We start from the raw sequence: 72,089 nt of genomic DNA, 5'->3' as shown, positions 1-72,089 counted from the left end.
GAGTGGTGTCGCCTAGATCGGTTAGCTGTCACTTGGGAGCCTCCTACTTCGTGTTGTGAAGTTGAACCAAGAATTTTGAAAGGGCAAGGAGATCGCCTACTTTGTCAAGATCTACCTCGAGTGAGGCTATTCCTTCGTGGATATAAGCCATGGTGGAATATGCAAGGTTGCTTCTTCGTGAACCCTCAGTGGACTCGTGCGGCGGTTTCCCTCCGTGAGTTAAAGTCTCCATCAACATTGACGTACGATAGCACCGCCTATCAGAACTACGCAAAAAAACTTTGTGTCAATTTTAGCGTTTGGTCTTCCTATCCCTACCCTCTATTTACATGTGCATGTATTTACTTTCCGCTTCTATACTCTTAGAGTTGCTCGTTTAGGGTGTGCTTGACTTGCTACAATTGTTAAAACTTGCCCACAACTAAAATTGGGAAAAGGCTAAGTTTCTATTGGGTCAAGTAGTCTAATAACCCCCCCCCCCCTCTAGACATACTTCGGATCCTACAATATTCAAATCCGAAGTACTCGGCGTCTCGGATGTTGCACTATGTGCATCGTTTCAAACTTAGATTTTGCTCAATAGTTGGGTTGCCCGGATCCTATGTGTAGCCCTTACGTTTCCGACTATATTCGGCTAAGAGTGTAACTGGAGAACCACTCCGATTGTGCCACCACTTAATTGGTAGAGCGCCTCACTCGGGAAAGCCAAAAACTAGTTATCTAGGTAAGCAAGAACTGGTCAACGATCCAAAGACCGCATTAATCGACATGTCATTAGAGGTCACCCATGTTAAACAAAGGTCTTAATTATAACATATGCCGGAGTTAGTAATGGCGAAGATCTTGGTTGCATAATGCCGACCACTTCACATACTCGGGGTTCGTCATCAGCCGCATAGTCAAACTCTTATGACCAAGTGAAATTAATAAAGCCATAATAGTTTGATCGCTGATACGTCTCCATCGTATCTACTTTTCCAAACTCTTTTGCCCTTGTTTGGGACACTAATTTGCATGATTTGAATGGAACTAACCCAGACTGACGCTGTTTTCAGCAAAGTTGCCATGGTGTTGTTTTTGTGCAGAAATGAAAGTTCTCGGAACGTCCTGAAAATTTACGGAGAATATCTCTGGAAAATATGAAATATACCTGCGCAAAGATCCATCGGAGGGGATGGGCCATTTGGCCACAAGACCTGTTGTCGCGCCCCCTGGTCGCGGCAACCAAGCTTGTGGGGCCCACGTGGGTCTGCCGCCCCCAACTCCAGCTTTATAAATTCACTTTCGTCCAGAAAAAAATCAAGAGAGAAGATTTCATCGCGTTTGCGATACGGAGGCGCCGCCACATCCTGTTCTTCATGTGGAGGGCAGATCTGGAGTCCGTTTTGGGCTCCGGAGAGGGGAAATCGTCGCCATCGTCATCATCAACCTTCTTCCCTCTCCAATTCCATGAAGCTCTTCATCGTTCGTGAGTAATCTATTCATAGGCTCGCTGGGCGGTGATGAGTAGGATGAGATCTATCATGTAATCGAGTTAGTTTTGACGGGGATTGATCCCTAGTATCCACTATGTTCCGAGATTGATGTTGCTACTACTTTGCCATGCTTAATGCTTGTCACTAGGGCCCGAGTGCCATGATTTCAGATCTGAAATTATTATGTTGTCACCAATATATGTGTGTTTTAGATCCGATCTTGCAAGTTGTAGTTACCTACTATGTGTTATGACCCGGCAACCCCGGAGTGACAATAACCGGAACCACTCCCGGTGATGACCATAGTTTAAGGAGTTCATGTGTTCACCAAGTGCTAATGCGTTGTTTCGGTTCTTTATTAAAAGGAGAACCTTAATATCCCATAGTATCCTTTTGGACCCCGCTGCCACGGGAGGGATGGACAATAGATGTCATGCAAGTTATTTTCCCTAAGCACGTATGAGTACACACGGAATGCATGCCTACATCACATTGATCAGACTCTGGCTGGGCCAATGATCAGCCCAACATCTCCTTGGCAACCTCAGTAATATCATCCCCTCGGCCCTACGGGACCAAGGCTTCGGCCTCGGCCATGACGGTTGACCCTCCGGCCCCCGTTGTTTCACCCTGGGGGACTAGAGTAGAAGTCACCTCCCCTGTCCCATCATGATCTAGCGAGGAAGGAGAAGGAACCGGAGACGCACTCGAGGATGGCAGGCCTCTTAAGAATCGCTCGGGCACACCTTTGGAAGACTACGAAAAAATGCTTATGTGAACTTACTCCTACTAAAACGCATTCCTAAGGGAATATAGAACTTGGAAAATGGTGGCGTACCTTCAGGGTGCCGGTTTATTCCTCCCAGGGCTAAGGGGATCATCCTTGGAGTCAACATATAGCACGATCTTCCCCGATGACTTGCCGACAGCCCAGACCGAGGTTTTCTTCAACCTCTTCTAGCCCTTTGGCTGCATATCGGCCTTGGCGTCTGCTTGTGCTGCTCTCTTCTATTTAAGGGAAGTATCATCTTCCTCCATCTCTTCGTGGACGACGGATGTGTGGGTCTGCTCGGACCAGGAAGCCGAGGCCTCCCGCTTTCGAAGACGTGCTCGACCTCCGTGCGACTTCATCTTCTTGGGACCACCACATGTGCTTCCTCAACCAAGAGCACCATGAGTTGAGGCATCTTTTCCTTCTCTGGAAATGGGGTCGGGCATCACATGTGTTGGGGATATACCCCACGGTATGACCCGCCATCAAGTTATAACCTAGCTTAGTGGAGTGGCAGGTCACACCTAGATTCAGCATATGGGCCATAGGAGTCCTGATGTCCGAAGCCCAGGTGGCAGATTGAGGAATGTGGTTGGGTCATGGACCTGCACTTAGGGGTGAGCACATGAAGGGGGTCCAAAGGAATCTCCCTTACTTGAGCAATCGGATAAGTGGGAAGTAGATTAGGTTAGGGTTATTCTACAACCCGGACTCTGTATATATAAAGGAGAGCCCATGAGGTAGAGAGATCAAGTAGGAAATCCTCGAGAGCTAGGTTAGCGATTTTGCACCCTTGTAATCGAGATCAACATCAATAACACAGAAATCAGTACTTAGGATTTTACCTCCATCGGAGGGGCCAAACCTGGGTAAATCCTTGTCTCTCGTTCCTGATCTACCCCATCCAAGCAACCACCTAATTGCTATGGCTCCTAAACTTAGTCCTATTGCTAGGACATATGCCGTGACAAAACCATGATAGTTGGCACCTACAAAGGGGCCAGCGCACGATGGTGTTGAGTTCTTGCTGAGAGCTCTCTTAGGGATCGAGAGATACATGGTCGGCCAGATGACCAAGAGTCGTCGTGTCAAGCTCTACATCGACGGTTCATGCTAGGGTCCTGAGGCCGGCTCAATCGAGTAAGGGTACCGGGTCCCCTTCGGCAACATCCACGTTTTCATCGGCAAGATCGACGAGTCAAGACCCGAGCCAGACATCTGCACTGGCATCGTCGAGCCGACTTGGCCCACTTGACCCGACCGGGTCCAAGCCGGCTGGAAGCATGTATTCGTTGGCTTCACTCAAGGGGTCGACCTCGCGGATAACTCTATGGCTAGTGGATACAATCTCGTCTGCTCTGACGGCTAGTCCTGAGTTGGAGAAGCCGAGTCAATCTACCTACTTTTTGATGGTAGGCTTCGGGGCTATCCGAATGGTGAGACTGCTCGGGATTCACTCGAGCTGGCTCGGCAGGACACCATTTACATGGCAGGGACCATGGCGGCTCTCAATTCCACAGCGGCTGGAGCGGCTAACGGTTCCGGCTGCTCGACGTGAGCTTCAAACACGGCCGGGTCAAGTAAGACGCCGACTCAATCCATGGCCGACTTGATGGCGGTGACGATGAGGCTCTTGGAGATGCTAGTAACCGCAGAAAATCAAGAGGAACGTAGCATAGAGTTAAAAAAGCTTCACAAGCAGATGAATAAAGATCAGGCGGAGATCGACACCGAGAATACTCGTATGGCGGATTTACATGATCATATCCACAATGAGGCTGAACGCTTGAAGGCAGAATCTTGGCAGCTATGTCTTCGTCGAGATGCCTCGGAGGCGGTTCATCGAAGGAGGCACGGGAGCCGCTTGCCCCCTAATCTCGAGCCGGCACATTTTTTCAATACTGTGCAGTGCATGCCAGGTATCGGACAGCCACGGGAAGACCAACTTCTTCAACTAGCTCAACCGCGCTAATCGGTGCAACCGTCGCAGGCTCAATCATCGTGGTGTCGTTTCCAAACACCGGCATGCCACTTCTCCAATCCCGTGGACAATATGTTGGCGGCGTCTCACATCCTTGAGGCACTCACGATCACGGGAAACACTCCTATTGAAGTTGAAGCTAGGAACGCCATTGAGATGTTGAAGACCGCGATCACCCAACATGCGCATCATTCGTGTAGTCGGGACCGGGTTCATTATACCCCTTACGCAAGCCATATCAAGAGTCGACACGTTGAACCCCCCACAGTTTCTAGCAGTAGCCACAGGCAACAGGCAGAGGTATTGTTCTTTGATTTGAATCCAGACATATTGATCGATGCATACATGCATGTGTGCGTTTAATTTGCACAACCCAACCCTCTTTTTTGTAGTGATTACTCACATGCCTTAACCATGTCACTTAAAGAATGGTTGAGTCGAGACATGTACATTGTGTTATGCGCACGACATGTTCTTTTGGTGAAGAAGCCTCAAGTAAATTGGCAATTCTTTGGTCATACTTTGATTTGAATCCACACATGTTGATCGATGCATACATGCATGTGTGCGTTTAATTTGCACAAGAAAACCCTCTTTATTTAGTGAGTAGTCACTTGCCTTGAATAGGTCACCTCAAGATTAGTTGAGTCTAGACATGTACATTGTGTTATGCGCACAACTTGTTCTTTTTGTGAAGAAGCCTCAAGTGAACTGTCCATTGTTTGGTTGTACTTTGATATGGATACGCACATATTGTTCAATGCATGCATGCATGCATGCGAATTTGCGCAAGCCAACCCTCAAGTTTTTTCATACTGGGCAGTGACTCTCCTTGACCATGTCACCTCAACAATGGTTGGGTCTATACATGTCTTGTGTTATGTGTATGATATCTTGTTTTGGTGAAGAAGTCTCATGTGAATTGGGCATTGCTTGGCTATACTTCGATTTGAATCCGGACATGTTGATCTATCCATACATATGACATTGTGCACATCAACTGAAGTAATGGTGTTCATTGTGTATATATTGTACCATATATGTTACACATTACAAAATTTAATTTACTCCTACATTTTTATTAGAACTGAACTAGTGAAAATAGATTATGGCCCTATGAATTTGAATCCAAGATTGTTTCCCAATTGAAAATTAATTTGAGGAAAACCATAATTTAGTACACTTTTCACCATCCAATGAATGATAAATGGCCTAGCCTCTGTGCCTCCTCGCATCCCCCCATAGTCAAAATAGATTGTGTTCACAGTGTTCAAGTTCCCACCACTCCACACTATGATACCTCTATGTTAATGAGCAGTTCCATCTCATTCACCATCGAATACAAGAAAACCATCAATCACCTTTCCATCAACGATGGTTCACACGACCCCCTCCTTCCCCCAAATCTCTATGGCTGATGACATGCCGCATCGGTCACCTCCATCACCTTATGGTGGCTCCGCTGGAACCAACCCGTCCCTCCTTCCTCTAACCCGGCACCAGCGGTGCTTGATGACCCACAAGTATAGGGGATCAATCATAGTCCTTTTGATAAGTAAGAGTGTCGAACCCAACGAGGAGCAGAAGGCTCTGATAAACGGTTTTCAGCAAGGTAATAACTGCAAGCACTCAAAGTAGCGGTAACAAGTGATGGTGTAGTGAGGTGAAACGAAGCAGGTGAAAAGTAACAAGTAACAAGTAGTAGCAACGGTGCAGCAAAGTGGCACAATCCCTTTTGTAGCAAAGGACAAGCCTGAACAAAGTCTTATAAGAGGAAAAACACTCCCGAGGACACACGGGAATTTATGTCATGCTAGTTTCATGATGTTCATATGATTCACGTTCGTTACTTTGATAGTTTGATATGTGGGTGGACCGGCACTTGGGTACTGCCCTTACTTGGACAAGCATCCCACTTATGATTAACCCCTCTCGCAAGCATCCGCAACTACGAAAGAAGAATTAAGACAACGTCTAACCATAGCATTAAACTAGTGGATCCAAATCAGCCCCTTACGAAGCAACGCATAGACTGGGGTTTAAGCTTCTGTCACTCCAGCAACCCATCATCTACTTACTACTCCCCAATGCCTTCCTCTAGGCCCAAATATGGTGACGTGTTATGTAGTCTACATTCACATAACACCACTAGAGGAAAAGACAACATACAACATATCAAAATACCGAACGAATACCAAACTCACATGACTATTAATAGCATGACTTATCCCACGTCCTCGGGAACAAAAGTAACTACTCACAAAGCATAATCATAATCATGATCAGAGGTGTAATGAGTACCATCAAGGATCTGAACATAAACTATTCCACCAAGTAATCCAACTAGCATCAACTACAAAGAGTAATCAACACTAGTAGCAACCTTACAAGTACCAATCGGAGTCGCGAGACGGAGATTGGTTACAAAAGATGAACTAAGGTTTGTAGAGGAGATGGTGCTGATGAAGATGTTGATGGAGATGACTCCCCTCCGACGAGAGGAGTGTTGGTGATGACGATGGCGACGATTTCCCCCTCCGGGAGAGAAGTTTCCCCGGCAGGATTGTCCTACCGGAGCTCTAGATTGGTTCTGCTCAAGTTCCGCCTCGTGGCGGTGGAGAATCCACAAAAAAGCTCCACCCTGATTTTTTTTCCGGACGAAACCCTTCATATAGCAGAAGAGGGGGGCCAGTGGGACACTAGGGCACCCACAAGCCCTCTAGCCACCGCCAGGGGGCAGGTGGCGGCTACCAGGCTTGTGGGCCCCTAGCAGCTCCCCTGTGGCACTTCTTTCGCCCAGTATTTTTTATATATTCCCAAAAAATTCCACGTTGATTTTCAGGGCATTTGGAGTTACGCAGAATAGAGGACTCAGACTTGCTCCTTTTCCACTCCAGAATTCCAGCTGCCGGTATTCTCCCTCTTCAAATAAACCTTGTAAAATAAGAGAGAAAAGGCATAAGTATGGTACCACAAAGTAATATGAGAGTCCATAAAGCGATAAATATCAACATGAAAGCTTGATGCAAAATGGACGTATCAACTCCCCCAAACTTAGACATCGCTTGTCCTCAAGCGAAAACCAGGATCCATAAACATGTCCACATGTTTAGGGATGAAGGTGTCGATAAGACATAATACGGACATGAGGGCATCATGATCACACATAGAACATCAATACATCATAAAGATTCTTATGGGAAGGTAACAATTCCTTCACAAAGCAAAGTATGAAACAAAAACCTTACCGAGAAGTAGCCAACAACAGTCCAAAGTCATTGAAGCAATTGCAATTTATCATAACATCAGAAAGAGTCAAATAAAAGCTTGTAAAGCAAACCCACATACTCAATCATCTCTTTTGTTTTCCACAATTGTTACAACTCACGTTGTACTCATGGTATCAAAGTTTCAGCTGGACACAGAGAAAGATAGGGGCTTATAGTTTTGCCTCCCAACCATTTACCTCAAGGGTAAGGTCAACAATAATAAAGCATAAGTACTCATCTCCAAGTTGATGTATGAATATAGATCTTTCCGTAGCTTGTGATGGTAGCCAAGACAACGGCAAAATAAGGAATTGGTGAAGATCACCATGACTCTTTCAAGGGCAAAAAGTAAAGGTACAAGATAGGCCCTTCGCAGAGGGAAGCGGCGGTTTTCATGCGCTTTTGAGGTTTGGATGCGTGTCCTCTTAGTGCGGAGGAACGTCACTTTATATTGCCTCCTGTGATAAAGAACTTTATTATGCAGTCTGTCGCTTTTATGTCTTCCTCATCACAGGTTCGTACAAAGCTTATTTTCCACACACTAATAGATCATACATATTAGAGAGCAATTTTCATTGCTTGCACCGATGACAACTTACTTGAGGGATCTTATTCAATCCATAGGTAGGTATGGTGGACTCTCATGTCAAAACTGGGTTGAAGGTTTATGGATGCACAAGTAGTATCTCTACTTGGTGTGGGAGTTTTGGCTAATATGAGGTGGAAGCAATCGTCACACGCTAAGGGATCTCTATTCATATAGCATTGTTTGGAAACAAACAAACACACTTCATTATGTTGTCTTCCTTGTCCAACATCTACTTCTAAGCATGTAATAGTTTGGTGAGTGCTCACAATTATAGAAAGTGTCTAAGATGGTATATTTATATGTGAACCTCTCTTTCCTTATTACTTCTTATTAATTGCAACAATGATTGGGGTCTATGTTGGTCTATTCTCAACAAGTTTCAATCATCATACTTGTTATATGTGAAGCTATCACTTTCCATGAGATCATCTCATGATCTTTCATGCTATCGTTCTTTTCATACTTTTGATCACAACACAAAACAAAACCCTTGACTAAGATACTCTTTATTATATAGCTCACAAGCTCGAATACATCGGGGGAGACACAAGGCAAAAGACTCAAACCAAACACTAAAGACTTATACCACTAAGAGAAGAAAGTAAAAAATGAAAAGGAAAGATCTAAAACAAAGGTAAAAGCAAAAGATATAAAGGTGATATGATACCAGGGCAACTCCCCCAAGCTTGGCACAAGCCAAGGGAGTTGCCCATACCAATGCTTAGTTGTCTTCCTTTGGTGGTGATGGTGGTGGAGTCTTTGAAGCAGTCTTGAGCTTGTCTAATTTCCACTTGAGCATAAAGTTCTGCTCTCTCAGGTCGTCATTTTCCTCCTCAAGCTTCAACACCCTATGGCAAAGTTCCTGCTTACTCTCCTGCAAGAAACGAGAAGGGATAAACAAGGTCTTAGGCTTCTTCCTTTGGTCGGGGAGGCTTGACTTCTTGAACTCCACATGAGTGCGTTCAGGTTGAGGTAGAGGAGCCTCCTCTTCATCGGAACTCGTTTGTTCCTTCCCCTTGGGATCATAGTCCTCTTCCTCATCAGTGGTCCATCCGTATGGTTCCAAGTCCCCATAGTCCTTGGGGTTAGCAAGGTAATGTTGGGTAACGTAGCATAAATTCAAAAATTTCCTACACATATTCAAATCTTCCTATGGAGAGACCAGCAACGAGAGAGGGGTGAGTGCATCTTCATACCTTTGAAGATTGTTGAGCGGAAGCGTTTCTAGAACGCGGTTGATGGAGTCGTACTCGCGGCGATTCAGATCGCGGTGTGATTCCGATCTAGTGTCGAACCACGACACCTCCGCGTTCAACACACGTGGAGCCCGGTGACGTCTCCCGCACCTTGATCCAGTAAGGAGGAGGGAGAGGTTGGGGAAGATTTCCAGCAGCACGACAACGTGGTGTCGATGGAGAGACGAGGTCTCCCGGCAGGGCTTCGCCAAGCACCAGCAGAGAGGAGGAAGAAGAGGGGCAGGGCTGCGCCGAGGGAGATGGGAAACCGTGTGTGCAACAGCCCCAAAAACCCCACTATTTATAGGAGGAGGGGAGGGGGGGTGCGCCACCCCTAGATTTCCCACCCTAGGTGGTGCGGCAGCCCAGATGGGAGAGGGGGGCGGCGGCGAGGGCAGGGAAAGGGGGGGCGCCCTAGGTGGGCCTTGGGCCTCCGCTGCGCCTAGGGTTTTTCCTCCCTCCCACTCTGGTGCGCATGGGCTGGGTGTGGGGGGCGCACCAGCCCACCTAGGGGCTGGTTCCCTCCCGCACTTGGCCCATGTAGCCCTCCGGGGCTTGTGGCCCCTCCCGGTGGTCCTCCCGAACCCTTCCGGTGGTCCCGTCACTTTGACGGTGGTGCCCGAAACATTTCCGGCGTCCAAACCCATCCATCCTATATATCAATCTTTACCTCCGGACCATTCCGGAGCTCCTCATGGCGTCCGGGATCTCATCTGGGACTCCGAACAACTTTCGGTAACCTCGTATAACAATTCCCTATAACCCTAGCGTCATCGAACCTTAAGTGTGTAGACCATATGGGTTTGGGAGACACGCACACATGACCGAGATACCTCTCCTGCCAATAACCATCAGCGGGGTCTGGATACCCATGGTGGCTCCCACTTGCTCCACGATGATCTCATCGGATGAACCACGGTGTCAAGGATTCAATCAATCCCGTATACAATTCCCTTTGTTTGTCGGTATAGAACTTGCCCGAGATTCGATCGTCGGTATACATGTACCTTGTTCAATCTCGTTACCGGTAAGTCTCTTTACTCGTTCCGTAGTACGTCATCGTGTGACTAACTCCTTAGTCACATTGAGCTCATGATGATGTTCTACCGAGTGGGCCCAGAGATACCTCTCCGTCACGCGGAGTGACAAATCCCGATCTCGATTCATACCAACCCAACAGAGGTACCCGTAGTGCACCTTTATAGTCACCCAGTTACGTTGTGACGTTTGATACACCCAAAGCACTCCTACGGTATCCGGGAGTTGCACAATCTCACGGTCGAAGGAAAAGACACTTGACATTAGAAAAGCTTTAGCATACGAACAATACGATCTAGTGCTACGCTTAGGATTGGGTCTTGTCCATCACATCATTCTCCCAATGATGTGATCCCGTTATCAATGACATCTAATGCCCATGACCAGGAAACCATGATCATCTATTGACTAATGAGATAGCCAACTAGAGGCTTGCTAGGGACACATTGTGATCTATTTATTCACACATGTATTACTATTTCCTGTTAATACAATTATAGCATGAACAATAGACGATTATCATGAACAAGGAAATATGATAATAACCATTTTATTATTGCCTCTAGGGCATATTTCCAACAGGTAATCAGCCACATAGCTCTCCCCCTCTGAATCCTGAGAAGACATCTTGACCTAGATCTGTGGCAGAAAACAGGCTCGAAACGAAAACAGAGGAAAACTACGCGATACGGAGATCAAAACCCTCAAGCGTATATATAATGATTTTTTCTGGACCAGAAGGAGTGCTCCGCAAGAAAACGGAGTCCTGGAGGCACACGAGGTGCCCACAAGCCCTGTAGCCGCCGCCAGGGGGGCAAGTGGCGGCTACCAGGCTTGTGGCCGCCTCGTGCGCTCTCCTGACTGCTTTTTATTTTTCTATTTTTCCATAAATTCCAAAACGGAGAAAATTTCCTATTGGAAAAGTTTTGGAGTCCAATTACTTATCGAAACACATACCTCTTCGTTTTCAGAGTCTGAAACAGGCTGATAAACATCCCTTATATACTCCTCTGGAGTTATGATATTGATGATATTGGTCTCAACATTTATGGGAGTACCAGAGATATAATGTTTGATTCTCTGCCCATTTACCACTCTAGGAAAATTACCTTCCGTGTTATTGATTTTGATGGCACCGGAATGATATACTTCCTCGACAATGTAGGGACCTTCCAATTTAGAGAGAAGCTTGCCTGCGAAGAATCTTAAGCGAGAATTGTATAGCAGGACATAATCACCTACATTGAACTCTCGTTTTTGTATTCTTTTATCGTGCCATCTCTTAACCTTTTCCTTGAACAACTTGGCATTCTCATATGCCTGGGCCCTCCATTCATCTAATGAGCTGATATCAAACGACCGCTTCTCACCGGCAAGTTTGAAATCGAAGTTGAGCTCTTTGATTGCCCAATGAGCTTTGTGTTCTAGCTCAAGAGGTAAATGACAGGCCTTACCGTACACCATTTTATACGGCGACATGCCCATGGGATTCTTATAAGCAGTCCTATAAGCCCATAGTGCATCGTCAAGTTTGCCAGACCAATTCTTTCGAGATCTATTGACGGTCTTTTGTAAGATCAATTTGATCTCCCTATTACTCAACTCCACTTGACCACTAGACTGAGGATGATAAGGAGATGCAAATCTATGGTTGACATCATACTTAGCGAGCATCTTGCGGAAAACACCATGAATGAAGTGTGAACCGCCATCAGTCATCAAATATCTAGGGACTCCAAATCTTGGGAAAATGACTTCTTTAAGCATCTTAATAGAGGTGTGGTGATCAGCATTTCTAGTGGGGATAGCTTCTACCCACTTAGTGACGTAATCAACAGCAACTAAGATGTGAGTATACACATTGGATTTTGGAAAAGGTCCCATATAATCAAAGCCCCAGACATCAAATGGTTCAATGACAAGTGAATAGTTCATAGGCATTTCTTGACGCTTACTGATGTTCCCTATTCTTTGGCATTCGTCACAAGACAAGACAAACTTACAGGCATCCTTGAAGAGAGTGGGCCAATAGAAACCTGATTGCAATACCTTATGAGCAGTTCTATCTCCAGCATGGTGTCCTCCGTAGGCTTCGGAATGACACTTCTGCAGGATCTGTCCCTGTTCATGTTCAGGCACACAACGTCTAATAACACCATCTACTCCTTCCTTATAGAGGTGAGGATCATCCCAAAAGTAGTGTCCCAAATCAAAGAAGTATTTCTTCTTTTGCTGGTAGGTGAAACTGGGTGGTATGTATTTGGCTACGATATAGTTTTCGTAATCAGCATACCACGGTGCACTATGTGAACAACGGATGACATTCAATTGCTCATCAGGAAAGCTATCATCAATAGGTCGTGGGTCATCAAGGACATTCTCTAACCTGGACAAGTTATCTGCTACACGGTTATCAGCACCCTTTCGGTCAACAACGTGCAAATCAAATTCATGTAGTAGGAGAACCCATTAGATTAGCCTAGGCTTAGCGTCCTTCTTCTCCATAAGGTACTTAATAGCAGCATGGTCAGAGTGAATAGTGACTTTGGAGTCAACTATATAAGATCTGAACTTTTCACATGCAAACACGACTGCTAAAAACTCCTTTTCCGTAGTGGCATAGTTTCTTTGGGCACTGTCTAGAGTTTTACTAGCGTAGTGAATGACATTCAACTTCTTGTCAACTCTTTGTCCTAGAACAGCACCAACAGCATAATCACTAGCATCGCACATGATTTCAAAGGGAAAGTTCCAATCAGGTGGTTGAACAATAGGTGCGGTTATCAAGGCCTTCTTAAGTATTTCGAAAGCTTCCTCACAATCCTCATCAAAAACAAAAGGAACATCCTTCTGCAAGAGGTTAGTAAGAGGCCTAGAAATCTTAGAGAAGTCTTTAATGAACCTTCTATAGAAACCAGCATGACCTAGGGAACTTTGTATACCTCTGATATCTATGGGGCAAGGAATTTTCTCAATTGCATCAACCTTAGCCTTATCAACTTCGATGTCTTTCCCAAAGATTTTGTGTCCTAAGACGATGCCTTCTTTAAGCATGAAGTGGCATGATACGTCTCAAACGTATCTATAATTTTTGATGGTTTCATGTTGTTATCTTGTCATCTTTGGATGTTTTATGTACCTTTTATATATTTTTTGGGACTAAGTTATTAATTCAGTGCCAAGTGCGAGTTCCTGTTTTTTGTGTGTTTTTGGCTCTTTTCAGATCTGATTTTGGAACAGAGTCCAAACGGAATAAAATCCCTGAAATGATTTTTTCCCGAATGGAAGAAGATCAGGGGGCTTGTGGGCCAAGCCAGGAGGGCTACAAGGAGCCGACAAGCCCCCTCTCCGCCACCAGGGGGCGGCGGTGGGCAGGCTTATGGCCTCCCTGGCGCCCCCCTGACGTAGATGTTGTGCCTATATATTCTCTAAAAATCAGAAAAAAATCAAGGGATCCACGAAAATACTTTTCCGCCGACGCAAGCTTCCGTTTCCGCGAGATCTCATCTGGAGACCCTTCCCGGTGCCCTGTCGGAGGGGACTTTGGAGTTGGAGGGCTTCTACATCAACATCATCGCCCCTCCAATGACTCGTGAGTAGTTCACTTCAGACCTACGGGTCCGTAGTTAGTAGCTAGATGGCTTCTTCTCTCTCTTGGATCTTCAATACAAAGTTCTGCATGATCTTCATGGAGATCTATCCAATGTAATCCTCTTTGGCGGTGTGTTTGTCGAGATCCGATGAATTGTGGATTTGTGATAAGATTATCTATGATATATATTTGAGTCTTTGCTGATTTCTTATATGAATGATTTGATATCCTTGTAAGTCTCTCCGAGTCTTGGATTTTTTCTGGCCAACTAGATCTATGATTCTTGCAATGGGAGAAGTGCTTGGTTTTGGGTTCTTACCATGTGGTGACCTTTCCCAGTGACAGTAGGGGCAGCAAGGCACACATCGTGTAGTTGCCATCAAGGGTAACAAGGTGGGCTCTGTCGTAGATATGAGATTGTCCATCTACATCATGTCATCTTGCTTAAGGCGCTATTCTGTTCTTTTGGACTTAATACACTAGATGCATGCTGGATAGTGGTCGACGTGTGGAGTAATAGTAGTAGATGCAGAAAGTATCGGCCTACTTGTTTTGGACGTGATGCCTATAGATATAATCATGGCCATAGATGATGTCACGACTTTGCGCGGTTCTATCAATTGCTCGACAGTAATGTGTTCACCCACCGTCTACTTGCTTTCATAAGAGAAGCCACTAGTAAACACTACGGCCCCCGGGTCTATTCACACTTATCGTTTCCACTTTTGCTTTTACTTTGCTTTGTTACTTTGTTGCTTTCAGTTCTCACTTGGCAAACAATCTATAAGGGATTGACAACCCCTTCATAGCGTTGGGAGCAAGCTTTTTGTGTTTGTGCAGGCTCTTGTGATACTCCTTCACTGGATCGATGCCTTGGTTCGCAAACTGAGGGAAATACTTACCATCGCTGCGCTACATCACCCTTTCCGCTTCGAGGGAACACCAACGCAAGGCTCCAAGGCCATGGGAGAAATCCTTTGCATATTTTCCTAGGAAGTCCCTTAAGGCGTAGCCGTAGAAAAAGGATTCCTGGTGCCGTCAACACACCTATTTCTAGCGCCATTGGAAGGTCTTTTGTTGCAGTAGCAGAAGTATTTTTGGCGCGTTGCCGGGGAAGGAGAGATCTATCCAAGTAGGTCTCACAAACTCATCTCTTGCATTTACTTTTTTGCCAGTTGCCTCTCGTTTTCCCCTCCCCCACTTCACATTTGCCGTTTTCATTTGCCTTTTTCCTTTGCCGTTTTCTTTTGCCTTTGTCGTTTTCCTTTGCATGTTTTCTTGCTTGCTTGTGAGCTTGTTTGTTCGTTGAAGTCATCATGGCTGAAAACACCAAACTTTGCGACTTCTCAAGCACTAATAATAATGTTTTTATTAGTACTCCGATTGCTCCCGCCACTAGTGCGGAATCATATGAAATCAACGCAGCTTTGCTGAATCATGTTATGAAAGAGCAATTCTCTAGCCTTCCTAGTGAAGATGCCGCATCCCATCTCAATACATTCATTGAGCTTTGCGATATGCAAAAGAAAAAAGATGTGGATAATGACGTGATTAAGTTGAAACTTTTTCCTTTCGCGTTGCGAGATCGCGCAAAAAACTTGGTTTTCTTCTTTGCCTAAAAATAGTATCGATTCTTGGGATAAGTGCAAAGATGCTTACATATCCAAGTATTTTCCGCCGGCTAAGATCATCTCCTGACGTAACGATATCATGAATTTCAAGCAACTTGATCATGAACACGTTGCACAATCTTGGGAGAGGATGAAGCTTATGATTAGAAATTGTCCTGCTCATGGCCTGAGTTTGTGGATGATTATACAAATCTTTTACGCTGGCTTGAATTTCGCTTCTCGCAATATCTTGGACTCCACCTCAGGTGGAACGTTCATGGAAATCACGTTAGGAGACGCTACAAAACTCCTAGACAATATCATGACCAACTATTCTCAGTGGCACACTGAAAGGTCGCCTGCTAGCAAAAAAGGTACACGCTATAGAAGAAATTAACTCGCTTAGTGCTAAGATGGACAAGTTGATGAATTTGTTTGCTAGTAGAAACGCTTCTGTAGATCCTAATGACATGCCGCTATCTTCTTTGATTGAGAGTAGCAACGCTAGTTTGGACATGAATTTTGTTGGTAGGAACAATTTTGGCAACCACAATGCTTTTAGAGGAAACTATGTTCCTAGGGCTTTTCCTAGTAACTCCTCTAACAACTATGGCAATTCCTACAACAACACTTATGGAAATCACAACAAATTACCCTCTGATTTAGAGAATAATATCAAAGAGTTCATCAACTCTCAAAAGATTTTCAATGCGTCCATAGAGGAAAAACTACTCAAAATAGACGATTTGGCTAAGAGCGTTGATAGGATGTCTTGTGATATTGATGCTTTGAAATTTAGATGCGCTCCTCCCAAGGTCAACTTGGATGAAACTTTGAAAGGTATGCGTGTCTCCATGAATGAGAGCAAAGAAAGAACCACCCAAATTCGCGCTAGGCATGAATGGTTTAAAAGGGTGCGTTCTAGTGATGCAAATCACGGAGATCTTAAAGTGCTTGGTGTGTCTCCTCTTGAATCTTTGTTTTCGTGTGTCAAACCTATTTATGGAGTGGCTGGATATGAACCCACTTTGGTTGAAAATCGCCCCAATGATTCGGAGTCCACCTATCTTGGTGATAAAGGTGTGGAGAGTGGAGTTGAAGATATCAAAATTTTGGGTAGTAATTAAACTCCCACTTTGGATTTCAAGGAATTCAATTATGATAATTGCTCCTTGTTTGAATGCATTTCTTTGATGCAATCCATTGCAAACTCTCCACATGCTTATAGCCAAAGTAAAGCCTTTACCGCGCATATCGTAGATGCTATGATGAAATCTCTTGAAGAGAAGCTCGAACTACAAGTCTCTATACGTAGAAAACTTCATGATGAGTGGGAACCTACTATCAAAATCAAGATCAAAAACTATGAGTGGAATGCTTTGTGTGATTTGGGTGCTAGTGTTTCCGCGATTCCAAAGTCTTTATGTGATATTCTTGGTTTTCGTGAGATTGAAGAGTGTTCTCTTAATTTGCATCTTGCGGATTCTACTGTCAAGAAACCCATGGGAAGGATCAATGATGTTCTTATTGTTGCAAATAAGAACTATGTACCCGTGGATTTCATTGTGCTTGACATAGATTGCAATCCTTCATGTCCCATTATTCTTGGTAGACCTTTCCTAAGGACTATTGGTGCTATCATCGATATGAAGGAAGGGAATATTAGATTTCAATTTCCTTTAAAGAAGGGCATGGAGCACTTTCCTACAAAGAAAATAAGAGTGCCTTATGAGTCTATGACGAGGGCTACTTATGGTTTGAGCACCAAAGATGACTATACGTGATTCCATCACCTTTCGCCTAGCTAAGGGTGTTAAACAAAAGCGCTTGTTGGGAGGCAACCCAACGAATCTATCCTTTTTCTTTTTGTTTTGTGTTTTCCACACTTTCATAATTCTGTTATGATTGTGTTTTTTGTGTTTCTTTTTGCGTTTGTGCCAAGCAAAACCGTTATGATTTGTCTTGGGGATGATCGTTTGGTCATGCTGGAAAAGACATAAACTTTCTGCTCACGAAAAGAATTTTCCTTTTTTCTGTAAGAGATTTTGAGTTGATTCTTTTTTATGCTGATTGCTACGCAAATGCTTCAGACGTTCGTAATGTTTCAGATTTTTTGAAGTACCAGAAGTATACGAAATATACAGATTGCTACAGACTGGTCTGCTGTTAACAGATTCTGTTTTTGTTGTGTTGGTTGCTTATTTTGATGAAACTATGGATAGTATCGGGGGGGTATTAGCCATGGAATATTGAAAATACAGTAACCCAACATCTGCATAAGTAGAATTTAAGTTTGCTACAATACCTAAGGAAGTGGTGGTTTGCTTTCTCATACTAATGTTATCACGAGTTTCTGTTTAAGTTTCGTGTTGTGAAGTTTTCAAGTTTTGGCTGAAGTTCTTATGGACAAAGAGATAAAGAGTGGCAAGAGATCAAGATTGGGGATGCCCAAGGCACTCCAAGAGATTCAAGGATGCCGTAAAAGCCTAAGCTTGCGGATGCACCGGGAAGGCATCCCCTCTCTCGTCTTCAATCCATCGGTAACGTTACTTGGGGCTATATTTTTATTCACCACATGCTATGTGTTTTTGCTTGGAGCGTCTTGTATCGTAGGAGTCTTTTATTTTTGTTGTGTCACAATCATCCTTGTTGCACACCTAGATAGAGAGACACGCACTCACCGTGATTTTGTCGAGCTTCACTTATATCTTTTGGTAGACAATTCAGCTCGCATGTGCTTCACTTATATCTTTTGAACTAGATACTTTTGCTCTATGTGCTTCACTTATATCTTTTAGAACACAGCGGTGCATGGCTTGGTAGTTGATCTATGCTTTGAAAGTAGTCTCAAAAGGGGTTGTTATCGAAAGGGATACGAAAACTTCCACCTTCATGTGCATTGAATAGTTAGAGAAGTTTGATTCATCTCAATTAGTTTTGAGTTGTGGTTTTGGTAATATTGAAGTTATGCTAGTAAGTTGTTGTGGATCTAGAAATACTTGTGTTGAAGTTACTGATTCCCGTAGCATGCACGTATGGTGAACCGCTATTTGATGAAATCTGAGCATGATTAGTCTATTGATTGTCATCCTTTGCGTGGCGGTCGGGATCGCGCGATGGTTTATACCTACCAACCCTTCCCCTAGGAGTATGCATTGAATGAATTGTTTCGATTACTAATAAAACTTTTGCAACAAGTATATGAGTTCTTCTTGACTAATGTTGAGTCCATGGTTTAGATGCACTTTCACCTTCCACCATCACTATCTTCTTAGTGTCGTGCAACTTTCGCCGGTGCACAAAACCCACCATTAGCCTCCCTCAAAACAGCCACCATACCTACCTACTATGGCTTTTTCAAAGTCATTCCGAGATATATTGCCATGCAACTACCACCATGACATGTGCCATCACGTCTACATTGCTATTGCAAGATCGTAAGATAGCTAGCATGATGTTTCCATTAATGTCTATGCCATGCTAGATCATTGTCACGGTACACTACCGAAGGCATTCCATATAGATTCATCGTCGCTCTGAGTTTTGAGTTGAAAGTGTGATGATCATCATTGATGGAGCATTGTCCCATGTGAGGAAATAAAAGAGGCCAAAGAAGCCCACCAAAAAAAAGAGACCAAAGAGCCCACCAAAAAAAAGAGAGAAACAGAGAGAAGGGACAATGTTACCACTTTTCCACACTATATACTTGGCCAAAACCGGGGTTGTGCATGATTTAAATTCGTTGTGCAAAGATGATAGAGCATAGCCAGACTATATGCTTTTGTAGGGATAACTTTCTTTTGGCCTTTTTATTTTGAAAGTTCATGATTACCTTGCTAGTTTGCTTGAATTATTATTGTTTCCACATCAATAGCAAACTATTGTTTTGAATCTAATGGATCTGAACATTCACGTCACATAAGAGGAGTTACAGAGGACATCTATGCTAGGTAGCATGAAAGCATCAAAAATTCATTCTTTATCACTTCCCTACTCGAGGACGAGCAGGAGTTAAGCTTGGGGATGCTTGATACGTCTCAAACGTATCTATAATTTTTGATGGTTTCATGTTGTTATCTTGTCGTCTTTGGATGTTTTATGTAACTTTTATATCTTTTTCGGGACTAACTTATTAATTTAGTGCCAGGTGCCAGTTCCTGTTTTTTCTGTGTTATTAGCTCTTTTCATATCTGATTTTGGAACGGAGTCCAAACGGAATAAAATCCCCGAAATGAGTTTTTCCCGAACGGAAGAAGATCAGGGGGCTTGTGGGCCAAGCGAGGAGGGCTACAGGGAACCCACAAGCCCCCTCTCCTCCACAAGGGGGCGGCGGTGGGCAGGCTTGTGGCCTCCCTGGCGCACCCCTGACCTAGATCTTGCGCCTATATATTCCCTAAAAATCAGAAGAAGAAAAATCAAAAGATCCACGAAAATACTTTTCCGCCGCCGCAAGCTTCCGTTTCCGCGAGATCTTATCTGGAGACACTTCCCGGTGCCCTGCTGGAGGGGACTTTGGAGTTGGAGGGCTTCTACATCAACATCATCACCCATCCAATGACTCGTGAGTAGTTCACTTCAGACCTACGGGTCCGTAGTTAGTAGCTAGATGGCTTCTTCTCTCTCTTGGATCTTCAATACAAAGTTCTCCATGATCTTCATGGAGATCTATCAGATGTAATCCTCTTTGGCGGTGTGTTTGTCGAGATCCGATGAATTGTGGATTTGTGATCAGATTATGTATGATATATATTTGAGTCTTTGCTCATTTCTTATATGCATGATTTGATATCCTTGTAAGTCTCTCCAAGTCTTTGGTTTTTTCTGGCCAACTAGATCTATGATTCTTGCAATGGGAGAAGTGCTTGGTTTTGGGTTCTTACCGTGTGGTGACCTATCCGAGTGACAGTAGGGGCAGCAACGCACACATCGTGTTGTTGCCATCAAGGGTAACAAGGTGGGCTCTGTCGTAGATATGAGATTGTCCATCTACATCATGTCATCTTGCTTAAGACGTTACTCTGTTCTTTTGGACTTAATACACTAGATGCATGCTGGATAGCGGTCGACGTGTGGAGTCATAGTAGTAGATGCAGAAAGTATCGGTCTACTTGTTTTGGACGTGATGCCTATAGATATAATCATTTCCATAGATGACGTCACGACTTTCCGCGGTTCTATCAATTGCTCGACAGTAATTTGTTCACCCACCGTCTACTTGCTTTCATGAGAGAAGCCACTAGTAAACACTACGGCCCCTGGGTCTATTCACACTTATCGTTTCCACTTTCGCTTTTACTTTGCTTTGTTACTTTGTTGCTTTCAGTTCTCACTTGGCAAACAATCTATAAGGGATTGACAACCCCTTCATAGCGTTGGGAGCAAGCTTTTTGTGTTTGCGTAGGCTCTTGTGATACTCCTTCACTGGATCGATACCTTGGTTCTCAAACTGAGGGAAATACTTACCACCGCTGCGCTACATCACCCTTTCCGCTTTGAGGGAAGACCAACGCAAGGCTCCAAGGCCACGGGGGAAATCCTTTGCATATTTTCCTAGGAAGTCCCTTAAGGCGTAGCCGTAGCAGAAGAATTCCTGGTGCCGTCAAGACACCTATTTCTGGCGCCATTGGAAGGTCTTTTGTTGCAGTAGCATGGCACTTCTCCCAGTTCAAGACGAGGTTGGTATCTTTGCATCTTTGTAAGACTCGCTCAAGGTTGCTGAGGCAATCGTCAAACGAAGAACCATAAAGGGAGAAATCATCCATGAAAACCTCAACAATCTTTTCACAAAAGTCAGAGAATATAGCCATCATACATCTTTGAAACGTGGCAGGTGCATGGCATAAGCCAAAAGGCATACGTCTATAAGCAAAGGTACCGAAGGGGCAGGTGAAAGTGGTTTTCTCCTGATCATATTGTGCAACAGGTATTTCCGAGAAACCTAAATAACCATCTAGAAAGCAGAAGTGTGTGTGTTTAGATAGCCTTTCTAGCATTTGGTTGATAAACGGCAAAGGATAATGGTCTTTCCTGGTTGCCTTGTTCAGTTTTCGGAAGTCTATCACCATCCTATTGCCAGTAATAATACTCTGTGGGATTAGTTCATTCTTATCATTAGGAACGACGGTGATACCTCCCTTCTTAGGTACGCAATGTACTGGACTTACCCAATCACTATGAGCAACAGGATAAATGATTCCTGCTTCAAGAAGCTTTAATATTTCTGTTCTCACGACCTCTTTCATCCTCGGATTTAATCTCCGTTGATGATCAGCAACTGGCTTAGAATCAGGATCAGTTTTAATCTTGTGCTGACATAGAGTGGGACTAATACCTTTAAGGTCATCGAGAGTATATCCAATAGCTGCACGGTGCTTCCTCAAAGTTTTTAATAACTTCTTCTCTTCGTGATTCGAGAGGTGAGCACTAATAATAACAGGATATATTTCCTTCTCATCAAGATAGGCATACTTAAGTGTATCTGGTAACTGTTTTAGCTCGAACACTGGATCACCCTTTGGCAGGGGAGGATCCCCAAGCACTTCAACACGCAGATTATTCTTAAGGATAGGATATTGTTCTGAAACAATTTTATCTATCTCATCTCTTTCATCCATATGCATATCATTTTCATGCTCAAGCAGATATTGCTCTAAAGGATCCGTAGGAGGTACGGCAATAGAGGCAAGAGCAATGATTTCATCCCTACCAGACGACTCTTTTTCATGGGGTTGTCTTCCAAACTTGGAGAAGTTAAATTCATGAGACACACCCTCGAAACTAACAGTGATAGTCTGTTTAATGAAATCAATATGAGCATTGACAGTGTTGAGAAAGGGTCTACCAAATATGATGGGACAAAAGCTATCTTGTGCAGTAGCAAGGACGAGGAAATCAGTAGGGTACTTCGTCTTACCACACAAGACTTCTACATCTCGCACAATTCCCACAGGGCAGATAGTGTCTCTATTAGCTAGCGTAATAGTGGCATCAATGGGTTCTAACTCAGCAGGTGCAATCTCATCTTTGATTTCATCATATAGGGACTGGGGTATTGCACTAACACTAGCACCCATATCACATAAACCATGATAACAGTGATCTCCTATCTTGATAGAAACAACGGGCAGGCCAACTACAGGTCCGTATTTGTCTTTCACGTGAGGTTTAGCAATTCTAGTGGAGTCCTCACGGAATTTGATAACATGCCCGCCTATGTCTTCAGCTAAGAGATCTTTGATAATAGAAACACTAGGTTCAACTCTAATTTCCTCAGGGGGTCCAAGTGGTATAATGTAACCCCTACGTATCACAGTTGGAGCTTTAGAATAATTCTTTTTCCTAGCAGTAAGGTGGTTTCTCAGTGTAGGCACAAGGAGCAATAGGATCACTAAAGGCAATGACTTTCTCTTCAACTAGATTGGGTTTAACTATATTGACTTCTACAGGAGGATGATACTTAAACCACTTCTCTTTGGGAAGATCAACATGAGCAGCAAAAGATTCACATAGAGAAGCTACTATCTCAGAGTCAAGTCCATACTTAGCGCTAAAATCTCTAGAAGTGTTTGTTTCAACAAAAGATTTAACGCAATCAAACTTGAAATTCATACATGACTCCTTACCTTCTTCAAGCTCCCAATCTTCAGAGTTACATTTGATTCTTTCCAATAAATTCCACTTGTGGTCAATATCCTTCTTCATGAAAGAACCGGTACAAGAAGTGTCAAGCATGGTACGATCTTAATGAGAAAGCCGAGCATAAATGTTTTGAGTGATAATTTCTCTCGAGAGCTCATAATTAGGGCATGAATATAGCATTGATTTAAGCCTCCCCCAAGATTGAGCTATGCTTTCCCTGTCATGAGGCCAAAAGTTATAAATATAATTCCGATCACGATGTACTAAATGCATAGGATAAAACTTTTGATGAAATTCCAATTTCAACCGATTGTAGTCCCATGATCCAGTATCATCATATAGCCTATACCATGTCAACGCCTTATACTTGAAAGATAAAGGAAAGACTTTCTTATTTACCTCATCCTCGGGCGAACCTGCAAGCTTAAATAAACCACAAACTTCATCTACATAGATTAGATGCAAGTCTGGATGTGATGATCCATCTCCTGTAAAAGGATTAGCCAACAGTTTCTCAAGCATACCCGAAGGAATTTCATAAAAGATATTTTCAGTAGGTACCTCAGGTTGAGGAGCAACTCCTCGTGCTTCCGTTCGTGGTGAAGATACCCCGAACAAATTCCTCAAAGGAACAATTTCCATAGTGACAAGTGACAATAAATTTCAGCACAGTATATAAATGTTTCCTTACCAAATTCCACTTACCAAAGGCGCTTCACTCCCCGGCAACGGCGCCGGAAAAGAGTCTTGATGACCCACAAGTATAGGGGATCAATCGTAGTCCTTTTGATAAGTAAGAGTGTCAAACCCAACGAGGAGCAGAAGGCTTTGATAAACGGTTTTCAACAAGGTAATAACTGCAAGCACTGAAAGTAGCGGTAACAAGTGATGGTGTAGTGAAGTGAAACGTAGCAGGTGAAAAGTAACAAGTAACAAGTAGTAGCAACGGTGCAGCAAAGTGGCCCAATCCCTTTTGTAGCAAGGGACAAGCCTGAACAAAGTCTTATAAGAGGAAAAACGCTCCCGAGGACACACGGGAATTTCTGTCATGCTAGTTTCATCATATTCATATGATTCGCGTTCGTTACTTTGATAGTTTGATATGTGGGTGGACCGGCGCTTGGGTACTGCCCTTACTTGGACAAGAATCCCACTTATGATTAACCCCTCTCGCAAGCATCCGCAACTATGAAAGAAGAATTAAGACAACGTCTAACCATAGCATTAAACTAGTGGATCAAAATCAGCCCCTTACGAAGCAACGCATAGACTGGGGTTTAAGCTTCTGTCACTCTAGCAACCCATCATCTACTTACTACTCCCCAATGCCTTCCTCTAGGACCAAATATGGTGAAGTGTTATGTAGTCGACGTTCACATAACACCACTAGAGGAAAAGACAACATACAACATATCAAAATACCGAACGAATACCAAATTCACATGACTATTAATAGCATGACTTATCCCATGTGCTCAGAAACAAAAGTAACTACTCACAAAGCATAATCATAATCATGATCAGAGGTGTAATGAGTAGCATCAAGGATCTGAACATACACTCTTCCACCAAGTAATCCAACTAGCATCAACTACAAAGAGTAATCAACACTACTAGCAACCTTACAAGTACTAATCGGAGTCGCGAGACGGAGATTGGTTACAAGAGATGAAGTAGGGTTTGGAGAGGAGATGGTGCTGATGAAGATGTTGATGGAGATGACTCCCCTACGACGAGAGGAGTGTTGGTGATGACGATGGCGACAATTTCCCCCTCCAGGAGAGAAGTTTCCTCGGCAGGATCGTCCTGCCGGAGCTTTAGATTGGTTCTGCTCAAGTTTTGCGTCGTGGCGGCGGAGAATCCACGAAAAAGCTCCACCCTGATTTTTTTTCCGGACTAAACCCTTCATATAGCAGAAGAGGGGGGGCAGTGGGCCACCAGGGCGCCCACAAGCCCTGTAGCCCCCGCCAGGGGGCAGGTGGCGGCTACCAGCTTGTGGGGCCCTGGCAGCTCCCCTCTGGCACTTCTTTCGCCCGGTATTTTTTATATATTCCCAAAAAATTCCACATTGATTTTCAGGGCATTTGGAGTTGCGCAGAATAGAAGACTCAGACTTGCTCCTTTTCCAGTCCAGAATTCCAGCTGCCGGTATTCTCCCTCTTCAAATAAACCTTGCAAAATAAGAGAGAAAAGGCATAAGTATGGTACCACAAAGTAATATAACAGTCCATAAAGCGATAAATATCAACATGAAAGCATGATGCAAAATGGACGTATCAGTGCTACATCATATCCATCCCCCACGACAGTGACGAGATGGCTCAGTCACTTGGTTGTCCGTCATGGAAGATAAAGTTTGTGGTTGAGGAGACTCAGGACACAAGCCATGAACATGTTGCACAGCTGTGGCGCCTCAACTAGACAGTCGATGTACCCGTGGTGGAGGTAGGCTATGACTGCGACCGCCTCATGGCTCGATTCGACCAGCTCCGGGAGAGAGAGCCCTGATATGTCTGCAATGTATCGATAATTTATGAAGTATTCATGCCATATTCACTTGTGATTACAATATTTTTATATGGCTTTGATACACTTTTTATGATTAAATTATAACTAACCTCGACTCATACTATTTGCTGCAAAAGTACCGTGGTGTCATTTCTGTGCACAAAATGAAAGTTCTCGGAACCGCCCGAAACTTTTTTATGATTTTTTTCAAACATATGAGCTACATTGGAGCGAAGAACCACTAGAGGGGGCTGTTGGGCACCACGCAATAGGTCACGCACCGGGGGGGGGGGGTCAAAGGGCCATGTTAGCTCGTGGTCCCCTCATAACTTATTTTTGCGTGATTCCAACGCCAAAAAATCCAATAAATAGAGAACCCCTTAGAAATTAGGAGAGACTATCTGCCTCGCCGCGCAATTCTCTGTATCATTGAAAAACAATCTGGAGAGAAAATAGTAGCGAAAACACGAGATAAACACACACAGAGAGAGAGAGAGAGAGATCCAATCCCGGAGGGGCTCTCGCCCCTCTGGGAGCCATGGAAGCAAAGGACTAGAGGGGATAACCTCACCCCATCTAGGGAGAGTACATGTAGGAGGAAGCCTAAGGGGGCATACTCTCTCCCCCTCTGTTCTGGTGGTGCCAGAGTGCCGCCGGGGGAACCATCGCCGCGGTGATCGTCTTCATCAACATCCCCGTTTCCATCACCTTCCCTCATCCATCTATGGCGTTACACTCTCCCGCACCATGGTGTAATCCCTTACTTGAACATGGTGTTTCATGCCAACTGTTATTAATCAATGATGTGTTGCCATCCTATGATGTTTGAGTAGATTTATGTTGTCCTTGGGTTGATTAGTGATCTTGATTGATTTGAGTGTATGTTTTATTTTGGTGTTGTCCTATGGTGCCCTTCGTGCGGCGTAAATATGAGGGAAGTCTCGCTGTAGGGGTTTGCAATATGTTCATGAAACCTCTTATAGTGGGTGGCTAGACTGGCAGAAGGTTACACCCGAGTGAGGGAGTTGTTTGCTTATCGGAGTAAAGGGGACTTGATATTTAATGGTATGGTTGGGTTTACCCTAATGATTTTCAATAGTGGTGGATTCTTGCTAGAATTCCAATCATAAGTTCATATGATCCAATTATGGAAAGTATGTTAGCTCATGCCTCTCCCTCATATAAAATTGCAAGAATGATCACCGATCTTGTTATCAATTTCCTACGATGATTCCGCACACCATACCATCATTATTCAACACTCTCTATTTGTAATATATTATAACTTTATTTAGGCATCAACTATTTCCATCTTTTCTTCTTCAATATCACTCAAAGCTATCCTCTTTATACCAACAATGTAGTTTTATTTCTCGTTACTAGATACAAGCAAACGTTTGGTGTATGTAGAGTCGTATCGGTGCCAGATAGGACTTGCAAAAATATTGATCTTACCTTTAGCTCCTTGTGGGTACGACACTCAATACTTATCACTTCCATCTTTGGAAAGTGCTATGATCATTCCTTGCACTTGGGGATTATCAAGCCCGCCGCCAAGTGGAGGACATGCAACGTAATATCGACCGTGATGGGGTTATAGTCCTAGGGTAGGGTCATAGGCCTGCCCAATGGGTCCTACCCAAGGACTACCCTTCATAAGGGATAAGGCCCTTAGTCAGTTCCGACTGAATTAAGGACTTCCCATCATCCAGTCGGTGACGATTCCTACATCATCCAGTCGGAGATGAGCATTCGGAGTGTATCAAACTTACCGACTGGATTCCACTGTGTACATCGTAACCCCCCTGGAGGGCAACGATCATACGTTTCCATGTACCTTTATTAGCATTTAAGACATACGTTACCTGTAACGTATGCAGTTATTCGCCACTATTCCACCCCTGTGCACCGAACCGTTATGAAGGGTAGCGCACTCTATATAAGCCGCCCTTCCCCACCGGTGCAGGGGTTAGCAATTCACTGTAATCCATATTCCACTAGTCAACAAGCTCCGAGGGGCACTGAGACGTAGGGATTTTACCTCCACCGTGGAGGGGCCTGAACTCATACAACCTCGCCGTAGCTAAGGCTCTGCCCATCCTTTCATACCCTACACATCTACTGTCAGACTTATACCCACGACAGTTGGCGCCCACCGTGGGGCAGGCGTCTAAGCGACTTCCAGCGAGTTTGCGACTACATCTTTTCATCATGTCATCCGGTGGAGATTTGAGCATGGGTCACGAGATCCTCTTCGACGCTCTCTCCTTCATCGTCGACGATTCAGCATGGCTTCGGGATGCCCCTATTGACGTCGCGGGGCTATGCACTTCTGTGCCGGTGCCCGCGGCATCCTTCTTCTCCAGCAGTCGGCTCCGGTGTCGACCCTCGCCCCCGTCACGCGCCGCAACAAGCGGTCTTGCCGTCCGCGGCTCCAGCGCTGGGTGCAACACGCCCAGGCGCGCAAGAGCGCGTCTTCACAAGTGGCGGTCCTCGAGTCAGTTGTAGTTGCGCCGCCGTCCCAGTGCTCGGACTCAGTTCCGACTAAGTTTGCTTCCGAGTACGTGGGTCGCGGGCCTGCAGCCGAAGTGCACATGGCCAACTCCCATGAAAGCCCCCTCCAAACCGGCCGGAATGAGCACGAGGTCGGCGAAACATCCGGCGCTCGCCGTAAGCCCCGCCGTTCTGTCAGTCGACGCACTCATCAGAGCAACGTGGAGGTGTTCCGCACACCCGTCCTCAACCTGGCTGCTGCCGCCAAGATAGCCGATTCCCTCCAGCCGACTGATTCAGAGGCTAGCAGAGGGATCGAGCAGATCCGTGCCCTGTTGCACACAGCGCAACAGCAAAATTCGGCGGTTTCTCAGTCGCACAACATGATCCACAATAGTTCCGTTCGCGCGAACACGCATCGGTCAGTTCACAGCCCCGGTTCTCATCAGCAACACAGGGGAGGCAGCCGTTCCATGAATCCCGAAGATCGTCGCCGTTCACGCACCCCTCCGCGGGGTGGGCCCTACGGGCCCCGACGTCATGATGATCGGCGTTCAGTCGGTGACACTTATGATCCAAGGCCTGACGCAAGAGGATATATCGCCCAGAGGAGGGTCGACAGGGGCCGGGCCCACCGCGATGGCCATGATGTGGACCGTCCGAGTGGAAGCAGGACCATCGTCTCTGGTCCCGAGTGTTTCAGTCAAGCCATCCGTTCGGCTGACATCCCTCCCAACTTCCGATTGGCGACGGGGATCAGCAAGTTTACAGGAGAATCCAAGCCAGAAACGTGGTTGGACGACTACCGAGTGGCAGTCCAGATCGGAGGAGGGGACGACCACGTCGCCATGAAACACCTCCCTCTGATGCTCGACGGCTCGGCACGAGCGTGGCTGAACCAGTTGGCTCCCTCAAGCATCTACAGCTGGGCAGATCTTGCCCGAGTCTTCATCAGGACCTTCGAAGGGATGTGCAAATGCCCTGCTGGTCTCGTGGAGCTCCAGCACTGTGTCCAGAAGCAGAATGAGCCCCTGCGCGATTTCATTCAGCGTTGGACGACCCTCTACCACACGGTGGAGAATGTCACAGAGCACCAAGCAGTCTGCGCCTTCAAGGCAGGCGTGCAGTACAGAGATCTGTACTTGAAGTTCGGTCGAACAGGCGACATCTCCATGAGTAAGATGATGGAGATAGCGGCACGCTATGCAAATGGCGAAGAAGAGGACCGCATTCGTAGCAGCAAGCACAAAGCAGTCGCCGATGGAGATGGGAACGGCACTCGGAAGCAGAAGCAGAAAGCTCCATCTACTCCACAGGCAGAGGCTGCACCCGTTACCAATGCCAAATTCAAGGGCAAGGGGAAGGCTCAGTTCACCCCCAAGAAGAAACAGTTCGGAAACCACATCCTGGACCAGCCATGTCCAATTCACACGAAGATGGATGAAGAGGGCAACGCCATATTTCCGAAGCATACCACTCGGCAATGTCGCCTCCTGATCCAGGGGTTCGGCGAAGGGCAGCCGAGTGAAAAGGACAATGAACAGGATGAGGAGGACAAGGAGGATCCGTTCCCCCAAGTCCATGCAACACTGATGATTTTTGCTGACGTTGAGAGCAAGAGTCGACTGAAGCTGGTGAACAGGGAGGTGAACATGGCCACGCTGACCAACCCCACGTTCCTCTAATGGTCTCAGACTGCGATCACCTTTGACCAGTCGGATCATCCAGCGCACGTACCTACCCCAGGGAGACAGGCTCTAGTCGTCGACCCGGTGGTGGAAGGAGTCCGACTGCGCAAAGTCCTCATGGACGGCGGCAGTGGCTTGAACATCATGTACGCTGACACTCTCAAGGGGATGGGCATTCCGATGTCCAAACTTAGCGAGAGCAACATGCATTTCCATGGAGTCGTTCCTGGACGAAAGGCCAAGTCACTCGGCTAGATCGCGTTGGACGTCGTCCTCGGCTCCGACAAGAACTTCCGCAAGGAAAAGCTGACGTTCGAGGTGGTGGACTTCCAGAGTGCGTACCACGCAATTCTGGGCCGCCCGGCGTATGCGCGTTTCATGGCCCATCCATGTTACGTGTACCTGAAGCTGAAGATGCCAGGCCCAAAACGTGTGATCACTATCACCGGCAATCGGCAGCGGGCCGAGGAGTGTCTGCAGCAGGGATCGAGGATCGCCGATCAGCAGATGGTTGTCCTCGAGCTTGACGAGTACAAGAAAACAGTCGACCCCGCTGATTTGATGCGTTCGAAGAAGCCAGCTTCGGAGTCCGCATTCCAGTCGGCGGGAGAGACGAAGAAGGTCAGCATCCACCCGACGGACGACACCGTTGCCCCGACGAACATCTCCACCACCCTCGACCCTAAATAGGAAGTCGAGCTAATCAATTCTTCCGTGAGAACTGGGACATATTCGCATGGAAGCCCGCTCACATGCCAGGTGTACCCAGGGGCCTATCCGAGAACGCCTGCGTCGGTCCGCCGCGCACAAGAGGAAGGCAATCGGAGAAGAGGTGGCTAAGCTTTTGGCAGCCAACTTCATTCGCGAGGTACACCACTCCGAGTGGCTCGCCAATGTTGTCATGGTGCCCAAGAAAGACAAGTCGCTCCGAATGTGCATCGACTTCAAGCATCTCAATAAGGTCTGCCCGAAAGACCATTTTCCGCTCCCCCGCATCAATCAAATTGTCAATTCGACTGCAGGTTGCGAGCGTTTGTCATTCCTTGATGCCTACTCGGGCTATCATCAGATCCGTCTGTATGGCCCCGATGAATTAAAAACAGCCTTCATCACCCCATTCGGGTGCTTCTGCTACATCACTATGCCATTTGGTTTGAAGAATGCAGGAGCAACAATTATGCGCATGATCCAAAAATGCATCCTCGACAAGATCGGTCGGAATGTGGAGGCATATATGGATGATATCGTAGTCAAGTCACGCAAAGGTTCCGACCTGCTGACTGACTTGGCAGAAACATTCGCCAACCTTCGTAGGTACGATATCAAGCTCAACCCAGCCAAGTGTTCATTTGGCGTTCCCAGCGAAAGTTACTCGGTTTCTTCATTTCCGAACGAGGGATCGATGTCAACCCCGAAAAGATCGGGACCATCGTCCGAATGGAGTGGCCGGTCAGAATACACGATGTTCAAAGACTCACAGGTTGCCTAGCGACTTTGAGAAGGTTTATTAGTCGACTCGGCGAGAAGGCACTTCCTCTGTACCGACTCATGAAGAAATCAGATACTTTCGAGTGGACAGACGAAGCCCAAATCACATTCGACGACCTCAAAGTCCTACTTTCCACCCAGCCGGTTCTTACTGCTCCGCTGAGTAAAGAACCCCTTCTTCTTTACATCGCGGCTACAAATCAAGTCGTCAGCACTGTTCTCACAGTCGAACGGGAAGAAGAAGGCAAAGCATACAAGGTTCAGCGGCCAGTGTATTATGTCTCCGAAGTCCTGACCCCTTCCAAGCAGAGGTATCCCAATTATCAAAAACTTATCTACGGGATTTACATGACTGCGAAGAAGGTGGCTCATTATTTTCAAGACCACTCGGTGTCCGTCGTTTCTGATGCTCCGTTGTCGGAAATCCTACACAATCGGGACGCGTCGGGCCGAGTGGCGAAGTGGGCAATGGAGATGTTATACTGCGACATCAAGTTCGAGGCCAAGAAAGCTATAAAGTCTCAAGCTCTGGCTGACTTCATAGCAGAATGGGTAGAACGACAGCAACCGACCCACATCTACTTGGCTCATTGGACAATGTTCTTCGATGGGTCCAAGATGTTGAATGGCTCCGGCGCTGGCGTTGTGATCATATTGCCAAAGGGTGACAAACTCAAGTATGTGTTGCAGATACACTTTGATTCCTCCAACAACGAGGCAGAGTATGAAGCTCTCCTTTATGGACTGCGCATGGCCATCGCACTCGGCGTCCGTCGCCTGATGGTCTATGGCGATTCGGATTTGGTGGTTAATCAAGTGATGAAGGAGTGGGACGTCAGGAACCCCACCATGACCACATACTGCAATGTAGTGAGGAAGCTCGAGAAAAAGTTTGAAAGTCTGCAACTCCACCACGTTCCGCGACTGAAAAACCAAGCAACTGATGAGTTGGCAAAACTCGCATCCACTCGGAGACCAGTCCCGAGTGACGTCTGCCTCGAGCACCACCACCTTCCTTCAGTTAAAGAAGATCCTTTCACAGAGGAACCAGTACAACCAAAGAGCTCGACAGATCCGACTGAAGTCGAAGTCCCTGCTGTGGTTGATTTGATCATGGAGATTCTTGCTATCATCCCCGATTGGACTGTGCCGTTTATTGCATACATCCTGAGGCAAGAATTACCACAAGACGAAGTCCAAGCCAGACAGATCGTCCGCGGGTCAAAGTCGTTCACTGTCATTGATTGCTAGTTGTACAAAGAAAGCGTTTCAGGCGTCCTTCAATGATGCATCTCCCCTGAGGAGGGACAGTTAATCCTGGAAGAAATTCACTCGAGAACCTGCGGTCATCACGCCTCCTCAAGGGCAATCGTCACCAAAGCATTCAGAGCTGGCTTCTTCTGGCTGGAGGCGAATGAAATGGCGAAAGATACGGTCGACCGATGTGAAGGCTGTCAATTCTACTCTAACAAGTCCCACAAACCAACATCTGTGTTGAAGACAATCCCTCTTGTTTGGCCGTTTGCAGTATGGGGATTAGATACAGTCGGTCCATTCAGAACACGCCAAGGGAGATTCACACATCTGTTGGTGGCAGTCGACAAGTTCACAAAGTGGATTGAAGCCAAGCCCATCAAGAAGCTCGACGCCCTTACGGCCATCAAGTTTGTCAGGGACATCATCTCCAGATTCGGGGTACCTCACAGCATAATCACTGACAATGGAACAAACTTTGACTCGGACAGATTCAAATGTTTCCGTATAGGCCAAGGTATCCGAGTGGATTTTGCATCTGTGGCGCATCCCCAAACAAACGGGCAAGCAGAGAGGGCGAATGGACTTATTCTGCAAGGTTTGAAGCCACGACTCCTGCGAGAAGTGGGATATGCCACTGGCGCATGGGTCACCGAGCTGCCTTCGGTACTTTGGGGTCTCCGCACAACCCCAAATAGATCTACAGGGCGATCCCCGTTCTTCCTCGTTTACGGAGCAGAGGCAGTCCTTCCGAGTGACTTGCTTCACAACGCTCCACGAGTTGAACTCTTCTCCGAAGCTGAAGCAGAGCAAGCAAGGCAAGACGGAGTGGATCTTCTAGAGGAGGAGCGTGAGATGGCACTGACTCGCTCAACCATTTATCAACAAGATCTGCAGCGCTTTCACGCGCGACACGTCAGGAGTCGTACATTCCAAGCAGGCGACCTGGTGCTCCGAGTGGATCAGCAGAGACCTCACAAGTTGGCTCCCGCCTGGGAAGGACCCTTCATCATCTCCAAGGTGTTGAACAACGGAGCATATTGACTCTACAACCTCGACAGGGAAACGGACAAGCCGCGAGCATGGAACTGAGATCTCCTGAAGTGCTTCTACACGTGACCGTCGACTGAAGCAATGTAAAGAACAAGTATCGTTGAAGTAATACAAAGCAGGTTGAGTTTTTTGCAGATTCAAAATCCTTCCGCGTTCGCAGACTCCGGTCTTAAAAAAAAGAAAAAAAAACTTAGCTGCGAACCAGAATCGCCTAAGTATAAACTTTCTCCGAGTGTGCACTAAACGTCGCACCCGGGGACTTAGCTGCAATCCAGAATCGCCTATGTACTAACTTTCTCCGAGTGTGCACTAAACGTCGCACTCGGGGACTTAGCTGCGATCCAGAATTGCCTAAGTAATAACTTTCTCCGAGTGTGCGCTAAACGTCGCACTCGGGGACTTAGCTGCGATCAAGAATCGCCTAAGTACAAACTTTCTCCGAGTGTGCGCTAAACGTCGCACTCAAGGACTTAGCTGCGATCAAGAATCGCCTAAGTACAAACTTTCTTCGAGTGTGCGCTAAACGTCGCACTCGGGGACTTAGCTGCGATCAAGAATTGCCTAAGTACAAATTTTCTCCGAGTGTGCGCTAAACGTCGCACTCGGGGACTTAGCTGCGATCAAGAATCGCCTAAGTACAAACTTTCTCCGAGTGTGCGCTAAACGTCGCACTCGGGGACTTAGCTGCGATCAAGAATCGCCTAAGTACAAACTTTCTCCGAGTGTGCGCTCAACGTCGCACTCGGGGACTTAGCCGCGATCAAGAATCGCCCAAGTACAAACTTTCTCCGAGTGTGCGCTAAACGTCGCACTCGGGGACTTAGCTGCGATCCAGAATCGCCTAAGTACTAGCTTTCTCCAAGTGTGCACTAAACGTCGCACTCAGGGACTTAGCTGCGATCCAGAAACGCCTAAGTAATAACTTTCTCCGAGTGTGCCCTAACGTCGCACTCGGGGACTTAGCTGCGATCAAGAATCGCCTAAGTACAAACTTTCTCCGAGTGTGCGCTAAACGTCTCACTCGGGGACTTAGCTGCGATCCAGAATCGCCTAAGTAATAGCTTTCTCCGAGTGTGCACTAAGCGTCGCACTCGGGGACTTAGCTGCAATCCAGAATCGCCTAAGTAATAACTTTCTCCGAGTGTGTACTAAACGTCGCACTCGGGAACTTAGCTGCGATCAAGAATTGCCTAAGTACAAACTTTCTCCAAGTGACCACTAAACGTCACACTCGGGGACTTAGCCGCGATCCCGAATCGCCTAAGTATTAACTTTCTCCGAGTGTGCACTAAACGTCGCACTTGGGGACTTGTTTGCGACCAAGAATCGCCTAAGTAGAAAGCTTCCTTCAAGTGTATCTTACAGAACCACTCGGAGGCTTAGCAGACCCTCATTGAGGCTCATGTAGATGTCGAGACAACTGACAATTACATGAGTAGCACGAACCTCATTGAGGCTCATGTAGATGTCAAGACAACTGACAATTACATGAGTACCAGAACCTCATTGAGGCTCATGTAGATGTCAAGACAACTGACAATTACATGAGTAACAACTCGCTCCGAGTACGACCTTACGGTCGCACTCGAAGACATAGCCGCGATCACGAATCGCCTAAGTACACAATTGCCTTCGAGTGTATCCTACAGATCCACTCGGAGACTCAGCAGACCCTCAGTGAGGCTCATGCAGATGTCAAGACAACTGACAATTACATGCTCCGCATGTTTGCCATTGGCTTCACCAAGAAATGCCAAACAAATACCACGAGCCAAAATCGTGTAAACAACTCTTTGGCAAAGGAAGAGCAAAAGATTCGATTCAAATTCAAAGTTGGTTTAAAGATAGTCGGTTCGGTGTAGATGAAGCTTATCCACACCGAAGCACGAATGTGACGGCCAACGGCAGTGGCCAAAGTTTGATACAAGTAACACTCGGCATACCGAGGTAAAAGTTTTCTCAAGCGTCGTCAGGACTGGCACTGGGACTGGCAGGCTCCACGAAAGTGTCGAGGTCGATCCCGTCTGCGATACGAGTGGCGCTCTCAAGGAAGGTCTCCATGAAATCTTCGAATCGAAGCTTCTTGGTGTTTGCGACCTGCAGCGCCTTCAGCTTCTCTTCGCGAGCCTCTTTGCAGTGCACTTGGACCAGTGAAAGCGCCGCGTCCGCACCACAGCGAGCAGCAGACTTCTTCCACGCGTGCACTCGGTTTGGGACGTCCTCCAGCCGAGTCATCAACCCTTCCATTTCCTGCCGGGACTCGTCTTCGGGCCACAGCTCCTTGTCGATTCGGCCGACGACTTCTCTCAGTCGACCGATGAAAGGTCCCACTTTGCCCAGGCGAATGTGCGCTCGGAGCATATCTCGATTGGCGTCCTCGCCGAGTGGAACGTTCGGAATAACCGACCGCTCAACGTCAGCTGCTTCAGCCTCAGCGTCCATACAAAAATCTGCAAAGACAAGACGATCAGAAAGTAAGCGCAGAATGAAATACACAGTCAAGAAGCACTCGGAAAAACAGAACTTACCACCGAGAAGCGCAATCATCTTCCTTGCCTAGTCACTGACGTACTTCTCCTGTGATATGCACCGCGTGTTCATCACCTTCATCTGCCCCATCAGCTCGGTTCTTTGTTTCCCCATTTTCTCCATTTCGGCCACCAATGCCTTGTTTGCCTCACGGGACTCCTCCAAGGACTTCTCTCGTTCAGCCAGAACACCCTTCAGACCAGCCAAGGCAAGCATTGCTGCATCCAGTTCCGCAGCAAACTGAATCTTTTCAGCCTTCACAGTGTTGTACGCCGATCCCATCTCGCAAGTCTTCTGCAAGTCAGCGCGAAGAGACAATCAGACAAATTCAGCAAGGAAAACAATAAAAACTCGAAGTTCTTCAGACCCCTGCCGACGCAAGCAGTCGACAGCGGTCTCGGGGACTACACCCGGTGGGTTCACTAAGAGTGACCCCACCGGCATGAGGCTCAAACAGGTCCGCCCTATTGAGATACATAACAAAAACAAGCCTATGAGGCTACTACTACCCGACCTGAGTAAAATTACTCTCGGGGACTAATCCAGTAGGTGCACTCGGAGTGCCCCCACCGGTAGCATTCGAACAGATTAGTTTTGATCTGATCAACTTAAAGAAAATGTATATAAAGACAACTGCCGGTGCAAGCACTCGACAGAAGTCTCGGGGACTACACCCACTGGGTTCACTAAGAGTGAACCCACTGCAAAATAATCATCCTGCATCCGAGTATATTGCTTAAACACCCAGTGGGTTACAAGGGGAAAGAAAATACTTACTAGCCCACTTACTCGGATATCGTCCCGGAGTTCCAAGCTTCGCTTGTACACAGACGCGATGGAGTCGTACGCTCTTTTGGCATCGCCCGCCATCAACTCCGCCTGCACCATGGCTCCCTTGGCAGCTCCCACATGATCTTCCGGGAGGCATTGGGCGTCGTACAGGACGATCGACGGACCTGACACCACAAGAGGCTCCTTGGGCATCCCAAGCCCCGCTCCAGTCGGTTCAGCAGCAATGAGCGCCGTCTCAGTCGACGGCATCGTCTCGGCTGGCGGCGCGTCCGTGGCGGGAGTAGTAGCAGATGGAACGGCCTCAAGGACAGGCACCGTAGCTGGCTCAGACCTCTTCTGGTCGTCCTCCTCCACGTGAATCACCTCTGAAGGAAGCCCGACTGAATGACGTGAGACCACAGGAAAAAAGGCAAGACCAAAGACAGAATTCGTGAAACAATAATGTAAGCTCTCGGAGTCGCCACGACATACCTTGCTAGGATGTGACAACGTTGTCCGTATCCATGGGATCGTCTTCCTGGCGTGGCAGAGAAGTGGCGGAGGTGGCAGCTCTGTCGAGTAAAGTTCACTCGACCAATAAGCATGAGTTCAATCAAATACTGGAAGAAGATATAAGAACAATACACTTACGCTGAGGCGACGGGAACGGCGATCCTCATCCGCGGCAAAGCCTTCCGAGGCTTGGATCCACTCGGTTTGGCCACCTTAGAGGGCTGGCCCGCGGGCTCAGCAGCAGAGTCCCTGGTCCTCTTTGTGCTCCGAGCACTCGGAACCACGGGAGAAGCTCGCAAGGCGCTCGGAACCACAGGAGGAGCTGGCGGGGCACTCGAGGCCGCTCGAGGAGCCGACGGAGCCGCGGGTTCGTGGCGGCGTTTAGTTCGAGGCTCTGGTGGTGGGGGTGGCAAGTTCTGTTCCTCATCTTCCCCCTCTTCTTCTTCGGACTCCTCCTCCATCTCCCCACTATCGGAGACGTACTCGACGCTCTCCACGCTGCCCTCCTGGCTGCCTTCCTCTTCCTCAGCCGGATTCCCGTTCGAGACGGGAGAAAACCAGTTGGTCCACGCCTGCACGAGATACAGTCGACAACATTAGACGTCAGACAGTGATACAAGAAAAAGTGATAAATCTAAGACAATTGTGTGCACTCGACAAGTTATACTCACATCATTCGGAGGAGGGTTGTCTGCGCGGAAGGGCTTCACTCGTCGGGCTCCTCTGGGCTTATCGCAAGCGCGTGTGATGTTGCGGACCCACGACGTCACAAGCTCCCCGGTCACGCACTCGGGGTTAGTCCGAGTGGAGTCCTCAGGCCCCGTGTAGTGCCACATGGCGTGGTGTCGAGCTTGCAAAGGCTGGATACGCCGACCGAGAAAAATCTCCAGCAAATCTATGCCAGTGACTCCCTTTCGGACGACCTCTACCAGTGCATCGATCAGAGGCTGGATCTGGATCTTCTCCATCTTCGTGAGCGCAAGCTGCCTAGGCGGAGCCGGATGGTCTAGGCTAAAAGGTGGCAGTCCAGTTGTGGCATTCGGACACGCAACGTCCTCGCAGTAGAACCAAGTCGACTGCCAGTTCCTAACGGATTCAGACAACTGAAGATCGGGATAGCTACTTTTACTTTTCTTTTGGAAGCCTAAGCCTCCGCAGAGCTGGATGAGGTGAGTTTTGTCGTTCGACTGGCTAAGTCTTTTGATGGTTTGAGATCTAGCAGAGAAGATGTGCTTGAAGAGCCCCCAATGGGGAGGACAGCCGATAAAACACTCGCACAGCACAACGAAGGCAGAGAGATGAGCTATTGCGTTGGGAGGAAAATGGTGGAGTTGCACCCCGAAGTGGTTCATTATACCTCTGAAGAAGGGATGAGGAGGCAGAGAGAAGCCTCGGTACACGTGACTGAGCAGCAGGACGCGCTCCCCCTCCTGGGGCGCCGACTCCGTCTCGCCCTCCGCCGGCAGCCTCCATGTCTTGTGCTCGATCATGCCTTGCTCCACGAGTTCCAGCATGTCCGCCACCGTCACCGTGGAGGGGAGGAAATCCCCCTGGATCCAACCCGCCGGCAGTGCTCGCTGCCGCCGCTGAGCAGGAGCCGCCGCTTTCTTCTTCTTCCGCGCCTCGAGCTTGCTCGTCTGCCCCTTCGTCATGGTGGAGGCTGCAGATCCGCGGGAGAGGAGGGGAAGGAAGGAGCTTGGGATGCGCAGGAGGTCACGAGAGAAGCAGGGCAAGTGCAAGTTATCAGGCGAGTGCAACGAAAAACCCTCGCTGAAGAGGTTTAAATAAGGTTCCGACTGGGTCACTAGCAGGTGGCCCCGAAATCTTATCCCCCGACCGGTCGCTGCGATATTAGTGGAGGAGATGAAGGCGCGGAAATCGAGGCGGCAGATACTACTCGATTACGATGTCATCATCCCCGCCGAGCGCGCGGCAACCGAAATTTGAGGATCCCAGAAAATCCGCCGCTGTCAGTTGACTGGTCACGTCAAAAGATTCCAGGGAAACACTCAGTCCCTCACGGTTCGTTTCACAAATACATCCACTCGGATCACTGGTCAAGGGGATAAAATGGATCGAGGCAAACAACGCCAAAGTCGCATCCATACCAGTCGGATCTGTACTCCAAGCATCGCTTCGTCGTTCCAACCCCAATCCATTCGGGGACTAATGATGGGGTTATAGTCCTAGGGTCGGGTCATAGGCCTGCCCAATGGCTCCTACCCAAGGACTACCCTTCATAAGGGATAAGGCCCTTAGTCAGTTCCGACTGAATTAAGGACTTCCCATCATCCAGTCGGTGACGATTCCTACATCATCCCGTCGGAGATGAGCATTCGGAGCGTATCAAACTTACCGACTGGATTCCACTATGTACGTCGTAACCCCCCTGGAGGGCAACTGTCATACGTTTCCATGTACCTTTATTAGCATTTAAGACATACGTTACCTGTAACGTATGCAGTTATTCGCCACTATTCCACCCCTGTGCACCGGACCGTTATGAAGGGTAGCGCACTCTATATAAGCCGCCCTTCCCCACTGGTGCAGGGGTTAGCAATTCACTGTAATCCATATTCCACTCGACAACAAGCTCCCAGGAGCATTGAGACGTAGGGCTTTTACCTCCACCGTACAGGGGCCTGAACTCATACAACCTCGCCGTAGCTAAGGCTCTGCCCATCCTTTCGTACCCTACACATCTACTGTCAGACTTATACCCACGACAGACCGTGTCGGCCACATATTAGCAGAGCTCCTCTATGTCGTGGTTGCATTTTAAAGGATGTGGATTTCGCCGAGAGAGGGGGTGAATAGGCGCTTTAAAATAATTATAGTTTGGGCTTGAGCAAATGCGGAATAAAACTAATGATTAATTTGTCAAGCACAAAACCTAAAACAACTACGCTCACCTATGTGAACCAACAACTTATGCTAAGCAAGATAAACAACTAAGTGATAGCAAGATGTATAACAAGAAACAATATGGCTATCACAAAGTAAAGTGCATAACTAAAGAGCTCGGGTAAGAAATAACCGAGGCACGCGGACATGACGATGTATCCCGAACTTCACACCCTTGTGGATGCTAATCTCCGTTTGGAGCGGTGTGGAGGCACAATGCTCCCCAAGATGCCACTAAGGCCACCGTAATTTCCTCACGCCCATGCAAAATGCAAGATGTCGTGATTCCACTAAGGGACCCTTGCGGGTGGTCACCAAAACCGTAAAACAAGGTTGCGGCAATCCTCACAACTTAATTGGAGGCTCCCAACAACACGATGAAGCTTCACCACAATGGAATATGGCTTCCAAGTAACCTCAAATGCTCGGGGCAATCTCCACAACCTAATCGGAGACCCCGAAGCTGGCCTGGAGCTTTACACCACAATGATTACGCTCTGAGGCACCACAAGCTTCTTGGATGCCAAAGCATCGACTAAGAATGATTTCTAGGGAACCAAGTACCCAAGGGTAATACTCTTCTCAACTTTTCACTTCCATGTATCATCGTGGAGAACTCAAACCGATGCAACAAATGCAATGGCAAGAACACATGAAGTGGTCAAATCCCTCACACTCAAATCCCTCCACAACAACAAAAGCAATGGAGGAATATGAGAGGAAGAACAAGGAGACCACAAAGAATTCCAAGATCAAGATCCAAGGGGTTCCCCTCACATAGAGGAGAAAGTGATTGGTGGAAATGTGGATCTAGATCTCCTCTCTCTTTTCCCTCGAGAACTAGCAAGAATCATTGGAGGGATTGAGAGTTAGCAAGCTCAAAAAAGGTCAACAATGAGGGAATAACACGATCTCAACGGATAGAAAACCATTGGGGAAGAAGACCCCCTTTTATAAGGGCGGAAGGAACCATCTCGTGACTCACCACCTCAACCCGAGCGAGAGCGGTACTACCGATGATAAGAGGTAGTACCGCTCTAGTGAGCGGTACTACCGATCAGGTAGAGGGAGGCCGAACAGACAGGGGGCAAGGTCGAAAGTACCACCAGGAGCGGTAGTAACAAGTGGTAGTACCGCCCTGCGAGTGGTAGTACCGCCCAACACTACCACAAAGTCCGACCCAAAAAGGGGTCGCACTTATGAGCAATGGTACACGCGAGCGGTACCAGCAGGAGCACTACCGCTCAGAGCAGTACTACCGTCGGCCCGGGTGGTACTACTGATGGTAAGAGATAGTACCGCTCCAGGGAGTGGTACTACCACTTGGAATAGAGAACATGCCGAGAACTGCCATAACTTTCGTAATTGAGCTCTAAATTGAGAAAACTCAAGCTTGTTGGATTCAGGACGACAAGAGCTATCCAAAACATCATAGAAGATGCACATGAACTCCGTTTTTGATGAACTCGAGCTTGTCATAAAGATGACCATATTCTCTAAAACTCACAAAGAGACCCATCAAACAAGAAGCAACAAATATAATGCAAGGATGCAAATGGTTTGAGCTCTCAACAAATGATATGATCAAGCTACTCACTTGAGAGCCCCCCTTGACAGTACGGCAATCTATACTAAAATAGAAAAACCTATCAAGGTCAAACCTATACCTTGCACATAGTCCACTTGAGCTAGATGATGACAATCTTTACTTCCTCAACGTGGACCACCTTTCTTGATTGCGTTGGCTTAATAAAGACTACTTGACTGCTCCCCCACACTCACTATTGGTGATCCACTCTTCAACACATCTTCACAAGTCCATTGCCACCACAATGGATGGCAAGCTTCAAGCATGATATCTTCGTGATGCTTCACTTGAACTTGCACACCGCAATCTTGATGACGATCACCACTTGACGTTATCCTACATTGGTTGTATGAGATCTTCTTCTTGATGCAAGCCCATAGAAACACACCTAGCCCCACATAGAACTCTCACGAATACCATGGGTTAGTACAGAAAAGTGCAATGGACAATGCTCACCATACCGTGGGATCACTTGATCCCTCTCGGTACATCTTGTATGCTTTGTGTTTGATCAACTTGATTTACTATTTGACTTAGTCTTGATCAACCTTGTATATTTATGACCATTCTTTGAATACCACCTTGGTCATCATATAAACTCCTTGAAACCACCAGATGGACTTCAAGAAGTGCCTATGGACAAACCCTTCGAATATAACTTAAGGCAACCATTAGTCCATAGGGATTGTCATCAATTACCAAAACCACATGCGAATAAATATGATCTAATAGTAGTGGAGCTAGAGGTGGCTTACAATATCTCCAATGTGACTACATGCATGGAGGAAAACATCTACGAGGCCAAACGTGCGACCGAGGTGGTTGTCTTTGGCAGCGGGCATCAAGATGTCCGTGACCATGTAGTATTCGGAAGGCGTGGTGCACAAGGTATTCTCGGAAGTAGATGCCGCTAATGATGTGTGTTATGTCAATGAGGAGAACGACGACAGCGAGGAGGAGGTAGGGGCGGCTGTGAGGATGAGTAGGGGAGGCGAGGATGAGGACGACTGCGATAATGAGTATGATGCCGGCAACAATGGGGATTAATTTCAAGTAGTTATGTTTGGTTTCTAGTACTATGCTTTTTATTTATGTAAGTACTTTTGTTAATATGGTAATGACATGAGTTACTATCTAGTATATGTTTTATGTAGTTCTTCATGGCATCCAATTAATTGTTGCACTACCATTCCATCCATATATGGACGTGACAATGCCATTTTGCATGCCATTCAGGTGGTCACCACGACATTGGCGTCCAGTTCAAGCGGTGAACACGCCCTTTTGGGACCGCACCACTAGCATGCAAATCTGGTGGTCAGCATGAGACAGGCATCCAATTTTACACGGTGACCATGCCATTGGCATCCAACTCACATGGTCACCTCGGCAATGGCATCTGATTTGGAGCAGTGATCATGGCCATGTGATGGCACCCTAGAGTAATATTGGTTTATAATCCAACTTGTTAGGTGCAACTCCTTAAGTGTGTAAGCTCCTTGGTTCAACTCCATGACGTCAATTTTCATGCTAATGATTAGGTTTTCATTTATTTTTTGTCGCTATCAAGTGGATCCACACACGGAGATATATCATCAACGCTAGCGCCGCTCTTCTTCCACACTAAGCCATCTTCACTCCCCATTCCAATCCCCAAATCCCCTTTCTCGTTGCCAACTCCCGTGCGGGACTGTCGCCCTATTTACCATATCTCGTCTTCGGAGAAGATCGCCTTCACCTACTGTCACAACCGCCGTCGACGACCAGCTCGACGACATCGAGAAACCCTAAGTAGGTCGATTCAATGATAGAAAAATGCAGGTGTTCCAGTTTAAATCAAATGTGAATGGTATCTATGTATTGAATCGATTGTTTGCATTTTAAGTGCCCAAAGTGTTTGGATATCATGGGTTTGAGCGACAGTGGTGAACTAATGTATGCCAAAACCTTCCTCATAACACTTCTAGTTTGCCTTGAAGACAGGAAAATACGTTTTTTTACACTTGCAGTTCTTTCATTCATGTTGTGCCTGAATTGATGTTAGTTACTTCATGAAATTGTACTAAATTGGGAAAGATGCTAAAAATAGAATACTGTAGTTTTTTGAAATTTATGCCACATAGTGCCAATTTTTGTTAATGCTTGAATAGGCATAATGATCTCTTGGACATTCATCTTGTTGTTTTGTGCAAGTATGTAAAAGAGCAAGCCATTGTTCAATTTGTGAATATGCTAACATAAGGCACTTTGAATTAATGGACAATTGGTATATGTAATTATTTATGACTTATAAGCATAACTATTGTAATCCTCCCTTTTGTCCAAACTTCATCCTATGCTATGCAAGAAAATGAGTTGTGCAAAAACTGGTCCTTTATTCATTTCAAAATTCCTCTACTAAGCCCCAGCTTAAAACAATGCATGGCTTTCTTTTCTACTATTCTCTCGAAAACTATGAAGGGAACAAATTTTTCAGTGGACCAACTTAGAGGGAATTTGCCAAAGTATAAAAATTACAAGTTGGTATGAAGCTAAACTTCTATATTAGCATACATGGACCTCAAATCGATATGGATTTAGACAATGTACCAATGGTTCATCCATGTAAGCGTTCTCAACAAATCATACATTGCTTACGTACACTTGCTTTTACTTGCATGTTCTTAAGATAAATATCTGCACATGTTCTCAATCTTGTTTATGAATATCTGCTCGGTTTACTATGCGACATCGAAAGAAACAAAAGACATAATTGACAACATGGAACTCACTCTTGGACAAACATGTACGTGGAAAGATATGCGACATGTCGTCATTTTTGCTGATAATATTAAAATGTGTGTGTGAATATACGCATGATGTCCCTATATATCAATCTTTACCTCCGGACCATTCCGGAGCTCCTCGTGACGTCCAGGATCTCATCTGGGACTCCGAAAAACTTTCGTTTACCAACACCTATAACTCAACTATACCGAAACGTCACCGAACCTTAAGTGTGCAGACCATGAGGGTTCGAGAACTATGTAGACATGACCCGAGACACTCCTCGGTCAATATACAATAGCGGGACCTGTTTGCCCATATTGGATCCTACATATTCTCCGAAGATCTTATCGATTGAACCTCAGTGTCAAGGATTCATATAATCACGTATGTCTTTCCCTTTGTCCTTCGGTATGTTACTTGCCCGAGATTTGATCGTCGGTATCCGCATACCTATATCAATCTTGTTACCGGCAAGTCTCTTTACTCGTTCTGTAATACAAGATCCCGTGACTTACACTTAGTCACATTGCTTGCAAGGCTTGTGTGTGATGTTGTATTACCGAGTGGGCCCCGAGATACCTCTCCGTCACATGGAGTGACAAATCCCAGTCTTGATCCATACTAACTCAACGGACACCTTCGGAGATACTAGTAGAGCACCTTTATAGTCACCCAGTTACGTTGCGACGTTTGATGCACACAAGGTATTCCTCTGGTGCCAGTGAGTTATATGATCTCATGGTCATAGGAACAAATACTTGACACGCAGAAAACAATAGCAATAAAACGACACGATCAATATGCTACGTTCATAGTTTGGGTCTTGTCCATCACATGATTCTCCTAATGATGTGATCCCGTTATCAAGTGACAACACTTGTCTATGGTCAGCAAACCTGGACCATCTTTGATCAACGAGCTAGTCAACTAGAGGCTTACTAGGGACAGTGTTTTGTCTATGTATCCACACATGTATTTGTGTTTCCAATCAATACAATTATAGAATGAATAATAAACGATTATCACGAACAAATAAATCTAATAATAACTAATTTATTATTGCCTCTAGGGCATATTTCCAACAGTGTCCCACTTGCACTAGAGTCAATAATCTAGTTCACATCACCATGTGATTTCAACGAATCCAACACCCATATAGTTCTGGGGTCTGATCACGTCTTCCTCGTGAGAGAGGTTTTAGTCAACGGGTCTGAAACTTTCAGATCTGTGTGTTCTTTACAAATCTTTATGTCATCTTATAGATGATGCTACTACGTGCTATTCGGAAATACTCCAAATATCTACTCTACTATATGAATCTGTTTTACTACTCATAGTTATTCGGATTAGTGTCAAAGCTTGCATCAACGTAACCCTTTACGACGAACTCTTTAACCACCTCCATAATCGAGAAAAATTCCTTAGTCCACTACTTACTAAGGATAACTTTGACCGCTATTTTAGTGATTCAATCCTGGATCACCTTTTGTACCTCTTAACAGACTTGTGGCAAGGCACACATCAGGTGCGGTACACAGCATGGCATATTGTAGATTCTACGGTTAAGGCATAGGGGACGACCTTTGTCCTTTCTCTTTCTTCTGCCGTGGTCGGACTATTGAGTCTTACTCAAATTCACACCTTACAACACAACCAAGAACTCCTTCTTTGTCGATCTATTTTGAACTCCTTCAAAAATTTGTCAAGGCATGCATTTCATTTGAAAGTTCTATTAAGCGTATTGATCTATCTCTATAGATCTTGATGCTCAATGTTCAAATAGCTCTATCCAGGTCTTCCTTTGAAAAACTCCTTTCAAACAACCTTTTATGCTTCACAAAAATTCTACATTACTTCTGATCAACAATATGTAAACCACATATACTTATCAGAAATTCTACAGTGCTCCCACTCACTTCTTTGGAAATACAAGTTTCTCAGAAACCTTGCACAAACCCAAAAGCTTTGATCATCACATCAAAGTGTATATTCCAACTCCGAGATGCTTGCACCAGTCCATAAAAGGATCGCTGGAACTTGCATACTTGTTAGTATCTTTAGGATCGACAAAACCTTCTGATTGTATCATATACAATCTTTCCTGAAGGAAACCGTTGAGGAAACAATGTTTTGACCTCCTATGTGCAATATTTCACAAATAATGCAGCAACTACTGACATAATTCCAACAGACTTTTAGCATCGCTACGAGTGAGAAAGTCACATCATAGTCAACTCTTTGATCTTGTCGAAAACATCTTTGCGACAAGTCGAGCCTTTCTTAATAGTGACTTATCACCATCATCGTTTGTCTTCCTTTTAAAGATCCATCTTTACTTAATAGTCTTACTACCTTCAAGTAGTTCTTCCAAAGTCTACACTTTGTTTTCATACATGGATCCTCTCTCGGATTTCTTGGCCTCCAGCCATTTGTTGGAATCCGGGCCCACCATCGCTTCTCCATAGCTCGTAGGTTTATTGTTGCTCAACAACGTGACCTCTAAGACAGGGTTACCGTACCACTCTGTAGCTGTGCGCGACCTTGCCGACCTACGAGGTTTGTAGTAACTTGATCTGAAGCTCAATGATCACCATCATCAGTTTCCACTTCAATTGGTGTAGGCGCCACAGGAACATCTTCCTATGCCCTCCTACACACTGGTTGAAGTGAAGGTTCACTAACCTCATCAAGTTCCACCACCCTCCCACTCAATTCTTTCGAGAGAAACTTTTCCTCGAGAAATGATCCGTTTCTAGAAACAAATACTTTGCTTCCGGATCTGAAGTAGGAGATGTATCCAACTGTTTTGGATATCCTATGAAGATGCATTTATCCGCTTTGGGTTTGAGCTTATCAGACTGAAACTTTCTCACATAAGCATCACAGCCCCAAAATTTCAAGAAACGACAACTTAGGTTTCTCCGAACCATATTCTATACCGTGTCATCTACACGAAAATACGCGGTGCCCTATTTAAAGTGAATGTGGTTCTCTCTAATGCATAACCCATAAACGATAGTGGTAATTCGATAAGAGACATCATAGTATGCACCATATCAAATAGGGTGTAGCTATGACGTTCGAACACACCATAATACTATGGTGTTCTAGGTGGCATGAATTGCGAAACAATTTCCACATTGTCTTAATTGTGTACCAAAACTCACAACTCAGATATTCATCTCTATGATCATATCGTAGACAGTTTATCCTCTTGTCACGATGATATTCACTCTAAAATAACTTTGAACTTTTCAACATTTCAGACTTGTGATTCATCAAGTAAATACTCCCATATCTACTCAAATCGTTAGTGAAGTAAAAACATAACGATATTCACTGCGTGCCTCAGCACTCATTGGACTGCACACATCAAAAATGCATTACTCCTAACAAGTTACTCTCTTGTTTTCATGTGGCATGATTTACATGTCTCAAGTGATTCAAAATCAAGTGAAACCAAACGATCCGTCAGCATGGAACTTCTTCATGCATTTTACACCAACATGACTCAAGTGGCAGTGCCACAACTAAGTGGTACTATCATTATTACTTTGTATCTTTTGGCACCAATATTATGAACATTTGTAACACTATGATCGAGATTCAATAAACCATTGAGGGTAATTATTCAAGCAAATATAATAACTATTATTCTCTTTAAATGAATAATCGTATTGCAATAAACACGATCTAATCATGTTCATGCTCAACACAAACACCAAATAACAATTATTTAGATTTTACCACCAATCCCGATGATAGAGGGAGCGTTCGATGTTTGATCACACCAACCTTGGAAACACTTCCAACACATATTGTCACCTCGCCTTTAGCTAGTCTTCGTTTATACCGTAGCTTTCATTTCGAGTTACTAATCACTTTGCAACCGAATCGGTATCCAATACCCTCGTGCTACTAGGAGTACTAGTAAAGTACACATCAATATCATGTATATTAAATATACTTCTGTCAACTTTTGCCAGCCTTCTTATCTACCAAGTATCTAGGGTAGCTCCGCCTCAGTGACCGTTCCCCTCATAACAGAAGCACTTAGTCTCGGATTTGGGTTCAATTTTGGGTTTCTTCATTAGAGCAGCAACTGGTTTGCCGTTCCATGAAGTATCCCTTCTAGCCCTTGCCCTTCTTGAAACTAGTGGTTTTACTAACCATCAACAATTGATGCTCCTTCTTGATTTCTACTTTCGCAGTGTCAAACATTGCGAATCACTCAAGGATCATCATATATATCCTTGATTTGTTTATAGTTCATCACGAAGCTCTAGCAGCTTAGTGGCAGTGACTTTGGAGAACCATCACTATCTCATCTGGAAGATTAACTCCCACTTGATTCAAGCGATTGTTGTACTCAGACAATCTGAGAACATGCTCAACGATTTGAGCTTTCTCCTTTACTTTGTAGGCAAAGAATCTTGTCGGAGGTCTTATACCTCTCAACAAGGACACGAGCATGAAATCTCAATTTCATCTCCTTGAACGCCTCTTATGTTCTGCGATGTTTTCAAAACGTCTTCGGCGCCTCGCTTCTAAGCTTTTAAGTATCGCGTACTGAACTATCACGTAGTCATCAAAACGTGTATGTCAGATGTTCGCAACATCCACAGACGACGCTCGAGGTGCAGCACACCGAGTGGTGCATTAAGGACATAAGCCTTCTGCACAGCAATGAGGACAATCCTCAGTTTTACGGACTCAGCCCGCAAAGTTGCTACTATCAACTTTCAACTAAATTTTCTCTAGGAACGTATAAAAACAGTAGAGCTATAGCGCAAGCTACATCGTAATTCGCAAAGACCATTAGACTATGTTCATGATAATTAGTTCAATTAATCATATTACTTAAGAACTCCCACTCAAAAGGTACATCTCTCTAGTCATTTGAGTGGTACATGATCCAAATCCACTATCCCAAGTCCGATCATCACGTGAGTCGAGAATAGTTTCAGTGGTGAGCATCTCTATGCTAATCATATCAACTATATGATTCATGCTCGACCTTTTGGTATCATGTGTTCCGAGGCCATGTCTGCACATGCTAGGCTCGTCAAGTTTAACCCGAGTGTTCCGCGTGTGCAACTGTTTTGCACCCGTTGTATGTGAACGTTGAGTCTATCACACCCAATCATCACGTGGTGTCTCGAAACGACAAACTGTAGCAACGGTGCACAGTCGGGGAGAACACAATTTCGTCTTGAAATTTTAGTGAGAGATCACCTCATAATGCTACCGTCGTTCTAAGCAAAATAAGGTGCATAAAAGGATTAACATCACATGCAATTCATAAGTATCATGATATGGCCATCATCATGTGCTTCTTGATCTCCATCACTAAAGCACCGGCACGATCTTCTTGTCATCGGCGCCACACCATGATCTCCATCATCATGATATTCATCAATGTGTCGCCATCAGGGTTGTCGTGCTACTTATGCTATTACTACTAAAGCTATGTCCTGGCAATATAGTAAACACATCTGCAAACACAAACGTTAGTTTAAAGACAACCCTATGGCTCCTGCCGGTTGCCGTACCATCGACGTGCAAGTCGATATTAACTATTACAACATGATCATCTCATACATCCAATATATCACATCACGTCATTGGCCATATCATATCACAAGCATACCTTCCAAAAACAAGTTAGACGTCCTCTAATTGTTGTTGCATGTTTTACGTGGCTGCTATGGGTATCTAGTAGATCGCATCTTACTTACGCAAAAACCACAACGGAGATGTGCAAATTGCTATTTAACCTCTCCAAGGACCGCCTCAGTCAAAACCAATTCAACTAAAGTTGAAGAAACCAACACCCGCCAGTCATCTTTATGCAACGAGGTTGCATGTCAATCGATGAAACCAGTCTTTCGTAAGCGTACGAATAATGTCGGTCCGGGCCGCTTCAATCCAACAATACCGCTGAATCGAGAAAAGACTAAGGCGGGCAGCAAATCGAACATCACCGTCCACAAAACCCTTTGTGTTCTACTCGAGATAACATCTACGCATGAACCTAGCTCATGATGCCATTGTTGGGGAACGTCGCATGCGAAACAAAAAAATTCCTACGCGCACGAAGACATATCATGGTGATGTCCATCTACGAGAGGAGATTTGGATCTACATACCCTTGTAGATCGCACAACATGAAGCGTTAAGAAACGCGGTTGATGTAGTGGAACGTCCTCACGTCCCTCGATCCGCCCCGCGAACCGTCCGACGAACCGTCCCGTGATCCATGCCACGAACCGTCTCGCGATCCGTTGCACGAACCTTCTTGCGATCCGTCTCATGATCCGTTCCGATCTAGTGCCGAACGGACGGCACCTCCGCATTCAGCACACGTACAGCTCGATGACGATCTCCACCTTCTTAATCCAACAAGAGGGGGTGGAGAGGTAGAAGAGTTCTCCGGCAGCGTGACGGCGCGCCGGTGGTGGTGATGATCTAGTCCGGCAGGGCTTTGCCTAAGCTCCACAGAAATACGATCTAGAGGAATAACTACGTGGTATAGGGTCGAGCAGCACATGGCAAAGTTGTGTCTCAAAAACCCTCTATACCTTTAGTATATATAGGAGGGAGGGAGGGGAGGAGGCAGCCCCAAACCCTCAAAGTTTGGCCAAAATTGGAGGTGGAGGAGTCCTACTCCAATCCTACTTGGAGTAGGATTCCACCTTCCCACTTGGAAACTCTTTCCACCTTGTGTTTTTCCTTCTCAAACCTTATGGGCCTTAGTGGGAACTTATTCCAACCCACTAGGGGCTGGTTTATCTCTTCCCATAGACCATGAGACCCCTTGGGGCGTGACACCCCTCCCGATGGTCCCCGGCACCCCTCCCGGCACTCCCGGTACACTACCGATGAGCCCGAAACTTTTCCTGTGACCAAAACAGGACTTCCTATATATCAATCTTTACCTCCGGACCATTCCGGAGCTCCTCGTGACATCTAGGATCTCATCTGGGACTCCAAAAAACTTTCGTTTACCAACACCTATAACTCAACTATACCGAAACGTCACCGAACCTTAAGTGTGCAGACCATGAGGGTTCGAGAACTATGTAGACATGACCCGAGACACTCCTCGGTCAATATACAATAGCGGGACCTGTTTGCCCATATTGGATCCTACATATTCTCCGAAGATCTTATCGATTGAACCTCAGTGTCAAGGATTCATATAATCACGTATGTCTTTCCCTTTGTCCTTCGGTATGTTACTTGCCCGAGATTTGATCGTCGGTATCCGCATACCTATATCAATCTTGTTACCGGCAAGTCTCTTTACTCGTTCTGTAATACAAGATCCCGTGACTTACACTTAGTCACATTGCTTGCAAGGCTTGTGTGTGATGTTGTATTACCGAGTGGGCCCCGAGATACCTCTCCGTCACACTGAGTGACAAATCCCAGTCTTGATCCATACTAACTCAACGGACACCTTCGGAGATACCTGTAGAGCACCTTTATAGTCACCCAGTTACGTTGCGACATTTGATGCACACAAGGTATTCCTCTGGTGCCAGTGAGTTATATGATCTCATGGTCATAGGAACAAATACTTGACACGCAGAAAACAATAGCAATAAAACGACACGATCAATATGCTACGTTCATAGTTTGGGTCTTGTCCATCACATGATTCTCCTAACGATGTGATCCTGTTATCAAGTGACAACACTTGTCTATGGTCAGGAAACCTGGACCATCTTTGATCAACGAGCTAGTCAACTAGAGGCTTACTAGGGATAGTGTTTTGTCTATGTATCCACACATGTATTTGTTTTTCCAATCAATACAATTATAGCATGGATAATAAACGATTATCAAGAACAAAGAAATATAATAATAACTGATTTATTATTGCCTCTAGGGCATATTTCCAACAAGAAATAGGTTTTTTTAAGCTGAAAATATAAAAACAACAAGGTATCAAGTAGTAAATAGCTAGCAAAGTGATATATCAATGCTTGGAAATAAGGCCTAGGGTTCATACTTTCACTAGTACAATCTCCCAATAATACTAACATAATTGAATCATATATACATCCCTCAATGTGCGATAAAGAATCACTTCTAAGTTCCTATCTAGCGTTGAAAATAAGATGAAATTATTGTAGGTAGTAGAACCACTTCAAAGGTATCCTTTGAGATCAATCTATTGAGCCATCCATATAAGTGTCACAAACAGCCGTAGAGTTTCTACTAGAATAACACCTATGATACGCATCAACCAACTATAATGTCACCTAGATACTCCAATTTTACCTCAAGTATCCATGAGTTGATTATTCAACATGCATCAAACAATTTCAGATTCATCATATTCAATCCGACACAAAGAACTTCAAAGAGTATCTCAAGATTTCTAACGGAGAAAGTAGGATGAAAACGTGCATCAACCTATGTGCATACATCTCCCCGATGTCACGGGGATCTTCAAGTTGATTACCAAAACATACATCAATTTACTCAATAAAATACCCCATTGTCACCACGGGTACCCACGTGCAAGACATATATCAAGTGTTCTTAAATCCAATCCAACATAACAAAAACTCAAAGGGAAAGACTCAATTCATCACATCAAGATAGCAAGGGAAGAACACCATATGATCCAATTACATTAACTAAGTCGTTGATACATCAAGATCATGATATATCAAGAACACGAGAGAGAGAGAGAGAGAGAGAGATCAACTACATTGCAACTTGTACATACCCTCAGCCCCAAGGGTTAAATACTCCCTCCTCGTCATGGAGACCGTCGGGATGATGATGATGGCCTCTCCCGATGGTTTCCCCATTGGTAGGGTCTCCAAACAGGGCTCCGGATGAGATTCCTTCGGAACAAAGTCTTGCGGCGGCAGAGCGGAAGTTCTAGGTTTTGTTTTAGGGTTTCTGGGATTTATATGAATTTTCAATGTTGAGTTTACATTACGGTTCCACGAGGAAGCGACAAGCTTGTGGACGCACCCCCTAGTTTTGTGGTTTCCTCGGCCACCCCGTGGGACCCCTCTGGTGCTCCGCGGGCCTCTTTTATTCCATAAATAATCACGTAAACATTTCGTTCGATTCCGAGAACTTTTATTTTCTACACAGAAAAACAACACGAAAGTAATTTTGCTGAAAACAACGTCAATCTGGGTTAGTTCCATTTAAATCATATAAAAGTGCATAAAAACCATACAAAACTTGGGTAAAAAGGGCATGGATACTTCATAAAATTTTGATACGTTGGAGACGTATGGGCATCCCCAAGCTTAATCCTACTCGTCCTCGAGTAGGTAAATGATAAAAGAAATAAATTATGAAGTGTGGTTGCTACCATAGTGCACAAGTTTGATGAATAATAATTTCAATCACTTTTCCTAGCATCATAAACAACTATTTCTCATAAAACATATCATTATAGCATAGCAATCAATTCACATGTCATGCTTCAAATAATGCATTATATTGAAATTTAAGAACATGTGTTCTTAGTCATCAAACTATTATAGTTTATATTGTTTTCTAAGTAAGAGATTCACATACTCAATTGTCATATAGTCTTCTATTATTGCTGGTACTCAAAGCATATTTTTAGAACAAAAAGCATACATCGAACACTGAGAAAGATAGGGCCTTAGTGTTTCGCCTCCCAACTTACTTATCATAAAGATAATTATGAACAATAATAATTCATGATCAAATATATTTGACCGGATATATGTGGTTGGTTGGATCTTGCCCCGCCACATGATGCTTGCCAACTAGAGATTGAGGTTGAAATAAGAAGTTGACTCAACACGAAAACTAAATAACTTGAAATTAAATAGCATAAAAGTAAATAGAATGTCCCACCCGTGACGGAATCAGGGATCTGCACAAGTTGCAGAGCTCATTTCTTAAAACAAGATGAATATATATTGGGTGGTGTGCCTTTCCTGTCAACGTCACGACAAAGGATTTCGATATCTTCCATGCTAAACACGTTTATGGTGGTTCCCAAACAAAATTGATTGTTTTTACTCCCCCTCCACCATTCAAACACATTCTATGGCCAGCCAAATTCACACGCGCCCTCTAAACAATCAACTTTCTAGGGGGACTTCTTGTTCATATTTTTTTGTATTATCCAGGACTCTGCATCCTTTTTACCAGTCTGTCTCGTGCAATGACAAGTGAATAAAAATTCATCATGAGTTAAGCACACTTAGCATGGAAGATACTGACCACCCCATTGTCGGTGTCAAATCCGGTGTATCTCGTAGTAGGAATTCTAAGCTAGGCGTCTTGGAGCGATGGTAACATGGACACGGGATTTTACCGAGGTTCGGGCTCTCTCAAGGAGATAATACCCCATGTCCTGCTTTTGATTGTATTGATATGCGGATAATACATAGTACATGTATCTACTACAAGATTGTAGTAATGAATATGAGATTGCCTATTACTAGTGTGGTCTTGGTTTATATAATGCACAGTAAGCCTAGGGTGTAGAGGAGTCCATGTCTTGTGCGCCAAGTCTTGTGAAATCTCCCTTGTATGTGTCATGGGTTATCGGAACTGGCCCATGAGTGAACCATCATGGGGGTCCTCGGCCCGACCCTATGGTTGGGAGACAACATGGTGAGTACCCCCTAGTCGAGGACACCATCAGTAGCCCCGTGAACGGGTCTTCAAGTTGGGGAAGCTCCTCAGTTCTTCCGAATAGTTCTTTGTCTTCGATCGTCGGTCTTGAAAATTGGTTCAATAAATTTTCCCATCTTCGATCTTGAGGATTGCCGAAGTGCATCCGAAGATTTCACACATTGGGTATCCGAGGAGACCCTTTAAGTTCTCGGCCTTTATCAATGTCTCGTAATTTTTAACGCCAGCCCTGGGTTTGAAGTGTTTCCCGTGCGGCAGTGTCCTCTTGCGTTCGAGCTCCAATGTTGAACTACATCCGAGGTGTATTTTTATAGCCGAGATCCAACACTGGTTGGCATCCGAGGTGTCATAGATTACCTCGGTCTCTGAAAATTTGAAGGAACTCAATCGAGCTTAAATACCGGAATAGTCTTTTATGGAGATAGCCATTCACATCCGAGTTTTATGTTGGACTCCTTCCGAGGTGTCTTTTTGCAGCCGAGCTCCAATGCTGGTCGGCAATTCGAAGTGTCATAGATTACCTCGGTCTTTGAAAAGGTTGAACAAGTTTGGCCGAGCTTAATGCCGGCAATGCCCTCTATTGAGCTAACCACTTCAACCGAGCTTGATACAGGATTGCTTCGGAGATGGTGCACCACCTCGGCACTGGGATGATTTTTTGTGGAATTTATTTCCGATCAACGCAATTTATTTACTACCGAATTCTATATCCAGTAGCCCTCAAGGTGTGTATCGGTCTAAAACCCGAGATGCACCTGAAAGAAAAAATAAACCACTGATCCTAGTATCCCCACAGACTTAGGTCGATTTGCAAAATCAGTGTGAGGATCAAGTTCTTGCTCGGGGGCTACATTAGGGATGGAATTGTGGTACGCAGGAATTCCCGAGACTCGGGTTGGGTGCGACCGACCAACCTCAGGATCGAATCTCCTCGGAAACCGTATTGCACTTTGAATTTGTTGTAGTCAATAGGAATGTAGTACAAATTAAGCACAATAGAGAGCACTGGTGGTGAAATTAATCATCGATAATTTGGGCATGAATTTGAGGATCGAATCTCCTCGGAGTCTTAATTTGGGCACAGGTGGTACAATTTGAGGATCGAATCTCCTCAGAGCCTTAATTTGGGCACAGGTGGTCAAATTAAGCTTCGATAATAGTTTGAAACAAACTTTGTTACATTTGACACAATTTAATTGCAATGATTCTATGTACCCAAGTACTTTATATCATCAATTCTCGGATCCGCATTGTACAAGACTTTTTGACCGACCATTGGCTTAGGAGTGTTTGTCCTACTTTATAAAGCCTTTATAAGGGCAAATATTTACGGCAACCAAGGCAATCCGGCCATACGGTTTTATAAACAAAGGTATGCGGAGAGATATGTTATATTACTATTAACATAAGAAACATCTTGTGGAAAAAATAGTTCCTTTATAAGTTCCTTTTCCCAGGATATCATGTTGATTAGGATCGTGAAACCTCAACTTCGATCAATGCGGCAGGAAAATATTAAGGATTTAGTTCGGGGAATGCTCCCGAACTCTGTGGTCTTTAATGAACCGAAATTTTCACTTTCGTCGTTGTCGACCATTTATGTTCTTAAGATGGCTAGCTTTCGGCTTCACCCAGTCTGAGGTAATAACCCGGATGACCCAGAAGTAACAATCACAGAGGTGCTCCCTTTAGCCCCTAGCCGAACAATTGCGAACGTAGGGGTAAGCACAGGAGCTAGGCAACCCAGCTTGGTCAAAATCTTAGGTCAAATTGATGCATATTTATGGCTTTATAACAATGATTACACAAGGCAACACTCGCATATTGAATACAAATGCTTTTATGCTATATGCTATTTTGACTCCTTTGTGACTGTTTATCATTTGAGAGTGGCCCATCGTCGGCTTCTACCCCTTTGTAGATGCTACGCATGGTGTTTCCGCAGTAACAAGACAATCCTTAGCCGACGTCTTGGTGCCCGAAGGTGGTTGTGTTAGCAGAAACGAGGCAATCCGATATCTAGGCTTTATAACTTTTACTTAGTCATAGGAGCTTAAAGTTTGGGAAGGCAATTACTAGCCCCCAGTTAGTGTCCGACATCAGCCGAGGTCAAGCCATTAACACTCCCGTCAAATTTATGGAAGTCCCACGGGGCAAGCTCTATCGGTCTATAGTTTAACACAGTCATCGGATTTCTTACCACTTTGCACCCATTGTGACCGTGAGTTTTCAGCTTTCTCCACTGAGGTATTTGTCCAGTTAAATTGGAAGTACAATCGCAGTTGTTCTCCCTTTGCACACCTAGCCGAACAAAACGGAATATAGGAGGCAACCACAGGAGCAAGGCAATCCAACTATTGACCGAAGACACAATTCGAAACTCATGCATATAAAGCAATATCCGAGAATGTTTTGCCAAGGACTGCTGAAGGTACCTTGGCTTTTGTGGTGGGTTCGGCTCTAGTCAGAGTCCCCCGTTGATATTGCTGATACTTTAAAGGCATTCGACATTGTACTACGAGAGTTATGCTAGAGGCACACAGCATCCCCCAAGACTCAGGTTGGGTGCGGCCGACCAACCTCACCATCGAATCTCCTCGGGAACTAGTCCGGATGTCATGTGCATTTTGACAACACAAAGGTGTAAGTTGGCATGAAAGATGTCGAGCCACGGGTCAGAAAAGATCTTCTGAGCTGAATTATTACGCGGGATGCCTCGTTCATGAGGATGTCCCGCCTCCTGAAAGAAAATATACGCAATAGCTTAAAAGTGTCATAAGCTCGAAAAGCCAAAAAATGATGTAAAAACTTTGACGTCCGAACTAAATCAAGTTTTTTTGTGCCAACCCGAAAATTGGTTTTAATTTTTTGTCCTTATGTCGTGCTTCAACATGACACATCCGATCTCTAAACTTCAAGTAGGTCAGCCTTGAGGTTCAACTTTTATATCCCGAAGGCGGAGTGTTTCTCACAGGCCAATTTAGCGAACTAAACCCGAGCGGCTTTAGAGAGAAACTAGGCTATGAGGCTATTGACCATGCACTCGTGTTGAAAAAGGAGTGTTTAGAAAAAGACTTCGCAACAACGAAGAAGAAAATATATTTTTTATAAAGCGGCTCGTATAAATTTGAGAGCCCCAGGGAACATGGAAAAGAAGGTTGTTTTCTTTTGAATAAACAATGTTTTTAACAAAGAAAGATTTTGTTTTGAGACAAAAACATAACACTCGGTTGAACTGAACAAAAAATTGAATACTTAAGAAATTTGAGCATGAAAGCAACATATTTGGTTAATGTACTCGATGTTGATGACATCACCGAGCAGGTGGGTCGAGGTCCCAACCTCAAGTCGGTCCCGAGGTGCCCGTGTGAAGAGCTCGACTTATTAAAGTGACGATGCAACACGGCCCATATGTCAAGGCGAAGCCCCCGGTCTAGCTAACATGACGAAGCTGGTCGGTTCGTGACGCCGCAGTCTCGAGAGCAGGCTAGTGAAGAGGTCCAGCAGGGTGACGCAACAATTCGGATAGATGGGATAGCAAAACGCGCTGGTATCCCATCCGACGGTCCTTGTAGCCTTGGCCTGACGCACGCGTTCCTCATGGCTGCCTCAATCGTTCAGTAAATTTGATGAGTCGTCATCGTCAGATCGTACGGGAAGATCGAATTGCTCGACGGCTCTTGAGATCAAAATTGATCGGTCAATAGTGCGAGACAATATCATGTAAATTTGATCTGTCGAACCATCATGTAAGCCTTAGCACTAGCTCTGAAGAGAAAATCTGCATACAAAAACCAATGCAAACAAGCAAACCGAGAGATGTTCGGGAAAGATTAAGTTGTACAAAGTAATTAACTGGAACAGTAGCACGAGGGCACATTCAACCTCTAGGGTGTGTTTGGTTTGAGAACCAAAATGCATGGCATGTCATGGTCTCGTTCTGAAGGAATGAGTTGGTTCCATTCTTGTGTTCGGTTCAAGATAAAAATGTCACGGGTTCGTCCCATTCTTGTGTTTGGTTGGACATATGAAATGAGAAGAATATGACTTAACTCACCTTGTTGGGTTATTCTTTTTATTTTATCAAAATATTATATAAATTCCAGCAAGATTTTCATTGTATTTTTGGTTTTAACAATTAGCAGTGGTGTTTTTTTTTCTTCTATCAATAAAAGAAGAATAACCAGGTGATTCCTTCGATTTGGTGGAATCGCTTGATGAAGCATATATAGAAAATATTCTTTTTTCAAGGATCATTCGGTTCCGGTTCCATCCCCAACTAAACATTAGAATGGTGGACAGCGAACGGAATCAACCCGTCTCGTGCCACTATATCTTCAAAGCAAACACACCCCTACTCCCCGCACACTGAGATCCTTTGGAAAGTGTGCCTTTAAGACTTGCCTCCTCACGTGAAGCAATACTCATATACTACTAGGATCCTCCTAGCCCTGTTGGTACAACAGATTCAGTCGACCGCATTATTGATGGCTTGCGACCTACGGTGGGCCGTGCTACTCGATAGTTGCTGATTTGATCGTCAGCTTGTACCTTTGGCCGGCCAGATTGATCCGCAGGTTGATCGAAACACCTCAGAACCAGGGCCGCCCCTGGGGGGGGGGGACGGGGCGACCGCCCCAGGCCCCCGATACGTGGGTGATGTTTAGCCCCTGATCCGTTAATTATGTAGTTTGCCGCACACAGCAAAACAGCACACCAAACGCGTAGATTTTATTGGTTTCTACCCCTTCTTTTCCTTGATTGACAACGAATCAACCAGATTAACGACGCCCCTCCCGCTTCGTCTAATTGCGATTTCTGCAGTTGGCGAGATTAATGGAAGAACATAGTGCAGGTTTGCAAATTCCCATCTAGCGACCTCCTCTTCAAATAAAATCCCCTCTTTTCATACGCTTTTCTGGCTATTCGTTCGTTCGTGAAGGTCATCCTCGCACGTCTCTCTGTTTCACACTCCGTTTCCTGGTGTTGACTTGGATCTGAAAAGAGGAACTCAATTCTTTGTTTTACTTGTAAGCAACAGCAAAATCTTGCAGTTTTTAATTTTCTACCTTTCCATGTGACCAGGTGCCTTGTTCCGTGCCTTGTTTGCATTTTTTTTAATCAACAGTGTTCTCAATTTCTTCTACTATAAGATGTTTGTGTGCTATACTTTCATGCCATATTTCGGTAATTAACAAGGCTGGTCTTAGTTTAGCAAGGTGTCATCTAGAAAGTATCCATCTAGTAATGAGAAAAGAAAAGGACAAAACATGCATATATGTTGATAGTCCCAGAAATGAGCTGTTGACATTTTTTGGAATAGATACAACTAACTCGAATTCCGAGGAATTAGTGTTAGTTACCGTTGAAGAACAATCCAGTGAATGAAAGATTTAGAATGTCAATAATTTGAGGCCGCGGAAGTGTTTATTTTCCCCGTTTTTGGTTTATGTGGCCAACTTCTATCATGAATATTTATGTTCTGATTTTTTGGTAGTCTAGATCACAACGAAACACGTCGTGACACATGTTATAAGCAATCTAAACTTGATGAAAATAAATAGATCACAAGGCAACATAAATTCTCTTGTACTATGTATGTTTTTTGTAAGAAAATAGTAATACAAATACTCGTATTTTTCTGTGAATTTAGGGCCCCTCTGTGTCGGCTTGCCCCGGGCCCCTAAAATCTCAGGACCGGCCCTGCTCAGAACTTGAAGTTCCTTTGGATAGATGGGATAGCAACGCAGCGAATCAATGGATTGTTATCCTCCGTGCTGCATCTGATTCTTGTAATCGTTATCTGATCGGATCCGGCAAATCACTAAGAGCATCTCCAACAGGCGCCGAACATGCTGCCCCGCGCCCATCGCCTGGTTTGGCGCGGCGCGCAGCGCTGGCTTCAGCAGCCGCGCTAAAATGCAGCGCGCAAAAATACAGCGCGCGCGACTCGCCGGGCATTTTAACATATATGGTATTTTGGACACAAAATGAGTTTGAAACATTCATCAAAATGCAATGAACATGTAAAATTTGACACAAACAAATTGATGAATAAAAGTTCATGCCCACAAGTTCATCCAACCAAGTTTAAAATGCAAACTAAAGTTCAAGACATAAATGAAAGACACATCAATCATCTTCCTCGTCTTCGTCCTCATCTTCCGAAGACGATTCTTCCGCCTCCGAAGATGAATCTTCCTCCCTAACCTCATCACGCACCGCATCACGTGAAGCTCTGACGGTGTTGGCAAGATCTTCAATGGCATCTTCATGGGAATGTGTGTGAGGAGGCACATCGAAAGACATTTCACCCATGGCCGGAGGTGCACCCATGCCTCCCATAAGAGAAGCAAAAATCATGCCTCCCATGGCGGCCATAGCATTGGAGGGTCCTCCAAAGCCACCCATGCCTCCCATGGCGGCCGGAGGTGCACCCATGCCTCACATGGCTCCGGAGCGGCGGCGGCGTCTGCGGCGGCGGGGGGGGGGGGGTCACGACTGTACAACGGGGTGAGCGGGGTACCGGTGTGCGCGTCCATGGGTGGCAGGGCGCCGGCGCCGGCGCGCGCGGTGCGTAGGAGGAGAGGAGAGAGTGCGGCGCGAGCGCTCAAGTGTGCCGCACGCGGAAGCGGGCTCCCCAAATACACCGCACGGGATAGTGTATCCGACTGCGTGCCCAACTTGTTATAGAGCGCGCGCGGTTTTTGCGCGCCCGCTGGAGCCTCCCGCCACGTCGCGCGCGTGCTAAAACGGCCTAATTTGCGGCACGGCGCTAGTTTAGCGCGGCTGTTGAAGATATGCTCTAAGTATCAGTTAGGTTGCCATCATCAGTTTTCTGCTCATCCCGATTTCCTGTGACAATATGCACGAGACCTCGGCAACAATTTGAAGGAAATATAAATATCACAAAATAAATCTAACTGAAAAAATATCACCTGGATCATCCCATCGATCTGTGATGACTGCCCAACAGGCTATCAATGAAAGCACCAATGTCGGTGACAAATCCGGTGTATCTAGTAGTAGGGGTCCTATGCTAGTCATCTTGGAGCCATCGTAACATGGACACTCGATTTTACCCAGGTTCAAGCTCTCAGAAGGAGATAATATCCTACGTCCTACTTTTGATTGTATTCATATGGGGATAATACATAGTACATGTATCTACTACGAGATTGTATTAATGAATATGAGATTTTCTATTATTAGCGTGGCCTCAGTTTATATAATGCACTATAGGCCTAGGGTTTAGAGCAGTCCTTCTCTTGTGTGTCAAGTCTTGTGGAATCTCCCTTGTATGCGTCATGGGCTATCCGAACTGGCCTATGAGTGAACCGTCATGGGGGTCCTCGGCCCGACCCAATGGTCGGGAAAAGACATGGTGAGTACCCCTAGTCGAGGACACCATCACCCATCGCTCCATAAGCGATACGGGCACACAAAACATATATTTATTTAAAGGTTTTAGAGATGGCACATGCAAATTTACTTAGAACGGCGGGATAATATTGTATATAGATAGGTATGGTGAAAACTCATGGAAGAACCTTGGCTCAAGTATTTTGGATGCACAAGTAGTATTTGTGCTTAGTAAGAAGTTTTGGCTAGCAAAAGATTCTAAATAAGCACCATATGTTGGAGGATCCAAAACAATTTAAATTCTATGCAAGTATACCCAAAAATAACTAATTGCGTTGTCTTCCTTGTCCAACTTCAACAAATTTGATCAATGTTGAAAATAATTATTGGGTATTCATAATGATAAAATATGTCAAATATAATATATTTGTATATGAAGGTTCTCTTTCTTATACTAATCATTCATGAATTGCTTGTATGACCAACACTGTGATTGTTAAAATTCAATAGGTTTTACTTTCTAAACCTAATGTGAAGCTACTACTAAGCATATAGCACATAGATAATTTCAGAATTATTATATTCAATTCATTCACAATTTACTCTTAGGATATAAGTGAAGCACACGAGTAATCATCAAACTACTTCCAAAATATATAAGTGAAGATCAATGAGTAGTCAAACAATTAAGTAGTTGTGTGAGGACTCTCTCCAAATAAAGATTTTCATATCCGAGAATTTTGTTTAAACAAAAAAATGAAGAGACACTCCAAGAATATCACATATCATGTGAATAAATAGGAACTTAGGATCAACATAGGCTAACCAATAGTTGTTGAGAAGAGAGGTGAGATGCCTAACGTGGAATACCCAAGCTTAAATGCTTGAGACTTCTTGTCATATTGACTTGGGGAGCCATAGTCATCCCCAAGCTTGAGCTTTTGTGTCTTGTTAATTCCTCTCATATCTCGGTTTCACCAAAGTCTCAAAATCTTGATCCACCCAAAACTAGAAACGAACTCGTGAGATAGGTTAGTACACATAAGAATAAATCAGCACTTCATATACTGCCAAGACAAGTTGCATAATAATTTTCAAATATTAGGTATTGTATACTACTCCCTCTGTACCTAAATACTTGTAGTTGGGGAGAACTAATCTAGTTCTCCCCAAGTACAAGTATTTAGGTACAGAGGGAGTATCAATTACTCAATTTATATCTACAAATATAAGCCATGAAAACTATAGTATGAGTAGATAACAAAACTATGACAACAATCTGTCCAAATAGAATAGTGTAACAATTGATTTAAAATGTGTATTTATGTATCTCCAAAATTTCTGAAAATTTAGGAAATGATACCGAATTTGTATGACAGTACTATGTAAAAAATTTAAAAACTTTTCACGTTCTGGTAAAATGAATAACTACAGCAAAAGTTTTTGTTTTTTTACAGCACACATCAAACATGCAATTCAAGCATCCTAAAGGCAATTCTTGGTACTTTTATTTAAAAACATGATTACAAATAACATCAAGCAAATTTCAACAAAACAAAATGATTCTCTAAGCAAGACACATATTATGTGATGAATAAAAATATAGTTCCAAGTAAGATATACTAATAGTGTTGAAGACGAAAGAGGGGATGCCTTCTAGGGCATCCCCAAGCTTAGACGCTTGAGTATTCCTTGGATATTACCTTGGGGTGCCTTGGGCATCCCAAAGATCATGGTCTTGCCACTACTTATTCTCCTCACATCGGTATCTCACCCAAAATTTGAAAACTTCAATCACTCAAAACTTAACGGAACTCATGAGATGGGTTTGTGTAATAGAGATATATCATTCACTTAGGTACTGTCAAGACAATATTCATGATTGCTATCACATAATGCCTATTGTGTTCTATCATTCCCATAATTTATATCATTAAATATAGGCTATGGAGACACTAAAACAAGCAAACTATGCATGCAAAACATAATATGTCAAAAACAGAACAGTTCGTAAAGATCTAAACTAAAATAATACTTCCCTGTCTCAGAGAATTCTAAAAAATGGTAAAATGTATTCAATTACAGATCAAAACTGTGTAAAAAAATCTGAGAATTTTTATAGTGGACATAAAAGTTTCTGTTTTTGCACAGAATCAAACTAACAATATACACACTATCCCAAAGGCTTTACTTGGCACATTACTGAAATAAAAGATACAAAACATGATTACTACAATATCTTAATCATGTGAACACACAAAAACGGTAGGTATGAGTATTGGTTCGTCTCCCAATAAGCATTTTTCTGTAATGCCTTTTAGCTAGGCATGATGATTTCAATGATGCTCACATAAGAATAGTAATTGAAACATGAAAGAGAGCATGATGAATCACATGAAAAAACAATTTAAGCCTAACCCACTTCCTATGCATAGGTATTTTGCAATAAAACAACTTATTGTAGCAAGAATAAACTTGTATAGGAAGGCAAAACAAGCATAACTTCAAATTTTGAACACATAGAGAGGAAACTTGATATTATTGCAATACCTACAAGCATATGTTCCTCCCTCATAATAATTTCCAGTAGTATCATGAAGTAATTCAACTATATAACTATCACATAAACCATTCTTTTGATGATCCACAAGCATATGATTTTCATTACACTCCTCACAAGAAAATGTATTATCATGAATAGTAGTGGGAGGAAACTCAACAAAATAACTATCATGTGATACTTGATTGGCATAATAAAATTTATCATTTAAATCACGATGACAAGTTTCATGGTTATCATTACTATTTATAGTAAGCATGTCATGACAATAATCATCATAGATAGCAACTTCGTTAACATAGTCAACTAAAACATCTCCCAAAGTAGTTGATTCATCACTAAATAAAGTCATAACCTCTTCAAATCCACTTTTGTTATTATTTTAATAAGATTCAACACCATCCCAAATAGTGGGAACATTACCTAGAGTTCACACTCTTCCAAATCGACTTTCATCAATAGAATAATCGTAAATAGGAGGCATGTTGTCATCATAATATATTTGCTTATTGAAACATGGGGGACTAAAAATATCGTATTAATCAAACATAGCATCCCCAAGCCAATAAATTAGCATACCATTATTATCATGGATGTTCATAGAAAGCATACTAAGAACATTGCAATAATGCTTATCATTCAAGGATTTAATGCCAAACATTTTATTGAAATCTTCTTCGAACACTTTGGCACAATTTTTTATTCATCATTTTCAAGAAAGATATTATATAGCTGAAGCATTTGAGACAACCTCAATTATATTTTTTTAGTTCTCTTTTTATAAACGAAAACTAGTGATAAACAAGAAACTAGAAGATTAAATTGTAAGACCGAAATAGATACCTTCAAGCACTCACCTCCCCTACAACGGGGCGAGAAAAGAGCTTGATGTCTACTACGCTACTTTATTCTTTTAGACGTTGTTGGGTCTCCAACTGCAGAGTTTTGTAGGACAACAACAGATTTGCCTCAAGTGGATGACCTAAGTTTTATCAATCTGTGGGAGGCATAGGATGAATATGGTCTCTCCCAAACAACCCTGCAACCAAATACAAGAAATGACTTAAGTCCCCAACACATCCAATACAATGGTAAATTGTATAGGTGCACTAGTTCACCAAAGAGATGATGATACAAGTGTAATATGGATGGTAGAAATAGGTATTTGTAATCTGAAAATATAAAAACACCAAGGTAATAGTAAACAATGGGCAAAACGATACATCAATGCTTGAAAATAAGGCCTAGGGTTCATACTTTCACTAGTGCAATCTCCCAACAATGCTTAACTAACATAATTGAATCATATAACCGTCCCTCAAAATGCGATAAAGAATCACTACACAATTCATATCTAGTGAAGAACATAAGATGAAATTGTTGTAGGTAGTAGAACCACCTCAAAGTTATCATTTCTGACCAATCTATCAAGCCATCCTATAAGTGTCACAAACAGCCCTAGAGTCTGTACTTCAATAACACCTAAAACACATATAAATCAACTCTAATGTCACCTAGATACTCCAACGTCACCACATGAGTTGATTATTCGACATTCATCAAACATTTTCAGACTCATCATATTCAATGTGACACAAAGAACTTTAAAGAGTACCCCAAAAATTCTATCGGAGAAAGTAGGACGAAAACATACATCAACCAATGTGCATAGATCACCCCAATGTCATGGGAATCCGCAAGTTGATTACCAAAAGATACATCAAGTTACTCAATAGAATACCCCATTGTCACCATGGGTACCCACATGCAAGACATATATCAAGTGTTCTCAAATCCAATCCAACATACCAAAACCTCAAAGGCAAATACTCAAGTCATCACATCAAGATAGTAAGGGAATAACATCATATGATCCAATTATATTAACAAAGCCCATTATACACAATATCGTGACATCTCAAGAGCACGAGAGAGAGAGGGGGGGAGGGAGAAAGAGAGAGATCAAACACCTAGCTACTGGTACATAACCTCAGCCTAAGGATGAACTACTCCCTCCTCGTCATGATGATCGCCAGAATGATTAAGATGGCCTCCGGTGATGGTTTGCCCCTCTAACATGGTGCCTGAACAGGGCTCGTGATGAGATTGCTTTGGAACATAGGCTTGCAATAGTGGAGCGGAAATTCTGGGTTTAGTTTAGGGTTTATGGGATTTATAGGAGTTTTTACCATTGAGTTTACGTCAAGGGGTCCACGAGGAAGCAGCAAGCTCAGGGGGAGCGCCTCATGGGCTTGTGGCCTCCTTGGCCACCCCTCTCACCCCTTCGGTGTTGAGTGCGCCTCTTTTGTTCCATCAAAAATCACCAAAAAGTTTTGTTCGATTTCGAAAACTTTTATTTTCTGCAAACAAAAACAACACCACGGTAATTCTGCTGAAAATAAGGCCAGTCCGGATTAGTTCTATTTAAATCATATAAAAGTGCATTAAAGCCATACAAAATTTGGGTAAAAAGGGCATGCATACTTCATAAATTATCAATTTGTTAGAGACGTATCAACGGACATGAACTAAGTTTGGAACTGTACAAGCTACTGATATACACTCTGACCAAGACCAACATTAATAAGAAACGGTTTGTAATACTTTTATTTGCTGCAACGTTCATAGTACAATATTTGTTATTAAAATTGTCCATCATACCATGTAATAATTGTATTATTGTAGGAGAGACTCCCTAAACGTATTCTTCGTGATCAGATGGAGATACATGGTGAAATGAGAATTATTATGTTCTCTCAAGCCGACATATGGTCGATATACTGATGTCAGAAAAAGATGAATGCCTCATCATACTGGATGGGTGGAAGGATTTATTTGTATTGTACAAATGAAATTGGGGACAATGTTCTCTTCTTGATCCACCAAGAAGGTGATGAGGCTATGCTCTTTGTCGAATCCATGCTTGGGAAATTTGTGTAATCCGCTGTCAAGTAGTTCTATGTTGTTGTTGCACTTTTGTTGAAACTCGAACACTCCTACTCGTGATGTGTGATACTTTTGTGAATGATGTTGCTTATGTACGAAATATTTGTTCCATGTCTTAACTTGTAATGCTATATTCGTCTACGTTATAATTTTTTCATGTTCCTGCTTTGTTTAAGAATTAATATGGTATCTCATAATTCAGTAAAATGATAGCATACACAGATTCTTAATGGATTTTTCATTACGAGCATCTCAACTAATATCCATTATATAAATACAAAACTTTGTTTTAATCCCACCACACCATTTTTCCCTTTCCGAGCCCGCCGAACATCTCAACTTATACCCTGAAATTTGATTCTAATATGTTATAAATTACGCCACCAACACGCCATTTTTAATTATTTTTGTAACCCACTAAGCTTTTTTTTGTGACACCTAACATTTTCTATGACACTACAAACCGGCCATGAAAATTGACATGCCTCGCCACACCCAATATCGTCCCCCAAAATTAGGCCAGAACGTCGCCAAATTGCCTAGGGCGCTCCCGAAGAGGAAAACACCTCGCGATGGTGGAACATCATAGAAAATGATTTTAGGCGACATTTCGTGTTTTGTCACCAGGTTTTTTCACTAAATAGAGCAAATTTTGTAGAGAGAGTTTGTGTATGTCAGCTCAAAGCTTCTAGCCATCCCCGAGTCTAGACGTTTCTGTTTTAAAACCTTGACACGCTTAATGATCGGGGAGTCTAAGACACGTATGGGTTTATCCGAATAGTGATCTATTTGATGTTTGTGCTCCACCACCTCCCGATGGAAGTTGTGTAATAGATGAACATAGGCCTCGACAATGTAGCAGGGGTGGGGGAGCACGTACCCGTATTTAGGGTCGCCAAAGGATTTCCCTGGGGATATGTGCATGATTCTTGGACGCTTAATGTGGTTGTGCCTGCTAAATGTAGTTCAACCTGTGAAGCTTCCTCGCATTCTTGTACCTCGTCGTGAAGATTGCGGTTTGCTCCTCTATTCAGAGGGAACGCTCTGTGTTGCCATTGACTGTGATGACTTCATTCGGGCCCCGCTTCTTGAGCTTTAAATAAGTGTAGTTCGGGATTATGTGAAAGCAAGGAAAAGAAGTTCGTGTCAGGAGTGCATTGTATCCACTTCGAAAGGGTACTATGTCAAAGATTAACTCCTCATAGTGAAAGTTCTCGGGTGTGCCGAAGATTACGTCTAAGGTCACACTCCCCGAGCATTGCGCCTTAATGCCTGGTATGATACCTTTAAAGCTAGTAGTATTGGGCGTCATTCTTGTTGGATCAATATGCATATTCTTAACTGTATTCGCATATATCAAGTTCAGGTTGCTACCTCCGTCCATTAGGACTAGGGTCATATGAAAAACATCCACAATGTGATCGATAACTAGAGCCATTGTGCCACCGTGATGGATGCTTGCAGGATAGTTTCTTCGGTCAAATATGATTAGAATTTCTCACCATGGATTCTACTTTGGCACTGCGAGCTCCAAGACATAAACCTCTCGGAGGGCGCACTTCATCTCCTTCTTTGTGACTTGAGTAGCGTAAATCATGTTCACGTCCTTGACCTCAGGAAAGGATTATTTCTGGCCACCAGTATTTGGACCAGGTAGGCACTATCCACATTATGAAGCTCGACTTTTCCCTGGCTATTTGTCGCTATCTTGACGGCTTGCTTGATCACCTAGCAATTCCGGTTAAAATGGGTAGCAGGTTTGTCAGGTATGCCATGGATAGCGCATGGTTTGTCTAGTATTTTTTCCAGCATCGATGGGCATACCTCTTACCTTGAATGGGTTCCATCTTGTTGCCACAATGTTGGTTACTGAATCCGGCATTGACTGCCACCTCCTTGGCATTGCCTATTCTTGTTGTGCCGGGACTTGCCGTTTTCATCACACGCCTCAGAGGTGTGTGGGTCACCATTGTGATTCCTCGTCCTAGCTAGCCCATTGTCTTCACCTATGCAAAATCGAGTCATTAGGTGTGTGATGGATTCCATTATTAAGCGAGGCTTTTCATATATGAGCACTCGAGTGAGTCATTCGTCATGGATGATATGTTTAAAGGCAGAAATCGCTTCCACATACGACAGTCTACTATCTAGTTTTTCTTGGTCACGAACTGGTTAAATATTTTTTCTTGCTTATTCCCCTGGATGTTGCACGATATAACCAAGGACATCGGCATCCAGGGGTCAGATGTAGTTGCCCTGGAAGTTTGCTTGGAAGGTGTCTTAGAGGTCCTTCCAATTACCGATGGAATTGTGTGTCAAGATGTTAAGCCAATGCCAAGTCGATCGTGTGAGCTTTAGGGGTAGGAATTTTATGGCGTGATGATCATCTCCTCGAGCCATGTGAATATACACGAGGAAGTCCTCAATCCATATGGATGTGTCTGTGGTTTCATCGTACTACTCGATGTTGATGGGTTTAAACCATTTTGGGTATTGGTGTTGCATGACCTAGTCTGTGAAGCACATGGGGTGTGCAGCTCCTCGTGCCTAAGTTATAACATGTCATACGTCAGAGTAAGTCATGGTCCAATCACATGTATAATCACACATGTCATCCTTTTTATCTAACCAAGTCAGGTATCCGGCATGTCTAGCAGGTGGACACTCCCTAGATCCATAGACCGATCTTGATTGGGCGGCCGATCTTGATGCTAATTTCCCTCATAGACCATACGGTCTATGGGGCAGCATTTGATGATTGTCTTGACAACATGGAATCTAGGGGTAGGGGGTTATTATATTCGCCACCTCGTGTATCTCGGCCCCGAGGAGCGCAGTCGGGCTTCTTGGCCCACTTGCGTTTTGAAAACATGCTGCCATGGACCTCCTCGTCAAATGTTGGGAGCATGCTTTTGCGTGCGTAAGAATTGATGTTCCCGGTGAGTCTATCCTCTATTTTTTGTTTGACCCTCAGGACCTCAACCCATCTTTCTCTAAGCTTATCCTCATCAAACCAAAGTTTTTGGGTCTTCTGCTTGATGCTCTTTGCCGTGTTGATGAATCATCAATGGAAAGCTTGAATCCGAGGAGCCTCGAGGGGCTCCTCGGCTATGTCAAACTCATGGGGTCCAAGGCTTCTATCCTCCTCAGATTCAGGATAATAATCACCGTATCCATGGTCGTCATCGTCTTTGTTGAGCATTGTGTCTGTGAAATTCCAAGTGTGAGTGTTATTGCAAGTGTTCTGGTGTTCGATGCCATCTAGAGTGGACCGTTGTCAGTTGTGTCACTATCTTCGGTGGCACCATTACTTACATTAGCACTACATGTGTTTTTACGAGGCATCCTCTTCAACGGCGCTTGGGGGGCTTTGACTTCTTCATCATCCTTGGAATTTCTACAATATAGACATTGTACGTGGATGTAACCGCCCACTTGCAAGTGTTGGAAGTAGCTAAGGGTGATGTAGTCTATGACATTTCCTCACCATCTTCATCCATGTTGTCTGCCTCCTCGGAGGCATACTCCAATACGTCGATTAAATCCTCAATAGTAGTGATTAGGTGGGCGGAGGGTGGGACACCAATTTCTGTTCCTCTGGGTTTGTCCCAGATGTGATGATAGATTGAGGTTTGATCGTCTGAGATTAGAAGGTTCTGAATCCGATCTAACATCTCCTTCTGAATCCGATGTAACATCTCCTTCAAGAGCGTTATGCCTGCCTCGCACATCTCTTGATAGTAGGTGGGCTCAGATGATGTTTTCCCTAGATGCCATTTGACACGGGTTTGTTACTTCCGCCAAATGG

This window comes from Hordeum vulgare, chromosome 5H (assembly GCF_904849725.1).
Source record: "Hordeum vulgare subsp. vulgare chromosome 5H, MorexV3_pseudomolecules_assembly, whole genome shotgun sequence".
Taxonomy (NCBI): Eukaryota; Viridiplantae; Streptophyta; class Magnoliopsida; order Poales; family Poaceae; genus Hordeum; species Hordeum vulgare.
The sequence above is the reverse complement of the archived record's forward strand: the minus strand, read 5'-3'. Positions refer to the sequence as shown.